We start from the raw sequence: 64,492 nt of genomic DNA, 5'->3' as shown, positions 1-64,492 counted from the left end.
CCACTCCTCTGTCACTTTTTAACCTCCTCCTCCCTCCCTCCATCTCCCCCTCCTCCTCTCATCTCCCTCCTCCTCCCTCCTTCCCTCTCCCCTGCAGTGGTAGTTGTGAAGAATTCCCCCACTCTGCAATACAGAGAGTACTAGTGTGAATATTATTAATTTTCAGGAGTTGGGGTCTAGTCGCACTGATATGAAGTGTGCTGAGTGGGCTATTGTGCACATGCAGTTGCTCTGTCCTGCTGGCTGGCACCCCCCCCACTTTTACGCCCCCAGCTCACTGGCCTCCCATCCTGATCTCCCCCACAAGTCCTGTCCCCTTGGGCTCTGCCAGGCTCCCAATGCCCATAGTGCACCACCCAACCCTCAGGGGTAGGGCCCTGATTTCTCCCCTCCCTTCATGCCAACAGGGACTCAGGTCATTTAGCTTATTAGTACAAGCCCCGCTGGAGTGAAATACTGAGCAGGGGAAGGACGGGGTTGGGGAGAAGTGAGTGGGTGAGGGTCTGGTAGGTGGAGTGTAATGTTGGTAAATGAGGTCATTCATTTTCACAGGAGTAACAGCAGATTTTAAAAAAGGTTAAAAAAATTGCAGAGGGATCTGGATGTCCTTGTGCAGGAATCTCAAGGAGTTAGTTTGCAGCAGGTGATGAAGAAGGCAAATGGAATTTTGTCCTTCATTGCTAGACGGATGGAGTTTAAAAACAGCGAGGTTATGTTGCAGCTGTATAAGGTGTGGGTGAGGCCACACCCAGAGTTGCTGGGGGCAGAGCGGGAGGGACGGGGGGGCAGAGCGGGAGGGACAGGTGGGCAGGAGGGGGGCAGAGGAGGGAGCGGGGCAGAGGGAGGGAGTCCTAAAATCTGTTCTCAAAATTTTAAGGCTGAGTTGAGGAGGAAGAGTTGTGCATGTTTTTAACGTGAGAATAGATTTTTTTAAACAGTGAAGCATCGTAGGGTTATGGTGAGCTGGTTGTTAAGTGGAGCTGAGTCCATGAAAAAAGATGAGCCATGGTCTTACTGAGTGGCAGAGCAGGTTTGAGGGGTGGGGGGGGGGGGCCAGATGGTCCTACACCTAGTTCTTATGTTCACAGAACCACAAACATCATTCCTTGAATGTGATCAGGTTCAAATCCTCTGCATATTTAATGCAGCACCTGTCCTTATTTCCTTGGAAGGGAGCTGACTGCACTGGACATCTGGTGTTGGGAAGAGGTGCTTACAGATGGATTTTCAGTGTGGATTGTGCTAATCTGGCCCTGCTGAGCTACATTTGTGTAGTGGGATGGGTGAATAGCTCCCATAATAAATCAGAATGCACACAGCAGTCATTAAAACACAATGGGATTGGATATGTTTGGGATTACTGAGACAACTAACAGCATGGCAAAAAAACAGGCTCTTTGGCCCAATGAGCCCACACTGCCATTTCAACATTGCGAGTCCCTCTCTACCCATGACCCTTGGCTGGCTGCAGAGTGACCAAGACTGGGAACTGAATATCCAAGGATATTTAATATTAACAGAGGTGACAGACACAGGAGGTGGGGTGATGTGGATGCAATTACTGAATGTAGTTGCTGTGACCTCTGCTGACTATTTCTGATCTCTTCCCAATTGGAGATTGGGAAACAATGAAGGAATGCCTCTATCAGTGATGAGATTCCCTGGTCTGTAGTTCCTGGCATAAATATTGAAGCCTTATTAACTATCCTCCAGTCATCTCCTCTGTGGAGAGAAGGAAATTTACACTTTGCAGGGGTCAGAGTACCTACAATCTTGTCCCTTTGCTTCCACAGTTTATCAAGTTGGAAGTTTGTCTACTTTGTCACAACAACCTTGCCCTGTCTTGAAATTCCATCCTCTTGGAAGGAGATGGCCATTCACACTTAAATATAAAATAATTTCCAGCTTGTCTATGTATAAGCACCTGTTTTGATCAAGTTAACAAATTAAATTTGCAGAATGTGATTAAAATATTTAGAGGCAAAATGGAAAGATTCTTTAAAATCAAAAGAAAATTAAGCTGCCTAACAAAAGTGGTTAAGTTGAGGACTAAAAGAGTGTGTGGCATGGGGTAGGGTATCTAGCAATGCTTTATATCAAATGCCCTGTGTTTGCAGAATGTTAGTGGGAACACTTGATCTCAACACCCCCCAACCAGACAGGATGTGGGGTACACCTCTTGTCCCATCTTATCATTCAGCAAGATTGTGGCTATTGGTAACAAGATCTCACTCCCATGAGAGATTTTTACTACCTGGACTTCAACTTGTTGGTACAAGCCTCAACTGTTAATCCTTAGTGGGAGAGTTAAGGATAAGTACATTTGGAAGCCTGCAGCAGTTTTAAAACCAAGTTAACAGGGTTGGATTTAACTAGTTTGCAATCAGGCACTTAAATACTAAAAAGCCTACTAAATCTGGTAACCTTAGGATCCATCCTGTAGTGTAGAAAAAGGCTATTTGGCCCATTGAGTCAGCACTGACAATCCCACCTAGAGCCTACCACGAGCCATTTTTAACCCACTAATCCACACCCTGTTGTGGGAAATATGGATGTTAGCACAGGTAACTTTTAAAAAAAAAAAGGCAGTGGGACAAAAGTCCAGCTGTCAGCCAACAGATTTGATCCTTGTCTAGATAGATCATAGAAAAGCTACAGCACAAAAAACAGGACTGTTTGGCCTGCAAAATTGTGCCAGTGATATCCCTACCTACTAGGCTAGCTATAACCCTCAAGTCCCATGTACTCATCCAGAAGAGTCTTAAGACCTCAAACTTGCCTCCACTACCAAGAAACCAAAAAAAGTATTCATGGCATGGGAATAGTTGGTGAACATACCATTAGAATAACTTGGGCATAACAAGGAACTTAAAATGTTGATCTGAGTGAGCATCAGGGGTTTGGTGTTTTACTAGAAGTGGTGGTAGGCGTATGTCATAGTACTGAACATTCCTGCTGCCATCAGACTCAAAAGGGACTGCCTTTATATCAAGTTGATCTTTTTCTTTACAATCCTAATTGTGATTGCAAGTCATCTGCCTTATCTACTAGGACACTTTGTATCCTAATACATTGGGACCACAGTTCCCCAAAGACCTTCTGGAAGCACATTGCTTGGATCAAAAGTGGACTAATGACTATTCTTGTCACCACCTTGCCCCCTCCCTTCAATTAACTGAATTTCTTTACCCCCCAGAACACTGAAGTTAATTAGAACTCAAATCCTCAAACTCCCAAGTTTAAAATTACTCCAAACCAAAGTTATTATAATTCCTCCTCTTTCCCCAACTATTGTACAAGACCAGTTCAGATGACTGAGACAAAACTGTTCCTTTCCCCAAGTAGCCTACACCCAACTAGAGAATCTGCCAGTATTAGATTAAAGTTGAGTTAAGAACATAAGAAATAGGGGCAGGAGTAGGCCATCTGGCCCTTCGAGCCTGCCCCGCCATTCAATAAGATCATGGCTGATCTGTTGTGGCTCAGTTCCACATTCCCGCCCTCTCCCCATAACCCTTAATCCCCTCAAAAACCCATCAACCTGCATCTTAAAAATATTTAGCGAGGCAGCCTCCACCACTTCAACAGGCAGAGAATTCCAGAGATTCACCACCCTTTGAGTGACATTCTTCCTCAACCCTGTTCTAAACTGCCCCCCTTTATCTTGAGGCTGTGCCCCCTAGTCCTGCTGTCCTTTGAGCAGGAAGAGTCTCTCCACCTCTATCCTATCCATCCCATTCATCATCTTATACGTCTCGATGAGATCTCCTCATTCTTCTAAACTCTAACGAGTACAAGTCTAGTTTATTCAGCCTCTCCTCATAGCTCAACCCCCTCAACTCTGGCATCAGCCTAGTAAACCTCCTCTGCACTCCCTCCAAGGCCAAAATATCCTTGTGTAAGTACGGTGCCCAAAACTGCGCACAGTACTCCAGCTGCGGCCTCACCAATGCCTTATACAGCTGCAGCAAGACCTCCCTACTTTTATATTCAATCCCCCTCGCTAATGCCAAAAGGGAAAACACTACTCCTTAAGTGTAGATGCATGGAGTCCCAGACTCAACATTTGTATCCAAGGCCAGGCAACAGCCTTGCTTAGGTTACAGGCTTCAGACATTTGAATTCAGCCTAATAAAAGCAGGCACTCAAGCTACTAAGAACCCACATTAGAGGGCAAGGGAAAAGATAGGAAGTAGTAATTGTCACCTTCATGTTGAGGGAGGCTAGTGCTCTACCCTGCCAGCTTTGAGGGGATGCAATAGTGGAAGATGCTAAAAAACTGAAACACCAGAAGGTTCTGAAAGACAAAACCTGATGTGTATTGAGTGACCAAATTCTTTGGTTGGAGAGTGGATATTGTATTTATTTGAACAGCACTCAAGTACAATTTTAGTGTTGCTGCTTTTAGTTAAAACACAATTTGTTTAAGTATTAGTTAACCACTAACATGTTAGTGAAAAGATTAGCTCACACATTCCCACATACAGATGGGAAGTTTTTTGGGGGGGATTTCATGTTATTCCTCAAATTGGGGGGAAAATCATGTCTCAAAAAAAACATCTGCATTGTAAAAATGTTGGCAATTGGTCCAGTTTAAGTAGATTTAAACAGGAAATGGTTTGTACACAGGATGTAGACACTTAGCAAATGGAACTTTTATAGTTTTTTCCCCCCCCCATTTCAAAACACTTAAGCAATCCTAAACAAAAATTAGTTTAGTTTATTGATAAGTTGCAAGAAAACATAATTGCTGCCTGTCTTGCATTGAGATATTTTAGGATAGGTGGTGTCATTGTAGGGAAACAGACACACACAAGGTCCAGGACAAAAAAGACAGCAGCCTAGGATTGTAGGTTTAAATTTTATTCCACACACAGTCAGATGATTCAGTAGTGGCGTCTGGATTTAAAGGCACATACCACAACAAAGAGTAGGATACCGCCCAGTACAGCTGCACCGACAGCTAATACCACCACCCAGGAAAGCTTCCAGTGAGTTCCTGGAACAAAGATAGAGAGAGGACTCAGAGCCAAGATTAGGTGATCAAGTCACTAATTCAGAACCAAACACTGCAAGCCACTTGTGTTCCAATAGTGCTTTCCCCCCCCAGTGGAGCTTTGATCTACAGTTCAGGTCAACTCTCCCCCATAACAAGATTAGATATTATAAAAATCACACTTAGCTTGCAAGTTGAGGGTCACTTACCATCACTAATATTGTGATCTGGAGACTGGTTCGCTCCGGTCAGAATGTTGATGGGTCCCGAGGACACAGCAGTCTGAAACTCTCGGGCAGAATGGTTAATGGTGTGGCCTGAATGTGGGCAAGAGCGTAGACACAAGTGAAATCAAGTTGCCGTGCAAACTGAGTGGTGTGGTAGTTAGCACTGCTGCCTGGGACATGGGTTACCATGTATACATGGGTGTCCTCCTACAGTCAAAAGAATTGATTGGCTATGCTCAGTTGTCCCTCAAGTGTCATGGGGGAAACTAGCAATCCAAATGTGATTGTGGGGAGAGATTTGGATGAGATTTCCATTGATGCAGGCTTGATGGCCTCCTGCCCTGTAGGGATTCTTTGGCTAAATAGTAGTGTGGCAGGAGGAATGCTCTATTTCTGTTCAAGATACATCTTAAATGCAGCCAGTTCCATGCACAACACCACAGCATAGGTGATCTAACATTAGAGTACAGGCTCTCCAATCTAATGACCCTCTAACCCAAGCTATTCCAATGTTATCCATATGCCTATCCATTGACCATTTGAATGCCCTTAAAGTGGGCAAGTCCACAACTGCTGCAGGCAGGGCATTCCAAACCCTGAGTAAAAAAGGGAGGATTGTTTATGTACCTGACTAGGTGTGTGGCAACTAGGAGGGGGTTTTCCAGTTGCTTCATTGCAGTGTTAATGCAAGCCTTGTGACTTAGTTTGGTTCAACTTTGGGGATACAGCTACATGGTGCTTAGCGCACTGAGTGGGGAAAGAGTACCAAGCCCAGCACAATATTACCTCCTCTCTTGTTAGTGGAACATTTCCTTCCACAAGAATCTGGATTTCTTTTGTCACACACTGCTACATTGCAGTGGAAGTAAACCTGTGGGGGTAGAGAGAGGAGAAAAAAGTTACTAGTCAAAACAGAGGGAACAACACTAGTTTACCAGCTCACCGATCTTCACTGCTTACCAGGCCCTGCAGGCCAGCAGAACTATTGGAGGCACAGGTTTCAACTTCAAACCTCTTCAGTGATGAGGGGTTCTTCACATCCCTTGAGGCCACTGGGTGTAAGGTGGTTTTGTAAGTTTCCATGCTGTTTTCACACCTGGAAAAAAAAAAGCAAAATCTCCATTAAAAAAAATCAAATAAGGGATTTGTTTGGATGAGTTAGACACCTCCAAGTGCTGAGGGTCACTATAATATACAAGTGAACTACATATTAGTAGGGTTATAGAACACTACAGCACAAACAGGCCCTTTGGCCCATGAGCTGCGCTGATCACATCAACACCTACCAATCTATAACCCCCCAATCCCATTAAACCCCATATACTCATCCAGAAATCTTTAAGACCCCAGCAAGTTTGCCTCCACCACCACTGACAGCAGCCGATTCCATTCACTCACCACCCTCTGAGTGAAAAACTTACCCCTAACATCACTTCTGAACCTCCCTCCCCGCACCTTAAATCTGTGTCCTCTCGTAGCGACCATTTCAACCTGGGGAAATAGCCTCTGAGAATCCACCCTATCTATTCCTCTCAACATTTTATAAACTTCTATCAGGTCGCCTCTCAACCTTCGTCTCTCCAGGAAAAAAAGAAGAGTCCCAGATCCCTCAACCTATCCTCATAAGGCATGCCTCCCAATCCAGGCAACATCCTTGTAAATCTCCTCTGCACCCTCTCAATAGCTTCTACGTCTTTCCTGTAGTGAGGCGACCAGAACTGCGCACAATACTCCAAATGAGGCCTGACAAGGGTCTTATAAAGTTGCAGCATTACCTCCCGACTCCTAAACTCAATCCTCTCGATTAATGAAGGCCAGGACACCATACACCTTCTTGACCACATCCTCCACCTGCGAGGCCGATTTAAGAGTCCTGTGGACCTGGACCCCAAGATCCTTCTGCTCTTCAACACTAAGACTCCTGCCCTTGATAGTGTACTCGTTCATCCCACTGGTTAATGTGATGTTAGTCAGAACTAGGCTGTAGAGAAAGGTCAGTCTAATGGCAGCAGGGAAAACCCCTAATTGATGCAACCTCTGACTTGTATCCCCCCCAGTAGAAGTTGGAAAAGAGAATTAAGGGTCCTTAATTATACTGGTTGCTTTTCCTGAGGCAGCAGGAAGTGTAGATAGTATCAATGGATGAGAAGCGCTTTGAGATAGACTGGGCTTTGTATGTGACCTATTTAGGTGTGGCCAGAGTAGGAACTATGCTTTCTATGTGTAAAAGTTGGTACTTAGAGCAGACATGCCAAAATTTCCTTAGTTTAAGTTGAGATGTTGGTGGGCTTTCAGCATATATAGGAGGGACTAGCTCACATTAGTGAAGAAAATCTTCTTCACAGCATACTCTGGCACCCTGTTTGGTTTGGAGATGCTTGGACGGGTTAACAGGAGAATTTGGCATAGATAGTGTAGTGTAAAGTGACCCAAACTGGGATTTCATTGAATCCTCAAACCCTCCAGTGCAGAAAGAGGCCCATTGAGTCTGCACTAACCACAAACCCACCCACACCCTACCCCCATATCCTTATATATTTACCTACTAATCCACACATCTCAGGGGCAATTTTGAACATGGCCAAATCAACTTAACTAGCACATCTTTTGGACTGTGGGATGAAACCCATGCAGACATGAGGAGAATGTGCAGACTCGTGACCCAAGCCAGGAAAATTGACCCCCCCCCCCCCCCAACCCCAAGTCCCTGGAGCTGTGAAGCAACAGTGCTAACCACTGTGCTGCCCCATTTATAAGAACATAAGAAATAGGAGCAGGAGTAGGCCATCCAGCCCTTCGAGCCTGCCCTGCCATTCAATAAGATCATGGCTGATTTGTGGCTCAGTTCCACATTCCCGCCCTCTCCCCATAACCCTTAATCCCCTCTCTTATCAAAAACCCATCAACCCGCGTCTTAAAAATATTTAGCGAGGCAGCCTCCACCACTTCAACAGGCAGAGAATTCCAGAGATTCACCACCCTTTGAGTGAAGAAGTTCCTCCTCAACTGTTCTAAACTGCCCCCCCTTTTATCTTGAGGCTGTGCCCCCTAGTCCTACTGTCTTTGAGCGGGAAGAGTCTCTCCACCTCTATCCTATCCATCCCATTCATCATCTTATACGTCTCAATGAGATCTCCCCTCATTCTTCTAAACTCTAACGAGTACAAGCCTAGTTTATTCAGCCTCTCCTCATAGCTCAACCCCCTCAACTCTGGTATCAGCCTAGTAAACCTCCTCTGCACTCCCTCCAAGGCCAAAATATCTTTGCGCAGGTGCGGCGCCCAAAACTGCACACAGTACTCCAGCTGTGGCCTCACCAATGCCGTATACAGCTGCAGCAAGACCTCCCTACTTTTATATTCAATCCCCCTCGCTATGAAGGCCAGCATCCCATTCGCCTTCCTGACCACCTGCAGGCTGGGTTTTTGCGACTCATGCACAAGGACGCCCAGGTCCCTCTGCACCGTCGCCTGCTGCAGTTTTTCACCCCGTAAGTAATAATCCTTCCTACCAAAGTGGACCACCTCACACTTGCCAACATTAAATTCCATTTGCCATTTCCTGGCCCATTCGCCCAGCCTATCTAGATCCTTCTGTAGACTCTCCACACCCTCCGCACAATTTGCCATTCCCCCAATCTTGGTGATTTGAACCTGGGTCCCTGATGGTGAGGCAACTGTACTAATCATTGAATGAGGAGATGATGAACAGCATGGAAAACAGGCCCCTTTGTCCTGATGTTAAGATGGCAGTGCAGGCGCAATATTTTCCTCCTCTACCCTTGAGAGAAGTCTATGCTCATGGTACCCCCCCCCCCATTGGAAACCAGATTAAAAAAGGGAGAATAATTTGTTACAATCAGCCTAAGAGCACATCTTTGGGGTGTGGGAGGAAACCCCACACAACCACAGGGAGAATGTACAAACTCCCACAGATGCTGGCCCAAATCCATGTATCTGCACAGCTCGCAGTGATAGTCACTGAGCTATTGTGGTGCCCATCTGCTGGTAGAGTTTTAAGCATACACAAAAGTACTAAGCTACTCTTGAAACATCCAAGAGCAGCCCACACATGACCCACTGTGTGCATGCCCCTCATTAGACAACAAGGTGGACTGAAACACTGATGAAGTTACCTGATGGGCTTCCAAGTCTTCAAATAAGACTTGGATGAATTCAGAGGCAAGGTGATGGACAGAAAGGGTTGTTTGAGGAGGGGGGGGAGAAAAGGAAGGAATATTGGATGGTAGAACAGGCTCATTCCATTTCAGATCTGTCATTGATTGAATTACATGAGTGTCCAATAGTGAGAAAGCTCCCATTTCCCCAAAATGAGTGGCCAACTGGTAGAGTAGTGGGTTATCAAGATCGTCACTTACCCATCCACAATAATGTCCCACTGGGGCTGGCCAGCCATCTCCGCTGATGGAGTTGCCCAACAGTTTTCCAAGAACAACTCAGCATTGGAGTCGTTGTAGAGAAGCTCAATCTCAAAGTACAGGGGCTGAGAGAGGTGGACAGGCACTGGGTACTCTTCGTCTTGGTAGAAACTAGTGTAGGATAGATCTAGCAAGACAAAAAAAAAGAATCAAAATCCCTGCAGTGTAGAAAGGCCATTGTTGTCTGCAGTGACAACCCATCAGGCCATCTTATGGTTCACCTTCCATAACCATGGGTTGGCTTACTAGGAGTGAGGGAATCTCTCCAGTGTACAAGATTCTAACTGGGACCATTCTTTGAATCTACCTTCTGGTGGGAGAGAATCTAGGACTTGGGGGGGCAGTCAGTTTGAGGATAAAAGGGGTAATCTTTAGGATTGAGGTGAGAAGTTTCTTCACCCAGAGGCTTGTGGAATTCACTATTACAGAAAGTAGAGGCTAAAAATTGTTTGAAAACATTATAGATCTTGGGGCTGGGGAAATCAGAGTATGAATTCAATAATCAAAAATGAATCAGGGTTAAAGGCTGGCTGGCCTACTCCTGCTTCTAGTTAGAGTCTAGAAATCCCCTTCACTTGACATCTTTGGGCTCTTAAAAAAGGGACAACTTAGCATGGCTAACCTACCCAACCTGCACTTGTTATTGTGCAAGGAAAACCAGAGCACCTGGACAACACATTCTCCTTGTTGTTATCTGAGGCTGGACTTGAATCTAGGCCTCTGGTGCTGTGAGGCAGCAGTGCCAACTACTGTTCCAAGATCTGGTGGCACAGTGTCCCAGTTGGTATCAAACAGTAATGGACTCTAGCCTAAAACAATAACTATAAAAATAGATAAGGGTCAGGGATGGAAGGGGGGATTGGTAATGTTAAAATGTCAGCATGGGCTCATTGGGCCTGTTTTTGTTCTAAGTTGTGTAGGAATCTTTATATACCTGACTCATAGCAAAAGAACATAAGAACATAACAAATAGGAGCAGGAGTAGGCCATCTAGCCCTTCGAGCCTGCCCCGCCATTCAATAAGATCATGGCTGATCTGTCGCTGCTCAGTTCCACTTTCCCGCCCTCTCCCCATAACCCTTAATCCCCTCTCCTATCAAAAACCCATCAACCCGCGTCTTAAAAATATTTAAGAGGCAGCCTCCACCACTTCAATGGGCAGAGAATTCCAGAGATTCACCACCCTTTGAGTGAAGAAGTTCCTCCTCAACTCCGTTCTTGAGGTTGTTTTCATTAGAAAGAAGGTGGCTGTGAGGGGACCTTATTGAAACATAAGATGATTAGAGGTTTAGACAGGGTGGACAGTGATAGCCTTTTTCCTTGGATGGAGAAAGCTAGCACGAGGGGGCATGGCTTTAAATTAAGGGGGGGTAGTTATAGGACAGATGTCAGGGGTAGGTTCTTTACCCAGAGGGTGGTGAGGGATTGGAATGCCCTGCCTGCTGCAGTTGTGGATGTGCCTAGTTTGGGGGCATTTAAGAGATCCGTGGATAGGTTTATGGATGGAAAGGGTTTGGTTTAGGTTAGAGGGTCATTGTTTTTTAAACTGGTCGTTGCAACATCGTGGGCTGAAGGGCCTGTTCTGTGCTGTAATGTTCTATGTTCTAAACCACCCCCCCTTTTATCTTGAGGCTGTGCCCCCTAGTCCTACTGTCCTTTCTGAGCGGGAAGAGTCTCTCCACCTCTATCCTATCCATCCCATTCATCATCTTATACGTCTCAATGAGATCTCCCCTCATTCTTCTAAACTCTAACGAGTACAAGCCCAGTTTATTCAGCCTCTCCTCATAGCTCAACCCCCTCAACTCTGGTATCAGCCTAGTAAACCTCCTCTGCACTCCAAGGCCAAAATATCTTTGCGCAGGTGTGGTGCCCAAAACTGCACACAGTACTCCAGCTGCACTACACTAAAGGCTACACTAATATAATTAGCTATGTTGGGGTCACATCAAATGGTGTACCAGCCTGGTGCAAGGCATGTTGCTCTGGGAGCAAGAGGACTTAAATATAATAAACTAGATAACTAGGCTTGTACTTGTTAGAGTTTAGAAGAATGAGGGGAGAACTCATTGAGACACAAGATGAATGGGATGGATAGGAGGTAGAGAGACTCTTCCTGCTCAGAAAGGACAGTAGGACTAGGGGGCACAGCCTCAAGATAAGGCGGGGGGGGTTGGTTTAGAACAGAGTTGAGGAGGAACTTCACTCAAAGGGTGGTGAATCTCTGGAATTCTCTGCCCATTGAAGTGGTGGAGGCTGCCTTGCTAAATATTTAAGATGTGGGTTGATGGGTTTTTGATGAGAGGGGATTAAGGGTTATGGGGAGAGGGTGGGAATGTGGAACTGAGCCACGATAGATCAGCCATGATCTTATTGAATGGTGGGGCAGGCTCAAAGGCCTACTCCTGCTCCTATTTCTTATACAAGTCTAAGTCATGCCAATACCTCGGGCCAATCTTGCATGCAGATTCAGAACTTCTACCTCTTTACCTGGAGACAAAGAAGAATGGATGTTATGTAGCAGGATCAAATGGTAGGTTGCATCTATGCCTTTTCTGCACCCACCACCCCCCAGCTGAGTTTGGGGACTTACTTTGTCTGACCAGTGACAAACCCTCAACAACTTGGAACCCAGCAGGGAGGAATCCAAAACGGACTTGAATGCTCAAAGTATCGTTGATTGGGTAACGACACAAGATAGTTAATCTAAAAAGAGACAGACAAATTCAGAGTAAGTTAGTGCAAGGTTTCCTCAACAAGAGTTTAACATTCAAAGCATCTGGATATGGGACAATACTACTTGGAGACTGAGAATCCTGCTGCGAGTCACTCACCATCTACCTTTGGGGTACTGCCCAAGTAGAGTTGAGTTCCAATACCACCCAGGACACAGCCTGCCCAAGTGGCACTCCATCCAAATAGCCATTGAAGTGGCAACTCTATAAAAGATGCAGTAACTTAAGGTTCCTTAGGCAGCACCACTATTTAGAAGATCATCATGGATAAATGCTACGACCCTACAAGTTTCCCTTTGAACTCCACCAGGGAAAAAAATTGGTATGTCTTGGAGTGTTGGGCACATTAATACCAGCAGTGGTTAGCACTGTTGCTTCACAGCTCCAGGGTTTGATTCCTGGCTTGGGTGAGTTTGCACATTCTCCTTGTGTCTGTGTGGGTTTCCTCCCAGTCCAAAAGATGTGCAGGTTAGGTTGATTGGCTATGCCAATAAATTGCCCCTTAGTGTCCAGAGATGTGTAGGTTAGAGGGTATAATATGTAGGGATATGAGTGTAGGGCTTGGGTGGGATTGTGTTCAGTACAGGCTCATAGTAGGAGCAGGAGTAGGCCATCTAGCCCTGAGCCTGCCCCACCATTCATAGCTGCTATGAAGTGGATCAGTTCCACTTTCTCCCCATAACCCTTAACTCCCTTATCTACCCACAACTTAAATATATTCAGCAAGGCAGCCTCCACCACTTCAACAGGCAGAGAATTCCAGAGACTCACCACCTTTTGAGTGAAGAAGTTCCTCCTCAACTCTAAACAGCATTCCCCCCCTTATCTTGAGGCTGTGCCCTCTAGTCCTGCTATCTTAAGCAGGAAGAATCTCTACCTCTACCCATCCCTTTCATTATCTTACAAGTTTCTATAAGATCCCCCCTCAGCCTTCTAAACTCCAATGAGTACAGACCCAGTCTATTCAGTCTCTCTTCATAGTCCCAACCCCCTCATCCTGCACTGTAGGGTTCTATTCTCATACCAGATGGGGCTGCAATGCCACAATTAATCTCCCAAGATGTCCCATTTCAAGGCTTACCCCACACCTACCTGTAGTCAGGATCTCTGGTTATTATAGGGTAGTCAAGTGGTACACTCTCTTTTTGGTAAGAGATTTCATTTTCATAAGTGATGTAGTCCTTTGTGAACTGGAGAGAGAGAGAGAATTTGTAGGAACAAATGAGGTGAGAGATTGTCACACAATGCAAATTAAAACAGGGAAAGATTATAACCAAATATGGCATTCATTGCCACAAGGGGAGTTGTGGATACTTAGGTGACTACCCCCTAACCAGAATACAAAGCTAATGAAGCAGGGCAGGTGCAAGTTGTGGTGAACAGATACAGGCTAGACTGGATGGCCTGTCAATTATATTTATAGCTCTCCATGTCAGGAGATATTCATGGGAGGTTTTGATGGCCTAGTGGTATATTGGTAGGCTATTAACTAGAAATAGTTTTAATCCCACTATGGGTGATGTTATAATTTAAATTCACCCAAAAAAAAATCTGGAGTTGAGTATTATGAAACCATTGTTGGAAAACCCCTATTCACTAGTGTCCTTCAGAGGAAATCTGCCATCTTTACCTTGTCTGGCCTATGTGGCTCTAGAACCACAGCAATGTGGTTGATACGAGATGTTGGCCAGCTAGTGATACCCACGTCCCACAAGTGAATAAAAACTTCAGCTCACTGAAAAACAGAAACTAGGCTAGGGGAAACCAAGCTAATTGGCAAATCCAAGTATTTTGTCATTTTAATTCTATTAGTGTCTTGCTCATTAGTCCAGCAGTGACCATTCCCCTAGGGTCACCTTACTACTGAAGGATGTGGAGACTCTGGAGTGTAGAGGAGGTTTAACCAGGATGTTGCCTGCTATGGAAGGACTGGGCTATGAGGAAAGATTGAGCAAATTGGGGCTCTTTTCCTTTGAAAGATGGTGATTGGGGGGGAAATCTAAGGTATGCCAGATGAAGGGTATAGATAGGAAATAGCTTACTACTGTTTACTCTGTTAAGGACATATATGAGGGGACCACAGGCTTAGAGAGTGAAGGGGAAGGAAAAAGAAAAGAGGTATAACAGATATTGGAGGGAGGTTTTTCCACAGAGGGTAGTTGGGGGGTATGGAATGCTCTGCCAAGCAAAGTGGAGGTAGGCATGCTGGATTTGTTTAAGAGTTACTTAGACAGGCACATGGATGGGTTGGAGATGGAGAGATATAGGAGATTTTTTATTTAAAACAAGGTCCATTAGCATTGGGACATCCCTGGTAATGTACAAGGATGAGGAATGATATGATGTTTTTCCTTTTAATCTACAGGTTTTAAGTCAGTCTGCCTTGTTGTCCAATGAGGGGCATACACACCATGGGTTGTACTAGGGCTGCTCTTGGATGTTCAAGAATAGCCTAGTACTTCATGTCATTAGTGTACGCTTAAACTGGACCAGATGCTGGGCAACACAACAGCTCAGTGACTATCACTGTTTGCTGGGCAGATACATGGATTTGGGCCAGTGTCTGGGAGTTTGTGCATTCTCCCTGTGCTTGTGGGTTTTCTCTGGGTGCTCTGGTTTTGTCCCACACCCCAAAGATGTGCTATTAGCCTGATTTAGGGACAATTACCTCCAATTAGTTCCCCTCAATGTGGAATGCCATACTCAAGAGGGTCATGGGTGGAGGGGGTACTGGTAATGTTAAAATGGTGGTGAGGGCTTGTTTGGATGGGGGGGGGGGCGGAAAATGATAGAAATTTGTTACACTTCAAGTTATAATAAATCTTGTTGCTTTAACCATTTTTGGGAGATCCTCAAGAGAAAGTAATTTGCCTGGGGACTTGAGAAGCTGAGTTAGAGAGATTGAATAGGTTAGGACTTAATTCCCTGGAGTGTAGAAGAATGAGGGGAGATTTGAGAGAGGTGTATAAGATTTTGATGGGTATTAGATAGTGAATGCAAGCAGGCTTTTTCCACTAAAGGAAAGAGAAAAAAAAAGGTGTTAAGGGTGAAAGGAGAAAGTTTGGGAAATATAGGGGGCTTCTTCAGATTAGGTGGAGTGTGGAATGAGCTGTGGATAAAGTGGCAAATGCAGGGTCACTTAACATTAAAAAGTTGGACAGGTACATGGATGAGGGTGGTGGTGGAGGAATATGGTCCAAGTGCAAGTCTAGACCAAAAACCCAGACAGGCCTGTTTGAGCTGTAATTTATGGTTCTAAGTCTGCTTACCCTTGCAATGGTTCCACATGAGTTGATGTCAAACACAAACAGTGCCTTGGTCCCATCCTGGTCTTTGGGGCCACAGGTCGGATCCCTCAACACCAGTCTACGCACATCAATGTCTGGGACGGTTACTGTTGACTTGACAGTCACAGCAACAGTACCGTTTTGGAAACACACTGGAATAAAAAAAGCAAATTTTATACATTTGTTCTAAGATCTTTAGAAAAGAGAGCCTTGGTATGTTGGAGGAGCACTTTGCAAATTGCTCACTTACCCAAGACTTCCTCCTGAGGGATTGAGAAGGTACATCGTACTGTGAAGTTACTGTACACCTCCAGTGTCTGGTTGTCCTTCAGACTGAAATCAATCTTAGCTTGCAATTTGTGCAGAGAGATTGCCTGAAGGGAGTTAGATTGCATGGTTAGAGTGCAGTTACATAGCAAGGTAGGAGAGAGACTGGTAAAAGCAAGGGGTGGGGGTACCTCATGAACTACTCCAGGAGCAGAAGACGGAACTGCCAAGTAAAAGTGTGTGCCGTTCTCCATTGTCATGTAGCCGTACGTCTGAGCTAGTTCAAAGCTCAGTAATTCATTACCAACATAGGGCAGCCAGTAATGATCTAGGTTCCCATGTTTCAGGGTCAGGTAGAGGATTGCATCTCCACAGTAACCAACCAGAACTGGAAGCACTGGAGGAAGAGAAAGATGGTTAGAGATTACAGCATCACTGCCATCCCCATGTTTAAAGTCTAACACCAGGTTTCAGTCCAACCGATTGATTGTAAATTCACTAGCTTTCAGGTTAGCCCCTTCGTCAGGTGAATGGAAAGTTCTGGCCTCAGACAGAGTGTATAAAGCAGACAGTTTACAGATTATTGATTAGAATGCGAATCTTTACATCTAACCTGCTGTTCAAGTCTTAAGTGGCTGACAATGTGTGTGGAAGGATCACTGATCACAGGTTAAAGAGATGTGTATTGTCTCCAGACAGTACAGCGAGTGAGGTTTTGCAAACCCAGGCAAGTCAAGGGGGTTGCAGATAGTGTGACATGAACCCAAGATCCCTGTTTAGAGTGTCCTCATGTGTGGAATTTGGCTATCAGTCTCTGCTCTGGTGTGTTGTGAAGGCCACCTTGGAGAACGCTTACCTGAAGGTCAGAGGCTGAATGCCTGTGCCCACTGAAGTGTTTACCAACAGGGAGGGAACACTCTTGCCTGGTGATTGTTGAGCGATATTCATTCATCTGTTGTAGTGTCTGCATGGTCCCCCCTGGCCTAGGAGGCCAGGGTTAAGACCTTGGTTATAAGCTTCAGAATTTAAGATCTCAAACCACCTTGTACAATTAGGTGAATGGCCAAGGTCTTTTCCTAGACTGGGGGGGGGACAGTCCCACATTTGGTGTAGGATTAAGGCAAAGGGGTGATTTAAAAAAAGGTACAAGAGACATTGACCCCCAGGGGGTGGGGAGTGTATGGGATGAGCTGCTGGAGGTGGCTACAATTAAATACATTTTTGGCAGGTACATGGATGGATGTTAAGAGCTTTGATGCACCCAATTAGTTTCCTACACTGAATTATCATAGAACCCTACAGTGCAGGAGGCCCATCAAGTCTACACTGGACACAATCCCACCCAGGCCCTACCACCCCCCCCCCCCCCAATATTATGCCCACTAATCTCTAACCTACACATCCCTAGACACTAAGGGGCAATTTCTTAGCATGGCTAATCAGCCTAACCTGCACATCTTTGGACTGTGGAGGAAACTGGAGTACCTGGAGGAAACCCATGCAGACACAAGGAGAATGTGCAAACACCACAGATAGTGACCCAAGCTGGGAAATCGAACCCAGGAGCTATGAAGCAGCAGTGCTACCCCAAGTAGTCCTTTGTTGGCATGGACAAGTTGGGCCAGTTTAGCCTAGATTCTGTACAGTATGGAGGCCATTCAGCCTGCACCAAATCCCACCCTATCCCCACAATTATCCTGCTAATCCCCTAAAACTAGGATTTGGCATGACTGATGCACTTTAGCTGCACACATTCTTTGCAGAGAGTGGGAGGAATCCCATGTAGACATGGGGAGAATGTGTGAACTCTATACAAGTGACCCAAGCTGGGAAAAAACCAAACTTGGGTCCCTGGTACTGAGGTAGTGCTAACAATGTTGTACATCTGACTATTAGATAGTGGGAGAAGGTGACAGGTCCCACATGCAGAAAGTTCACAAGGATAATTCCTTGAGCAAAAGGGTTGAGATTCATTGGAATTGAGAAGTGATGTAATTTGATGATTATCTAGGGGGGGGGGGGGGGGGTACTAATTTAAGACTACCACAAGGAGAAATCCCTTCACTCGAGGGCAAGCTTTTGGAACAAGAGTCTTTGTAATATTGTGGATAAGTAGGGGAAATTGGTATGTGTCAGATCATCCATGATCCTACTGGATGGCTTAGGATGCTTGATGGGCTGAATGGTCTTTGTTCCTGTTACCCCTGCTAATTTTGAGATCTGACTGTAGCATTCAAACCCTATTTAGGGTTATGCGATGTGGCCAAAAATAGACCATCTAAAAAAAAAAGTGGCCATTTGTAAATCACTCTGGGACAATTGGGCAAAAATTAAAAGACAGACTAGCTTGTCATGTTAAAACAGGATATGGTCATCTTCATGATGGGACTTGTCACTAGGTTGTGTGACAGTGAAGGGCACTGACTCCATATTATAGGGTGGGAGGTTTGTGACCTGAGCCTCCAGACACCCAGAGATTTGGTGTGGCAGCATCTGATTTGGTGGGGGAAGAAAATCAAGTCCTATTGACCATTCAAAAGGGTCATGAAACCCAATAGGATACAAGGGTGCTGTGCAACTAGGAATCTGACCCTCATGAGCTACAAAATGGTGACCATTGCCAACTGGGGTGCCACCACAACTAGAAAAAAGTAGTAAGACCAGAACCAGAGTGCCAGACTATGCAGATGACTGACTACTCAGCCCACAGATAAAGGCCAATATCTGCTTGCCAGTCACACAAAGTCAAGGTCTTGTATTGGACTTAGAATTTTCTTGTAAGAAAACAACTTGGGTGGGTTAAAATAGATATTGGTTGTACTAAGATGTACACTTGTAGACTGTAGGAGTGTTACAACAGTGTGGCAGGCAAGTTATGTATTCATGGGATAAGCCAAAAATGTACTCACCAACATCATGCACATCAGTGATGATAACCACAGGGATTGTGAAGACCTCATCATCTGGGATGATGTTGAAGATTAGAGTCATGTTCATTGTATACCTTCTGATGTCATCATGGAGATACTAGAGAAATCAAGTTATATTGTCAGTTGGAGAAATACATGGCTGGGTTTGCAATATTGTACAGTGGGTGACTTGAAGTTACACTGGCAGTTTATAAACACTGGGTTTTGGCAAAAAAAAGTACAGGAACAGGCCCTCCAAGTTGCACTGAATGAACTAAAAATTCCCCTACTCCAAGGGGGAAAAAATATCCCTCTTAAGATGGCTTTGTCAAAACACCCCTTGAGGGTCTTTGTATGCACTGCCACTACCTCCCCTGGCAGTTCCACCCACAGATACCTCTTAAACTTTGTCCCCTAATTTGATTCCCCACCCAGGAAAATAGCTGACTATCTACTGTCCCTGCCCCCAGTCTTGTAGGCTTTTATTAAGCTGCCCCTCAACTTCCCTCACTCCACTGAGAACAAACCAAGTTTCTCCAACCTCCTCAGAGAATGCCCTACCTACTAGGCACCATCCTGGTAAATCTGTACCCTCTCCAAAGCCTCCACTTAGCAAGTGTGAGGTTATCTACTTTGGCAGAACTAATAGTAGGAGGGATTACTATTTAAAAGGCAAAAAGCTGCTGCATGCTACAGTGCAGAGGGACCTGGGGGTCCTTGTGCATGAGTTGCAAAAACCCAGTCTGCAGGTGATCAAGGTGAATGGGATGCTGGCCTTTATAGTGAGGGGGATAGAATATAAAAGTAGGAGGTCTTGCTGCAACTGTACAGGGCACTGGTGAGGCCACAGCTGGAGTACCGTGTGCAGTTTGTCACCACACTTGCACAAGGATATATTAGTGTTGGAGGGAGTGCAAAGGAGGTTCACTAGATACTGGAGATGAGGGGGTTAGACTAAGAGACTAAATAGACTGGGTCTGTACTCAGTTTAGAAGAATGAGGGGGGGAAATCTTAGAGACACAAGATAAAGGGGATGGATAGGGTAGAGGTAGAGAGATTCTTCCTGCTTAGAAAGGATAGCAGGACTAGAGGGCACAGCCTCAAGATAAGGGGGCAGTTTAGAACAGAGTTGAGAAGGAACTTCTTCACTCAAAGGGTGGTGAATCTCTGCCCATTGAAGTGGTGGAGGCTACCTTGCTAAATATATTTAAGTCACAGGTAGATAGGTTTTTGGTAGGCAAGGGAATTAAGGGTTATGGGGAGAAAGTAGGAAAGTGGAACTGATCCACTTCAGATCAGCCATGATCTTATTGAATGGTGGGACAGGCTTGAAGGGCTAGATGGCCTACTCCTGCTCCTATTTCTTACATCCTTCTGTTAGTGGTGACCAGAATCAAACACTATATTCCAAGTGCAGCCTAAGGTTCTATAAAGCTGCAATGTGACTTATCAATTTTTAAACTCAATACCCTGGCTATTGAAGGCAAGCACGCCTTTTTGACCACTTCCTGCTTGTGTACTTGTACACCCTATGGCAGTGTGTTCCTGGATCCCTACAATCAGGCCACAAGTGGATTTAGAATGACAAGTGTTCTTGAAGAGTTGGTGCTTGAAAGGTACCTGCTGTTTGATGAATGGTGCGCCAACATCCACCATGATAGTAAAGCCAATGGTACCATTAGGATTGGCGACAGGGTAAATATCATATCCATGTTTCTTCATGTCATCTACAGAGAGATTCCTGTTTGCCACACCAATGGACAGGATCTCCACATCAGGGAGGAATGGGCCAACTGAGATATTAAAGTGTTCCTTGGGGCGAGTAGTGTCAGCATCTAAGAGGGAAATAATAAAAACAGATGAGCTGTCATCATGCAATATACCATTAAATTTCCTCCCCCAGAATAGTCAGGCACTCACCTTGAAGCAGATCTGGGGCATTGAAAGCCTACCCTAGTCAAGGGAAAAATACTACTCAAGAGCCCAATGGATTGTAACTGGGGGGTTCCAAACCCTCATTCCTGTAGACTGGGGTACAATCCAGTCAGAGTGCATCTTTAGTTAAATGCCAAAGCTTTGTTCTATCCTCTCAGATAGGATGGCAAACTCAAGACTTCATGACTTAAGGCTCTGGGAGCCATGTCCACCTTCACCAAGAGATGGTGTGGGGAGAATGGAGTTTGAGAAAAGATTGGCGACCAAAGTACTTTGCAATGAGCAAGTGAAAGAATATCCCTCAAAAAAAAAAAAGGACTCACCAATAACATTGGGAACTTCAGGAATGAAAGGTGTGGATGCCAGGCGATATACTCTATGTTGAGTCAGTTCCTGCAGTTGGTCTAACCACTGGTGTTCTAGAAGCAAGTGGATGGTGTAGACTATTCCATAGGTGTTGTTGACTGCATGACTCTGAAAAGGAGGGGGAAAAATGACTGTTACTGCCAAGTTATGCTCACTTCTATGCCATAGAAGTGCTTGCTCATGAGAACATAACATAAGAAATAGGAGCAGGAGTCGGCCATCTAGCCCTTCGAGCCTGCCCCGCCATTCAATAAGATCATGGCTGATCTGTTGTGGCTCAGTTCCACATTCCCGCCCTCTCCCCATAACCCTTAATCCTCTCTCTTATCAAGAACCCATCAACCCGCTTCTTAAAAATATTTAGCGAGGCAGCCTCCACCACTTCAACTGGCAGAGAATTCCAGAGATTCACCACCCTTTGAGTGAAGAAGTTCCTCCTCAACTCCATTCTAAACTGCCTCCCCTTTATCTTGAGGCTGTGCCCCCTAGTCCTACTGTCTTTTTTGAGCGGGAAGAGTCTCTCCACCTCTATCCTATCCATCCCATTCATCATCTTATACGTCTCAATGAGATCTCCCCTCATTCTTCTAAACTCTAACGAGTACAAGCCTAGTTTATTCAGCCTCTCCTCATAGCTCAATCCCCTCAACTCCGGTATCAGCCTAGTAAACCTCCTCTGCACTCCCTCCAGGGCCAAAATATCCTTGTGCAGGTGCGGTGCCCAAAACTGCACACAGTACTCCAGCTGCAGCCTCACCAATGCCCTATACAGCTGCAGCAAGACCTCCCTACTTTTATATTCAATCCCCCTCGCTATGAAGGCCAGCATCCCATTTGCCTTCCTGACCACCTGCTGCACCTGCAAGCTGGGTTTGCAATGAGTTATTAGGTTAACCTGTACAAACACCTCAGAGGCCAATGGCTTAGACTCTGCACCCTACGTGGACTTGACTATGCAGTGCAGAATAGATTTGGCCCATTGAGTTGGCACTGAGCACAAATCCAGCCATTTGCCCTAGCTAATCCCTGACCCCAAGGGGTCATTTAGCATGGACAATCCCCCAACATCTTGTGGGTGGAAACCCATGCAAACAGGGAGGGGAAAGGTGTACAAACTCCAGTGACCCAAGGCTAGATTGAACCCAATCCCTGGTGCTGTGAGCAACAGTGCTAACCATGGCTAAAGATTGAAACAGTTTTAGAATTGAATACGCTGTATTCCCATAGTGAAACTCACTCAAAAAACCATGAGAGAATTTAGTTATAAGAATGTTAGCCCTGGGGGATCATCACAGGCTCCCATATCTGTGCACAGGATATAGTGATGGGTGTTAAGTAACCTCCAAGGGGAGGTTGACAAATCTTAGCCTAAGGGTTACAATCTTCATGAGAACTAGGTGCTATTGTAGGCTTGCTCAAGGGTGTTAAGTAACAGGTCTAGACAACTGAAATATGGTCCAAACTCTAGCATCTGAATTGAAGAGCAAGGGAAGGGGGGGGTAGCACAGTAGGGCCCCAGTTCTAGCCTTGGGTTACTATTGTACAATCCCCAATAGTGCAGATGAGGCCATTTGGCCCATTGAGTCTGCACTGACAATCCCAGCCATGCCCTATCACCACATCCCTGACATTAGGGTCAGTTTAGCATTGCCAATCCATTGAACATTTGCATCAGCTTCCTCCCAGAGGGCTGCTCTTGGATGTTTGAAAGTAGCATTAGTGTACACTTAAACTGGACCAGACGCTGGGCAACATGACAGCTCAGTGACTCTCACTGTTTGCTGTGCAGACACATGGATTTGGAGCCAGAGCCTGTTGGAGTTTGCACATTCTCCCCATGCTTGGGTGGGTTTTCTCTGGTTTCCTCCCACACCCCAAAGATGAGTTATTAGGCTGATTGAGGGAAAACTAATTCAAGGACAATTTATTACAATTTAGAGGCTATTTCCCCGGTTTGAAATGGTCGCTACGAGAGGACACAGATTTAAGGTGCGGGGAGGGAGGTTCAGAAGTGATGTTAGGGGTAAGTTTTTCCACTCAGAGGGTGGTGAGTGAATGGAATCGGCTGCCGTCAGTGGTGGTGGAGGCGAACTCGCTGGGGTCTTTTAAAAGACTTCTGGATGAGTATATGGGGTTTAATGAGATTGAGGGTTATAGATAGGTCTGTAGGTTGGTAGGTGATGTGATCGGCGCAACTTGTGGGCCGAAGGGCATGTTCTATGTTCTATGTTCTATGTTCTATGTTCTATGTTCTATGTTCTATGTTCTATGTTCTATGTTCTATGTTCTATGTTCTATGTTCTATGTTCTATGTTCTATGTTCTATGTTCTCCAATGTGGAATGCCACAAGATAAGGGTCATGGGTAGAGGGGGACTGGTAATGTTAAAATGGTGACATGGGCTCATTGGGCCAAGGGCCTGTTTTTGTTGATACACAGAAGGTACAAACTCTACACTGGCAGTCACTGAACTTTGATCTCTGGTGCTGTGAGGCTGTTGTACTAGCCACTGTACCCCAGTTTGTACATTGTTATTTCCTTCCAGTCTGAAGGATGTGCTGGTAGGTGGATTGGCTGAGAACATGCATGGGAACCAGGCCCTTTGGCCCAACAAAGGTTGTGCTGCCATTGAGAGTCCCCTCATGTCTACACTTATGGCACTCCACATTGAGGGAGTCCCTCAAGTGTCCCACCCAGGACATATAGAAGTTAATTAGCTCAGGAATGGGCCTCAGTAAGAATGTGTCGACTGGAAGGGCCAAAAATGGCCTCCTTCAGCATTGTATGTTCCATGATTCTCAGACTACAGCAGAGAGGTTTGTGCCAAGATGCCAGGCAAGAATATGCCCCCCATTGAGAGAGAATAGTGATGAACTGACCTTACTCACACCTCCTTCTGCCCCAACTGGAATGACAATGGCTATCACAGACATATTGACATACAGCTCATAGCCTCTCTTCTCCAGAGTTTTATCATCCAGAAACTTGCCATCGATGCCCATGACCACCATATCTGCTGTTATGTTAGCTGGGAATACCAGAGGATCCAGAATCCTTGGTGAGGGCCAAATTAGCTTGTTGTCCTTCAAGATGGTAGGACCTGAAAAGAAAGAATTGGGAGTTGGTTTCAGTAATTGGAATGTCTTGCTGCAGTTACACAAAAGGTCTTAAGATAACTGGAAGTACAGTTTTGGGTTTCCTCAAGGGGTGTAGGATGTTAGGACTGAGATTTCAAATTGGTCGGATCACACTTGATGGCAAAAGAAATGTACAAGGAGTTTGTTGGGAAGGGGCAAACTCAGGAACCAAATTGCAATAGGATGTTCCTAATTGGTGTCATTGAAGGCATGAAGAGTTGTGAAACTCTACCCAAAGCATTTGAATGAACTAGATATAGCTCTTGGATGAAGGGAATGAGGATAAGAGGAACTAAGAACATAAGAAATAGGAGCAGGAGTAGGCCATCTGGCCCTTCGAGCCTGCCCCGCCATTCAATAAGATCATGGCTGATCTGTTGTGGCTCAGTTCCACTTTCCCGCCCTCTCCCCATAACCCTTAATCCCCTCTCTTATCAAGAACCCATCAACCCGCTTCTTGAAAATATTTAGCGAGGTAGCCTCCACCACTTCAACGGGCAGAGAATTCCAGAGATTCACCACCCTTTGAGTGAAGAAGTTCCTCCTCAACTCTGTTCTAAACCGCCTCCCCTTTATCTTGAGGCTGTGCCCCCTAGTCCTACTGTCTTTTTTGAGCGGGAAGAGTCTCTCCACCTCTATCCTATCCATCCCATTCATCATCTTATACGTCTCATATGTCTAGTTGGATGATCAACTATAACCATAATGAACAACAGGCACAAAAAGGACTGAGTGGCTTGCTCCTAAGTAGATGCTATTACAACAACTAAAGGATGGTTACCCAGCCTCAAGAACCAACTAGTTCAAAAAAAGTCAGGTGATGAGGATGGAGTTCTCTTGAACTTACCAATTGGACAGGCAGTTGAGCTGTCAACCAACAGGATCAGCCATCTTTGTTTGTAGAAGACTGTTGCCTTAATGCTTTCAACTGGCATGTTGTCAATCTTAGGAAAAAAGGATAGTGGACCAATTAGACTCCATAGTGAATAATGCATTGAGAGAGTGTTCAGGAACTACAAGTAGTTAATTGACTTCACTCCTCATTATATCCAGCACCATCATTGATGTCAGCTGTCCTGACCCAGACTTGGATGGGGGCAGGGTAGAGGAAGAGCTACACTTTAGCTCATAATTGGGGGGGGTTGTAATGTCCTGTCAGTGGACTAGCAATCTAAAGTTCAAACCCCCATCCAACAAAATAAGCAATTAAAGTCTCAATTTGTTGTTGATGGAGATCTCCTGTAGGAGACAGTGGTCTACTCAGATAAAGTAGAAGCTAGTTGGCCCAAGGGCAACAACTGCTGGGCTGGCCAATGACACCTGCATCTTGTGCTAGCACTTTTGGGTTGCTTGCATACAACCACAAGCATTTGTGTTCTAGAAATGTATGCAAAAAACCCAATATGAAATCCATTGCATTTCAGAAGTGGATTGAGAGTTAGTTTACACCAAAATCTGAGCCTCTTCAGTATAGGGGGCCATTTGGCCTAGTGTACTAACCACAATCCTACCAGTTCCCCTATTCCTGTAGGGGATTTACCCTGCTAATCCCCCTGACAGTCAATCCACATCTTTGTCTTGTGGGAGAAAAGACCATTGCAGATATGGGGAGAGTGTGCAGAGATTGTACACAGTGACTGGAATTGAACTTGGGTCCCTGGTGTTGCGAGGCAGTAATGCTAACCACTGCTGCCCTATCTATTCACTGTACTGATACAATCCTAGCTCAGAGATACTATGAATGGGACTGACCATTATAACACTTGATTCATTGGATTTGTACGGAGCTCGGAACACAACCCGGGAAGCAGTAGTGTTGACGCCATATCCCAGAGAGTGCGCTTGTGTGGTGGTCATCGTCTTCAGCTGGGTCACCTCCCCATCAGTCACTTGAAATACAATCTGCCAGACTGAGGTAATGGCCTCTTGAGCCTGGAAGAGATGGCAAGCAAGCTCAGCACAAAAAACTTCTCTACATTTTAGAGAGACTGATCCAATACCAGAGTAGCGTCCTCCAAAAGCAACTCACACCAAGAGTGACAGCAACATTTCCATCAAGATTAAAAACTCAACTGATTGAGCTTGTTATTGGCTCAAGTCCCACTTTAGGGCTTACACAAGAATCTTATTATTAGGTCTGTCATTTAAGGTATTAATGGTCATCTATATAGACATAGACAAAGTGTTGCCTGGTCTGAATGGTATTTGCTACGAGTAGAGGTTCAATAAGCTTGGCTTCTCACTGGAAGTAGTGTTGAGGGGGTGACCTGATGGAGATTAATGGCACACAGAATGGATAGTTAGATCAAAGAGGTACAAGATTATGAAGGGTTTAGAACATAACAGGCCCTTCGGCCCACGATGTTGCACCGACCAATTAAGAAAAAGCAATGACCCACTAATCTAAACCAATCCCTTTTTGTCCATAAACCTATCCACGGATCTCTTAAACGCCCCCAAACTAGGCGCATTTACAACTGCAGCTGGCAGGGCATTCCAATCCCTCACCACCCTCTGGGTAAAGAACCTACCCCTGACATCTGTCCTATATCTACCACCCCTTAATTTAAAGCTATGCCCCCTCGTGCTAGCTTTCTCCATCCGAGGAAAAAGGCTATCACTATCCACCCTATCTAAACCTCTAATCATCTTATATGTTTCAATAAGATCCCCTCTTAGCCACCTTCTTTCTAGCAAAAAAAAACCTCAAATCCCTCTCTCTCCTCATAAGACCTCCCCTCCATACCAGGCAACATCCTGGTAAACCTCTGCAAAGCCTCCACATCCTTCCTGTAATGTGGGGACCAGAACTGCACACAATACTCCAAGTGCACCAGAGTTTTGTACAGTTGCAACATGACACTGTGGCTCCTAAATTCAATCCCCCTACCAATAAATGCCAAGACACCGTATGCCTTCCTAACAACCTTATCAACTTGATTTCCAACTTTCAGGGATCTAGGTGCACATACACCTAGATCCCTCTGTTCATCCACACTATTCAGGGTCCTCCTGTTAGCCCTATACTCTACACATCTGTTATTCCTGCCAAAGTGAATTATCTCACACTTTTCTACATTAAACTCCAAGACAGAGTAAACAGTGGTAAGCTATTTCCTCTGTTAGAGACACACTGTACAAGTGGCCATAGGCTTAGGGTGGGGGTGGTACAACAGATATTAGAGGGAGGTTTTTCCACAGAGGGTAGTGGGGGGTATGGAATGCTCTGCCAAGCAAGGTGGTGGAGGCAAACACACTGGAGTTGTTTAAGAGTAACTTAACAGGCACATGAGTGGGTTGGAGATGGAGGGATATTGGAGATGGTTTTAAATAAGGTTCGTTACCATTGGGACGTCCCTGGTAATGTATAAGGATGTGGAATGATAAATGTTTTTCTCTTTTAATTCACAGGTTTTAAGTTGGTCTGCCTTGTTGTCCAACAAGGGGCAGACACGATGGGTTGTACTAGGGCTGCTCTTGGATGTTTGAGAATAGCCTAGTGCTTCACATTGTTAGTGTGCACATAAACTGGACCAGATGCTGGGCAAGACAACAGCTCAGTGACTATCACTGTTTGCTGTGCAGACACATGGATTTGGGCCAGTGTCTGTGGGAGTTTGCACATTCTCCAGGTGCTCTGGTTTCCTCCCACACCCCAAAGATGTGCTAGTAGGCTGATTGGAGGTAATAAATTGTCCCCAAATTAGTTTTCCCCTCAATGTGGAATGCCATAAGCAATAGATAAGGGTCATGGGTGGAGGGGGAGACATGTTAAAATGGTGGCACAGGCTCATTAGGCCAAAGGGCCTGTTTTTTTCCTTTTGACCTGATGGAGATTGGCACAGAGAGTGAATAGTTGGATGCTTTTTCCTAGCAGAGGATGTTCTAGGGGGTTTAGGTAGTGGGAGCAGGTATGATAACATCACTCAAGGGCAAATGAATAGAATGTGAATGGAAGGATATTGACTATCCTTTAGTTTAGCTAGGCATCATGCTGGCCTGGAGGGGATGAATGGCCTGTTCTGTCTGCTCAGGTGATAGACCAGGAATCCTTAGGATGCATGCAAAGTGGCTGCCATGACTTGAATTTGTCAAATCCCACAGATCAGGAGGCCATTTGGCCCATTGAGTTTGCACTGAGCACACAGTCCCATTGGTCCTTACTCCATAATCCCTACCTTAGCTAGTCCCCCTGCTCCCCAAGGGGCAATTTAGCATGGCCAATCCACCAAGTGTACTCAAAAGAAAGGCATACAGACATGGGGACAATGTGCAAACTCCACAGACAGTGGCCCAAGCCAGGAATCAAACTTGGTTCCCTGGCACAGTGAGGTAGTGCCAACCACTCCCATGGAATGGGAGTTGTTAGCTGGCCAGCATTTATTGCCCCATCCCTAGGTGGGGCTTGGCAGGCAGTTGAGTCAACTACATTGGGGCTCTGGAGTCACATGTAGGTCAGAACAGGCTAGGATGGCAGATTTCCTACCCCAAAAAAGGAACATCAGATTGTGGCACAGTGGGTTAGCACTGCTGCTTCACAGTGCCAGGGACCTGGGTTCAATTCCCAGCTTGGGTCACTGTGTGAAGTTTGCACACATTCTCCCCATATCTGGGTGGGCTTCCTCCCAGTCCAAAGATGTGCAGATTAGGTTGATTGGCTTTGCCAAAACAATTTGGCTAGTGTCCTGGGATGCTTAGGTTAGAGGGATTAGTGGGTAGAGTGTGTAGGGATATATGGGGGGGCCTGGGTGGGATTGAGATTGGTGCAGACTTGGTGCCTTTCTACACTGTAGGGTTCTAGGAAATGTTTTCCCTTGACAATTGTTCTGTAGATTCTTAGCTCTAAAATATTCTTGTGAATTCAGATTCCACTATATATAAAAACAAACAAAAATCAGCCTGGGAAGCAGGCCCAATGAGCCCATGCCACCATCTCAACACCACCAGTCCACCTCTCTACCATATATGCCATGGCAGGATTTGAACCCAAGTCTCCAGAGCATTAGCTGGAGTTTTTGGATTGAGAGACTAGCAGTAATATCACCAGGCCACTGCCTCCCCTGTAAGGCACATTCTCAATCCTTAAAAAAAGGTCAAAAAAATATCAGACTGGGAACAGGCCCTTTAAAACTTGCACTGACCATGCTGCCTGACTGAAGAGTCCCCTACTCTTTTGGGGGATCATATCCCTCCATTCATGTATTTGTCCAGACACCCCTTAAAAACCTCATTGATTCTACTTCCACTACCTCCCTTGGTAGTGAGTTCCTGTCTGGCTTTTCAATGGTGGTCCCCAATAGGACATTGAACACCTCAATGTGACTTCACTGAAACAATGTTGAAATTGTTCATTCATTGCCATGAAATGTCAGTGTTGCTATACAAGATACACCTCTATACAGGAGTCACTTACTGCTGGTATAACTGCTTCCCAGTCCTCCATTTCCATTTGTTCTTCAGCAATTCCAGGGAATAATCTTCTAACAGAAACCTAGGGGGAAAGGAAAGTCCCACATCTTGAAGACAACATCAACAATTCTTAGATTCATCTTTCCATTGACTGCAGGGGGTGTAATGAATTTGCAAATCTACAAAGATCAGGTTGTATCCTTGAGTTACTAGTTGGGCCAAGGGAAGATTTGACTAAGATTTAACTGCAGCATTTGCATACAGGAAATATCCAGGGTTTGCAACTCAAGCACAAGTTGGAGTGCTTATGGAGAGTGGGAATACAAGGCACCCAATTGGCCTATGGTCGTCTAGTCAAGATGGTGATTATAGCTGTTGGGTCAAGTTGCTTGGCAGCCAATACAAATTGAAGAGGACATCCACAAAAGACAGAATCTTACCTCCATGTAAGTCTCTTCACAAACTATTTCTCTGGAACCCCATGGGTATCCAAGTCCACAAGTCATGGAGAAAGAGAGAGTGGTGAAGAATCCAGGAATGGACTGGTGCTCGATGTTCAGGTGGATGTTGAGGGAGAAGGTGTCATCATTCTGAAGAGGATGAGCCAAAAGACAAGTTCAACTTGCTACAGTCCATTACAACACCCATTGTTAAGCATGATCAGTTACCACTGCAGATAGTCATCTACATGGTAGGTATTGTTAATCCAGGATGCAGTTTTCCTGCATAGTTACCAGCTAGTTTCAAATATATTTATGGCAAAAAATGTCAAAGATATCGTTTTAGTGGTAGGATTGCATGGGGACACATCTATCTTGGGGCAGCAGTGGGTTAGCACTGCTTCTTCATAGCTCCAATTCCCAGCTTGGGTCACTGGAGTTTGCACATTCTCCCCATGTCTGAGTGGGTTTCCTCCCACAGTTCAAAGATGTGGGAGTTAGGTTGATTGGCTTTGCTAAGAAACTGCCCCTTAGTGTCTAGGGATGTGTGGGTTAGAGGGTATAATGTGTAGGGATATGGGGGTAGGATTGTGGTCAGTGCAGACTCAATGGGCTGAAGGGCCTCTTTCTGCCCTGTAGGGTTCTATGATTCCAAGTATGTTTTGAAAAAGTGTTGGGGGGGGCAGAATAATTGGCACCCTATTCTAGATCCCCCTGGAGAGGGTGGAAGAAATAGGAGCAGGAGTAGGCCATCTAGCCTGCCCACCATTCAATAAGATCATGGCTGATCTGTCATGGCTCAGTTCCACATTCCCACCCTCTCCCCATAACCCTTAATCCCCTCGCTTATCAAAAAGCTATCAACCCACATCTTAAAGATATTTAGCGAGGCAGCCTCCACCACTTCAACGGGCAGAGAATTCCAGAGATTCACCACCCTTTGAGTGAAGAAGTTCCTCCTCAACTCTGTTCTAAACCGCCCCCCCTTTATCTTGAGGCTGTGCCCCCTAGTCCTACTGTCCTTTGAGCGGGAAGAGTCTCTCCACCTCTATCCTATCCATCCCATTCATCATCTTATATGTCTCAATGAGATCTCCCCTCATTCTAACGAGTACAAGCCTAGTTTATTCAGCCTCTCCTCATAGCTCAACCCCCTCAACTCCGGCATCAGCCTAGTAACCCTCCTCTGCACTCCCTCCAAGGCCAAAATATCCTTGCGCAAGTGCGGCGCCCAAAACTGCACACAGTACTCCAGCTGCGGCCTCACCAATGCCCTATACAGCCACAGCAAGACCTCCCTACTTTTATATTCAATCCCCCTCGCTATGAAGGCCAGCATCCCATTCGCCTTCCTGACCACCTGCAGGCTGGGTTTTTGCGACTCATGCACAAGGACCCCCAGGTCCCTCTGCACTGTCACCTGCTGCAGTTTTTCATAACCCTTAATCCCCTTGCCCAAAAAAAAAAACTTATCAACCCACGTCTTAAAGATATTGAGTGAGGCAGCCTCCACCACTTCAATGGGCAGAGATTCACCATCCTTTGAGTGAAGAAACCACTCATTTATGTAGAAGGCTGATCTTAGATGTCTAAAAGATAGAGGGGCATAGATCAACGATATAGTCTCTTTCCTCCCCCCCAAAAAAGGTAGGGAGCCTAAAACTAGAGGGCACAGGTTTGAGGAGAGAATGGGGAGATGCAAAAAGGGTCAATTTTCTCCCCATGGGGTGGGGAGTGTCTGGAATAAGCTACTAGTAGGAGGTGGGTACAGTTTTGTCTTAGAAGCATTTAAGACAGTTATGTTAACATGGATAAAGCAATTGGGACTAGCTTAGTGGTTTGAAAGAGGGTGGCATGAACAAGTTGGGATTAAGGGTCTGTTCTGTTAAAAAAAACTTGGAACGCTTTTCTCCTCACCATCAACAGTTAGTTCAAATCCTCTTGAGGATCGATGCCTCAAGGAATCTTACCACATGGTTAGCACTGCCCCCACCAAAAATAGCAGCATTGCTGCCTTAGTGCTAAGAACTTGGGTTGATTCTGGTCTGGCATATGCAGGTTAGATGGACAAGTCATGGTCATTGCAGATAGGGCAAGGTGGTCTTTGGGGAAGTCAGAATGCCAAATGGTCTCTTTCTGCCCCAGAAGGCTAATTTTCACTTTAAAAATAAGGACACCTCCAATTGTTAGAGCTTCCCCCTCCAAACACTACTGAAAAATCATATTTTAATCACCCCACTATCAAGTTGGTGTTGGTTTCTCCTGAAAGAAAGAGAGACTCACATCATTCTGAACCACACAGGCCAGGAACGAGGTCCTGATCTCCAGATTCCCCCATTTGTCAGCACCAAGATTGAAACCACACATAGCCGCAAACCGAGGAGTCAGTGGAAACTTGTTTCCAGAATCATCTGTGGGGGGAGAAGAGTAGAGTGATCAGGATAAAGGCAGCAAGGAGTTAGAAGTTGGATGGCTATGTCTTTTTTTTTGGGTCATAGACATTATGAGTGAGGACCACAGTCGGCCTACCCCTTGTAGTTGGCCAGTTGCTTCACCCACCATGTCAAGAAAGTGCTTCATTATATTACCCTCAAAGACCCTAGCTTTTCACACAGTGCCCTCCTTCAAAAGTGGAAGTAATTTAACCCTACTCCAAGATTTACAGCATGGAAACAGGCCCTTCAGCCCAACTTGTCCATACTGTCAATTTTAAAATCCTCAAGCTAATGCCAATGCCCCATATCCCACAATACCCATCTTACCCATGTAACTAGCCAAATGCTTTTGAGATGACAATTGTACCTGCCTCTAGTAGCTTGTTCCAGACATTCACCCTCTTAAAAAATTGACCCTTCTGTATCTCTTCCCCCTAAACCTATGCCATCTAGTTTTCTATTCCAAAAAAGGTAGGAGAATAGAGAACCCTACAGTGCAGAGAGAGAGGCCCATTGAGTCTACACTGACCACAAATCCCATCCAGGCCCTACCCCCATATCATACCCACTAATCTCTCTAACTTACACATCCTAGACACTAAGGGGCAATTTCTGAAGAATCAACCTAACCTGCACATCTTTGGGAGAAAACCCAGGCAGACACGAGGAGAATGTGCAAACTCCACATAGACAGTGACCTGATCCAGGAATCGAACCCAGGACCCTGGAACTATGAAGCAGCAGTGCTGCCCAAATATTAAGAACACAAGAAATAGGAGCAGGAGTAGGCCATCTAGCCCTTTGAGCCTGCCCCGCCATTCAATAAGATCATGGCTGATCTGAAGTGGATCAGTTCCACTTTCTCCCCATAACCCTTAATTCCCTTGTTGATCAGAAACCTTATCTACCCGTGTCTTAAATATATTTAGCAAGGCAGCCTCCACCACTTCAACGGGCAGAGAATTCCAGAGATTCACCACCCTTTGAGTGAAGAAGTTCCTCCTCAACTCTGATCTAAACTGCTCCCCCCCCTGCCCCCCTTATCTTGAGGCTGTGCCCTCTAGTCCTGCTATCCTTTGAGCAGAAAGAGTCTCTCCACCTCTATCCTATCCATCCCATTCATCATCTTATACGTCTCAATGAGATCTCCCCTCATTCTTCTAAACTCTAACGAGTACAAGCCTAGTTTATTCAGCCTCTCCTCATAGCTCAACCCCCTCAACTCCAGCATCAGCCTAGTAAACCTCCTCTGCACTCCCTCCAAGGCCAAAATATCTTTGCGCAAGTGCGGCGCCCAAAACTGCACACAGTACTCCAGCTGCGGCCTCACCAATGCCCTATACAGCTGCAACAAGACCTCCCTACTTTTATATTCAATCCCCCTCGCTATGAAGGCCAGCATCCCATTCGCCTTCCTGACCACCTGCAGGCTTGGTTTTTTGCAGGTTGGGTATCTAGCTGATCTGTGCTCCTCATTTTGTCACCCCTCAGCACCCCCTCTTACACACCAGAGGTAAAAATCATCTATCCAGCCTCTCCTTACAACTTCCAGTAACATCCTGAAGTCTTTTCTATACTCATTTCTATAATGAAAAACTTTGAACCTATACTGCATCCCCTCAAGAGGATCCTTTCCAAGGCGTGGTGGCCAAACCAAAACCAACTGATGAAGGGTCATTTAGACTCGAGTACACAAGTCTGGATGACCCTTCAGAACTGGAGGCAAGACTTAAAAACGTTGCCCCCATTTCTGCTGATGTTGGTCAGACTGCCTGCAAAAATTTCTAGAATTTTGCTTTAGTCTTGTCCTCTGAGGAAAAGAGATGGACAAACCTCAATAAATTAGGATAAAAGGAAAGAGGCAGCTCCCCAAAAAGGAAGGGGGGGGAACAGCTCTAACCAAAGTAGAAAGGAAACTTAAGACATCAAATCAAAATGTGATAGTTGGGGGGGTCTATGATGCTCCCTAGTGGTGCCCAGCAGGCATCAACTGCCCCCATGGACACCACAGGCTCCCTCTCCAGGGAGACCTGGCCACAAATGTAACCATGGTAGAGGCGTAGAAAGTCATAATAGCCACTTTATTCTAGAGGAAACCAGCATAGAACATTACAGAACTGCACACAGTACTCCAAGTGCGGCCGCACCAGAGTTGTGTACAGTTGCAACATGACGCTGCGACTCCTAAATTCAATCCCCCTACCAATAAACGCATCCCAGTGGTCCTTGGGTACCCAGTCACCCACCAAGTGATCTGTGCATCAGATCTTTCTCACCTCCCCTCCAATGAAGGGGTGGGGGGGTCAGTACAGGTTGGATGGGCCAAATGGACTCCTATCCTGCAGGGATTCTGAGTTTTATCTGGAGTTAAAATGAAGGGCACATCTCCATTAAGAGACATGAATAATGAGGAGGAATATTTCCTTAATAAAAATTACAGCCATCAAACTACACTCACTTCCCTCTGAAGATAACAGTTCACTTAGTGATTTAACACTCAGCCTTGGTCAGGGATCCAGCCTCAGTTGGGAGACACCCCCAGGCAGGATTAAGCATATCAACCAGAAATTGAGACAACTCATCAGAACTAAACGCTTGCCTAATTAGTTGCCAGATTAGACTCAACTGTTTTTGCCTCCAATTAGAGATCTTTAGTTACAAAAAGATTGAGTTGGTTCCTGGGTGAACACCTCAGAATAGTTACAAACAGAAGGAATAACCCATTGAATGCAGACTACCAAAAGTGTCAGTCATTAAAGGCCAGAGAGAGTAGGAGACAGACTAAATAGACCATTTTGCCCTCACCCATAGCCCCAAAACCTCACCACTTGCGTCAATGCTCCATTTTCTTGTCAAGAGAAAGTTCTTATCAATCCAAGTGTAGAAATATCGATCCCGGCATTCTCTTTGGACGGATCCTTTGGGAAAAATATCGTCAAGTCAAAAAATCAGGGGGATCTTAGACTTAAATTCTTGACAGGATAGATGCTCCCAATGGTTGTGGGGGGTCCAGATATTTTGTAATTCGTTAGTAGAGTCATAGTTCTAAATATTAGAGAATCAAATGCCACTCCTCACCAATGGAGGGAGTTGAGCCCAGGTCCTCAGAACGTTAATAGTCTAGCAATAATACCACTAGGCCATCACCTCGCCAACCAGGGGGTCATCGTCATAGATTTGGGGGTAGACCATTTAGGATAGAGGTGAGGACAGTTACCAAATTTGAGGGAGACAATATTTACAAGTGGAACCCTTCAGGAGGAATGTTGTTTGTAATGGCATAATCCTCCTCCCCCCACAACCATTGCAAGTTGCAATCAAGTGTCTGATTAAAACTATAGCAAATGTCCCTTTCCAGCAAAGAAAAAAAATCTGCTTTCTGCCCCCCCCACTTGGTAGGGCCAGCAAGTAACTCCAGATCTACAGTAACATGGTTGACTAACTGCCCACTGAAAAAGGCAAGACTGGCAATTATGGAATCGCCTACATTGCAGAAGGCCACTCAAGTTTGCACCAATCCTACCCAGGTCTCAATCCCTCAAGAACTCCGATACTTAAGGGGCAACTGAGCACAGTCCATTCAATCTAATCCATTGGCCTAGCCAATAATACCCACATTCCATAGATAAGATGGACTCCAATCCATGCACATTGGATACAATGGTGTATCCAGTTTGATTAGAGATAGACTATTTGGGACAGGGATGAGACATTTTATCATCCTAGAGTGGTGGGCTTGTAGAATTTGTTCTCACAGGGATTAGTTGATGCCAAAACATTCATCGTAGCCAAGAGGCAGCTGGATATAGCACTTGGGGGGAGCAAAAGGTTTTGGTTGGATGATCAAATGTGATGAATGGTAGAGCAGGCTGAGAAAAAGCATCTCCTATCTTCCATGTTGCTACAATACTAGCAAGAGAGAATATTGAGAAACAACATTCTAGAGGCAAGTGTTTAGAATTTGATAAGTGTGGCAGTTACTTGAGCCATAACAAAGTTTTATCCATAGTCAAAACAGGGAGAAGATTTCTACAAAAAAATAGAGGAACAACGGATGTTCCTCTTTCTCAGAATCCAAGAAAAGTATTTGAAAATGCTTAAAAACTCTATCATAAACTCAAGACATTCCTTCAAAGAGTTAGCCAAATATCAAAGCTTCAAGCCAAGCTTAAAAAAAAAGGGGCAACTTACCAGGAGGTGGGTCAGTCTTTACTTCTGTGAAGAATGTTGCAATCACCAACAGTACACTAATTTTTAAAAAGAAAAAGGAATAAAATTAACACAGTTGCAAACAAGGGGACAACTAAGAGGAGGGAAAGGACATACACTCACTCCAAAAGTTGCAAATCCATGTTGGCTCAAGGCAGCTCACTAGGCAATGCTGTCCACGTCACAACACAGAGAGAAGGCACAATATCAAACCTCCAGTTGCACTGCTATTTAAACCACTGGGTCTCCAATTAACCAGTAATGAGGTTTCCCTGGGAAGCAGGCCTTCAGTTTAGGCCTCATTATAGGGCCTCCTTTCCATTGGACCGATAAAGAGGGAGTGGGAGGGCGGGGAGGGATGGTCCTGAGCTCTCTTCCACCAACCCCCCCGTGTCACCTGATGGAAGTCAAAGCTTTTTTTGTTGACTGATCCACTTGCAACGAAATCAAATTGACCGAGGGAACAGATTAAAAGGGCCAAACCTCCCCGAAAAGGAGGCGAACGCTATTTTCGTCGTCGCGGCCCTCATTTATCGGAGGCCGCCAAATTCAACAAAACCGAAAGTAACTTAGAGACAACTCGAAAGGAGCAGATCCACCCCCGCTCAACCCTCCAAAAGGAAGGGTAACTGCCTGAAACAGAAGGCAAAGTGGACAGGAAACTTAAAGCATCCGACTAAAATGTGATTAAAGGGTTCGATCATGTTTCCCCGCCAACCCCCGCGGTGCCCAGCGGGCACGTAAGAACTCGGAGCAGGAGTAGGGCCATCCGGCCCCCCTCGAGCCTGCTCCGCCATTCAATAAGATCATGGCTGATCTTTTTCTGGACTCAGCTCCACTTACCCGCCCGTTCACCCTAACCCTTCGTTCCTTTACTGTTCAAAAATCTATCATCCTCGCCTTAAAAATATTCAACGAGGTAGCCTCAACTGGGCAGGGGATTCACAACCCTTTGGGTGAAGAAGTTCCTCCTCAACTCAGTCCCAAATCTGCTCCCCCTTATTTTGAGGTCGATCCCCCCCTAGTTCTAGTCTCACCCATCACTGGAAACGTAAGAACATAAGAAATAGGAGCAGGAGTAGGCCATCTAGCCCTTCGAGCCTGCCCCGCCATTCAATAAGATCATGGCTGATCTGTCGTGGCTCAGTTCCACATTCCCGCCCTCTCTCCATAACCCTTAATCCCCTCTCTTATCAAAAACCCATCAACCCGTGTCTTAAATATATTTAGCGAGGCAGCCTCCACCACTTCAACGGGCAGAGAATTCCAGAGATTCACCACCCTTTGAGTGAAGAAGTTCCTCCTCAACTCCGTTCTAAACCGCCCCCCCTTTATCTTGAGGCTGTGCCCTCTAGTCCTACTGTCCTTTCTGAGCGGGAAGAGCCTCTCCACCTCTATCCTATCCATCCCATTCATCATCTTATACGTCTCAATGAGATCTCCCCTCATTCTTCTAAACTCTAACGAGTACAAGCCTAGTTTATTCAGCCTCTCCTCATAGCTCAACCCCCTCAACTCCGGTATCAGCCTAGTAAACCTCCTCTGCACTCCCTCCAAGGCCAAAATATCCTTGCGTAAGTGCGGCGACCAAAACTGCACACAGTACTCCAGCTGCGGCCTCACCAATGCCCTATACAGCTGCAGCAAGACCTCCCTACTTTTATATTCAATCCCCCTCGCTATGAAGGCCAGCATCCCATTCGCCTTCCTGACCACCTGCTGCACCTGCAGGCTGGGTTTTTGCGACTCATGCACAAGGACCCCGAGGTCCCTCTGCACCGTCGCCTGCTGCAGTTTTTCGCCACGTAAGTAATAGTCCTTCCTACCATTATTCCTACCAAAGTGGACCACCTCGCACTTGCCAACATTAAATTCCATTTGCCATTTCCTGGCCCATTCGCCCAGCCTATCTAGATCCTTCTGCAGACTCTCCACACCCTCCGCACAATTTGCCGTTCCCCCAATCTTGGTGTCATCAGCAAATTTCGACACCCTACACTCGGTTCCCTCCTCCAGATCATCTATATAAATGGTAAAAAGCTGAGGCCCCAGCACCGACCCCTGGGGCACTCCACTAGTCACCAACCTCTCTGCTTCTATCTTATCTATTCCCTTCAGCATCTTATGTGTTTCTGTAAGATCCCCCCCTCACTCTTCTGAATTCCAGTTATAGCCCCAGTCTACTTAGGCACGGAGGGCATAGAGAGCGCCCTCGGACACCTCATGCCCCCTCTCCAGGGATACCCAACCGTGAACCTAGCTGCGGTAGAGGGGCAGATAGTTGGGTTGGATGACCCGCTTGGCTGCTCATTGGTCCGTAGACCAGGAGCGCGGGACAGAAGTGCAAACAAAACATCAATAAAAGGTTCTTGAGGGCACTGAAAAGGGGGGTGCATGTCCCCAGGTCTCTCTGCAGCAGGCTACGGTGCAGAGGGACCTGGTGGTCCTTGTGCATGAGTCGCAAAAACCCAGCCTGCAGGTGCAGCAGGTGGTCAGGAAGGCGAATGGGATGCTGGCCTTCATAGCGAGGGGGATTGAATATAAAAGCAGGGAGGTCTTGCTGCAACTGTACAGGGCATTGGTGAGGCCGCAGCTGGAGTACTGTGTGCAGTTTTGGGTGCCGCACTTACGCAAGGATATTTTGGCCTTGGAGGGAGTGCAGAGAAGGTTCTCTAGGCTGATACCGGAGATGAGGGGGTTGGACTATGAAGAGAGGCTAAATAGACTGGGTCTGTACTCGTTGGAGTTTAGAAGGATGAGGGGGATCTTGTAGAGACGTATAAGGCAATGAAGGGGATGGATAGGGTAGAGGTAGAGAGATTCTTCCCGCTTAGAAAGGACAGTAGGACTAGGGGGCACAGCCTCAAGATAAGGGGGGGGGCGGTTTAGAACGGAGTTGAGGAGGAACTTCTTCACTCAAAGGTGGTGAATCTCTGGAATTCTCTGCCCGTTGAAGTGGTGGAGGCTGCCTCGCTAAATATATTGAAGTCACGGGTGGATAGGTTTCTGAAAGACAGGGGAATTAAGGGGAGAAAGTGGGAAAGTGGAACTGATCCACTTCAGATCAGCCATGATCTTATTGAATGGCGGGGCAGGCTCGAAGGGCTAGATGGCCTACTCCTGCTCCTATTTCTTGTGTACATCCAGCCGTTTATTTCTCCTCCTGTTGGGTGAGATTGGTTAGGTGGGTTCGATTTTACCATCGCCTTGCGCCCGTTTTTCGGGGCGGGCAAACTTGGTAAGGTTGGGTGTGAGGTGAGTAGCGCTGGTTTCCCCCGTGACCAAGGCCCGAAATTAGCCGCGATCGGGACAGAGCGATGGCCGTTATAATGTTATCCGTTTGCCTTTAAGTTGACTTAATGAGCCGCGCGCCCAAAGATATCGCAACGTCCCCCCTTTACCACTGCGAGCGCCCATCCAGAATGGGCGCCAAACAGAGATGCCCCGCAAAAACCCCAATTTGGGCCCCCCAGATGGTGAAGGGGGTGAGTGCCAATCATTCAATGCCACTCTGCCTGGGATCAGTGAGGGGGGGAAGGGGGGGGGGTCCACTGCCTGGGATCAGTGAGGGGGGAAGGGGGGGTCCACCGCCTGAGATCAGTGAGGGGGGATTGGGGGGGGTCCACTGCCTGAGATCAGTGAGGGGGGAAGGGGGGGGTCCACTGCCTGGGATCAGTGAGGGGGAAAGGGGGGGTCCACTGCCTGGGATCAGTGAGGGGGAAAGGGGGGTCCACTGCCTGAGATCAGTGAGGGGGGGGGTCCACTGCCTGAGATCAGTGAGGGGGGGAAGGGGGGGGGTCCACTGCCTGAGATCAGTGAAGGGGGAAAGGGGGGGTCACTGCCTGAGATCAGTGAGGGGGAAAGGGGGGGGTCCACTGCCTGAGATCAGTGAGGGGGGAAAGGGGGGGGTCAACTGCCTGAGATCAGTGAGGGGGGGAAGGGGGGTCCACTGCCTGAGATCAGTGAGGGGGGAAAGGGGGGGGTCCACTGCCTGAGATCAGTGAGGGGGGAAGGGGGGGTCCACTGCCTGAGATCAGTGAAGGGGGGAAAGGGGGGGTCCACTGCCTGAGATCAGTGAGGGGGGAAAGGGGGGTCCACTGCCTGAGATCAGTGAGGGGGGGGTCCACTGCCTGAGATCAGTGAGGGGGGAAAGGGGGGGGGTCCACTGCCTGAGATCAGTGAAGGGGGAAAGGGGGGGTCCACTGCCTGAGATCAGTGAGGGGGAAAGGGAGGGGGTCCACTGCCTGAGATCAGTGAGGGGGGAAAGGGGGGTCCACTGCCTGAGATCAGTGAGGGGGAAAGGGGGGGGTCCACTGCCTGAGATCAGTGAAGGGGGAAAGGGGGGGTCCACTGCCTGAGATCAGTGAGGGGGAAAGGGGGGGGTCCACTGCCTGAGATCAGTGAGGGGGGAAAGGGGGGGTCCACTGCCTGAGATCAGTGAGGGGGGGGAGGGGGGGGTCCACTGCCTGAGATCAGTGAGGGGGGAAAGGGGGGTCCACTGCCTGGGATCAGTGAGGGGGAGGGGGGGGGGTCCACTGCCTGAGATCAGTGAGGGGGGAAAGGGGGGGGTCCACTGCCTGAGATCAGTGAGGGGGGAAAGGGGGGGTCCACTGCCTGAGATCAGTGAGGGGGAGGGGGGGGTCCACTGCCTGAGATCAGTGAGGGGGGAAGGGGGGGTCCACTGCCCTGGGATCAGTGAGGGGGAGGGGGTGGGGTCCACTGCCTGGGATCAGTGAGGGGGAAAGGGGGGGGTCCACTGCCTGAGATCAGTGAGGGGGGGAAAGGGGGGGGTCCACTGCCTGAGATCAGTGGGGGGGAAAGGGGGGGGTCCACTGCCTGAGATCAGTGAGGGGGAAAGGGGGGGGTCCACTGCCTGAGATCAGTGAGGGGGGGGGTCCACTGCCTGAGATCAGTGAGGGGGGGAAAGGGGGGGTCCACTGCCTGAGATCAGTGAGGGTGGGGAAGGGGGGTCCACTGCCTGAGATCAGTGAGGGGGGATTGGGGGGGGAGTCCACTGCCTGGGATCAGTGAGGGGGGAAGGGGGGTCCACTGCCTGAGATCAGTGAGGGTGGGGAAGGGGGGGTCCACTGCCTGAGATCAGTGAGGGGGGATTGGGGGGGGAGTCCACTGCCTGGGATCAGTGAGGGGGAGGGGGGGGGTCCACTGCCTGAGATCAGTGAGGGTGGGGAAGTGAGGGGGGGTCCACTGCTGGATCAGTGAGGGTGGGGAAGTGAGGGGGGGTCCACTGCCTGAGATCAGTGAGGGGGGGGGGGGGTCCACTGCCTGAGATCAGTGAGGGGGGGAAGTGGGGGGGTCCACTGCCTGAGATCAGTGAGGGGGGAAAGGGGGGGGGTCCACTGCCTGAGATCAGTGAGGGGGGAAAGGGGGGGTCCACTGCCTGAGATCAGTTGAGGGGGGGGTCCACTGCCTGAGATCAGTGAGGGGGGGGTCCACTGCCTGAGATCAGTGAGGGGGAAAGGGGGGGGTCCACTGCCTGAGATCAGTGAGGGGGAGAGGGTGGGGTCCACTGCCTGGGATCAGTGAGGGGGAGGGGGGGGGGCCACTGCCTGAGATTAGTGAGGGGGGGGGAGTCCACTGCCTGAGATCAGTGAGGGGGGGGGAGTCCACTGCCTGAGATCAGTGAGGGGGGAAAGGGGGGGTCCACTGCCTGAGATCAGTGACGGGGGGAAGGGGGGTCCACTGCCTGAGATCAGTGAGGTGGGAAAGGGGGGGGTCCACTGCCTGAGATCAGTGAGGGGGGAAAGGGGGGGGGGTCCACTGCCTGAGATCAGTGAGGGGGAAAGGGGGGGGTCCACTGCCTGAGATCAGTGAGGGGAAAGGGGGGTCCACTGCCTGAGATCAGTGAGGGGGGGGGGTCCACTGCTGAGATCAGTGAGGGGGGAAAGGGGGGTCCACTGCCTGAGATCAGTGACGGGGGGAAGGGGGGGGTTCCACTGCCTGAGATCAGTGAGGGGGGAAAGGGGGGGGTCCACTGCCTGAGATCAGTGAGGGGGGAAAGGGGGGGGTCCACTGCCTGAGATCAGTGAGGGGGAAAGGGGGGGGGTCCACTGCCTGAGATCAGTGAGGGGGGAAAGGGGGGGTCCACTGCCTGAGATCAGTGAGGGGGAGGGGGGGGTCCACTGCCTGAGATCAGTGAGGGGGGAAAGGGGGGTCCACTGCCTGGGATCAGTGAGGGGAGGGGGGGGGTCACTGCCTGAGATCAGTGAGGGGGGAAAGGGGGGGGTCCACTGCCTGAGATCAGTGAGGGGGGAAAGGGGGGGGTCCACTGCTGAGATCAGTGAGGGGGGAAAGGGGGGGGTCCACTGCCTGAGATCAGTGAGGGGGAAAGGGGGGGTCCACTGCCTGAGATCAGTGAGGGGGGGGGTCCACTGCCTGAGATCAGTGAGGGGGGAAAGGGGGGGTCCACTGCCTGAGATCAGTGAGGGTGGGGAAGGGGGGGTCCACTGCCTGAGATCAGTGAGGGGGATTGGGGGGGGAGTCCACTGCCTGGGATCAGTGAGGGGGGAAGGGGGGGTCCACTGCCCTGAGATCAGTGAGGGTGGGGAAGGGGGGTCCACTGCCTGAGATCAGTGAGGGGGGATTGGGGGGGAGTCCACTGCCTGGGATCAGTGAGGGGGAGGGGGGGGGTCCACTGCCTGAGATCAGTGAGGGGGGGAAGGGGGGGGTCCACTGCCTGAGATCAGTGAGGGTGGGGAAGTGAGGGGGGGTCCACTGCCTGGGATCAGTGAGGGTGGGGAAGTGAGGGGGGGTCCACTGCCTGAGATCAGTGAGGGGGGGGGGGTCCACTGCCTGAGATCAGTGAGGGGGGGAAGTGGGGGGGTCCACTGCCTGAGATCAGTGAGGGGGGAAAGGGGGGGGGTCCACTGCCTGAGATCAGTGAGGGGGAAAAGGGGGGGTCCACTGCCTGAGATCAGTGAGGGGGGGGTTCCACTGCCTGAGATCAGTGAGGGGGGGGTCCACTGCCTGAGATCAGTGAGGGGGAAAGGGGGGGTCCACTGCCTGAGATCAGTGAGGGGGAGAGGGTGGGGTCCACTGCCTGGATCAGTGAGGGGGAGGGGGGGGGGCCACTGCCTGAGATTAGTGAGGGGGGGGGAGTCCACTGCCTGAGATCAGTGAGGGGGGGGAGTCCACTGCCTGAGATCAGTGAGGGGGGAAAGGGGGGGTCCACTGCCTGAGATCAGGACGGGGGGAAGGGGGGGGTCCACTGCCTGAGATCAGTGAGGTGGGAAGGGGGGGGTCCACTGCCTGAGATCAGTGAGGGGGGGAAAGGGGGGGGGTCCACTGCCTGAGATCAGTGAGGGGGAAAGGGGGGGTCCACTGCCTGAGATCAGTGAGGGGGAAAGGGGGGGTCCACTGCCTGAGATCAGTGAGGGGGGGGGGTCCACTGCCTGAGATCAGTGAGGGGGGAAAGGGGGGGTCCACTGCCTGAGATCAGTGACGGGGGAAGGGGGGGGTCCCACTGCCTGAGATCAGTGAGGGGGGAAAGGGGGGGTCCACTGCCTGAGATCAGTGAGGGGGAAAGGGGGGGGGTCCACTGCCTGAGATCAGTGAGGGGGGAAAGGGGGGGGTCCACTGCCTGAGATCAGTGAGGGGGGGGTCCACTGCCTGAGATCAGTGAGGGGGGGTCCACTGCCTGAGATCAGTGAGGGGGGGGGCACTGCCTGAGATTAGTGAGGGGGGGGAGTCCACTGCCTGAGATCAGTGAGGGGGGGTCCACTGCCTGGGATCAGTGAGGGGGTGGGGGGGGCACTGCCTGAGATTAGTGAGGGGGGGGGAGTCCACTGCCTGAGATCAGTGAGGGGGGGGTCCACTGCCTGAGATCAGTGAGGGGGGAAAGGGGGGGTCCACTGCCTGAGATCAGTGAGGGGGGAAAGGGGGGGTCCACTGCCTGAGATCAGTGAGGGGGGAAGGGGGGGGTCCACTGCCTGAGATCAGTGAGGGGGAAGGGGGGGGTCCACTGCCTGGGATCAGTGAGGGGGAAAGGGGGGGTCCACTGCCTGAGATCAGTGAGGGGGAAAGGGGGGGTCCACTGCCTGGGATCAGTGAGGGGGAGGGGGGGGTCCACTGCCTGGGATCAGTGAGGGGGAAAGGGGGGTCCACTGCCTGAGATCAGTGAGGGGGGAAAGGCGGGGTCCCACTGCCTGAGATCAGTGAGGGGGGAAAGGGGGGGTCCACTGCCTGGGATCAGTGAGGGGGAAGGGGGGGTCCACTGCCTGAGATCAGTGAGGGGGGGGGGTCCACTGCCTGAGATCAGTGAGGGGGAAAGGGGGGGTCCACTGCCTGGGATCAGTGAGGGGGAAGGGGGGGGTCCACTGCCTGAGATCAGTGAGGGGGGGGAAAGGGGGGGGTCCACTGCCTGAGATCAGTGAGGGGGAAGGGGGGGGTCCACTGCCTGGGATCAGTGAGGGGGAAAGGGGGGTCCACTGCCTGAGATCAGTGAGGGGGGGAAGGGGGGGGTCCACTGCCTGAGATCAGTGAGGGGGGAAGGGGGGGTCCACTGCCTGGGATCAGTGAGGGGGAAAGGGGGGGTCCACTGCCTGAGATCAGTGAGGGGGAAAGGGGGGTCACTGCCTGGGATCAGTGAGGGGAGGGGGGGGGTCCACTGCCTGGGATCAGTGAGGGGGAAAGGCGGGGTCCACTGCCTGAGATCAGTGAGGGGGGGAAAGGCGGGGTCCACTGCCTGAGATCAGTGAGGGGGGAAAGGGGGGGTCCACTGCCTGGGATCAGTGAGGGGGGGGGGGTCACTGCCTGAGATCAGTGAGGGGGAAGGGGGGGGTCCACTGCCTGAGATCAGTGAGGGGGGGAAAGGGGGGGTCCACTGCCTGAGATCAGTGAGGGGGAAGGGGGGGGGTCCACTGCCTGAGATCAGTGAGGGGGGGAAAGGGGGGGTCCACTGCCTGAGATCAGTGAGGGGGAAGGGGGGGGTCCACTGCCTGGGATCAGTGAGGGGGAAAGGGGGGGGTCCACTGCCTGAGATCAGTGAGGGGGGAAAGGGGGGGTCCACTGCCTGAGATCAGTGAGGGGGAAGGGGGGGGTCCACTGCCTGGGATCAGTGAGGGGGAAAGGGGGGGTCCACTGCCTGAGATCAGTGAGGGGGGGAAGGGGGGGGGCCACTGCCTGAGATCAGTGAGGGGGGGAAAGGGGGGGTCCACTGCCTGAGATCAGTGAGGGGGGGAAAGGGGGGGTCCACTGCCTGAGATCAGTGAGGGTGGGGAAGTGAGGGGGGGTCCACTTGCCTGGGATCAGTGAGGGTGGGGAAGTGAGGGGGGGTCCACTGCCTGAGATCAGTGAGGGGGGAAAGGGGGGGTCCACTGCCTGAGATCAGTGAGGGGGAAAGGGGGGGTCCACTGCCTGGGATCAGTGAGGGGGGGTCCACTGCCTGAGATCAGTGAGGGGGGAATGGGGGGGTCCACTGCCTGAGATCAGTGAGGGGGGAAAGGGGGGGGTCCACTGCCTGAGATCAGTGAGGGGGGAAGGGGGGGGGTCCACTGCCTGAGATCAGTGAGGGGGAAAGGGGGGGTCCACTGCCTGAGATCAGTGAGGGGGAAAGGGGGGGGGTCCACTGCCTGAGATCAGTGAGGGGGGAAAGGGGGGGGTTCACTGCCTGAGATCAGTGAGGGGGGAAAGGGGGTCCACTGCCTGAGATCAGTGAGGGGGAAAAGGGGGGGGTCCACTGCCTGAGATCAGTGAGGGGGGAAAGGGGGGGGTCCACTGCCTGAGATCAGTGAGGGGGGAAAGGGGGGGTCCACTGCCTGAGATCAGTGAGGGGGGGAAGGGGGGGTCACTGCCTGAGATCAGTGAGGGGGGGAAGTGAGGGGGGGTCCACTGCCTGGGATCACTGCAGGCTTGGAGGACCTGTTCCTGTGCTGTAATGTTCTTTGTTTACCCCTTATCCTCAAACTATCACCCCCCCCCCCCCCCCCCCCGCATCGTTCTGGACTCTCCCCACCATTGGGAACATTCTTTCTGAATCTACTCTGTCTAACTTTGTTAGAATTTTACAAGTTTCTATGAGATCCCCTCTCACTCTTCTAAACTCCACTGAATATAATCCTAACCGGCTTAGTCTCTCCTCATATGACAGACCCAGGAATCAGCCTGGTAAACCCTCGCTGTACTCCGTCTACAGCAAGGACATCCTTCCTCAGATAAGGACACACACAGAATTGTACACAACACTCCAGCTGCAGCCTCACCAACACCCTGTACAATTGCAGCAAAACATCCCCTATCTCGAAACTCAAAATCTTAGCCAGAAGGACACAGATTAAACGTGATTGATAGAATCCCAGGTTTGTAACAGTGCGGAAGGAACTCACTTGGCCCTGTGTGTCTGCTGCTAGGGTTGGTAGTGGAAATATGTCAGGGATCTCAAAAGGCAAGAGTTTGTGTGCGTCGACAGCATATTGGCAGTCCCACGCTAAGCGAGGGTGATTGTAAGGGCAAAGGTGGCACAGTGGTTAGCACTGCTGCCTCACAGCGCCAGGGACCCGGGTTCGATTCCCGGCTTGGGTCACTGTCTGCGTGCAATCTACACATTCTACCCGTGTCTGCGTGGGTTTCCTCTGGGTGCTCCAGTTTCCTCTCACAGTCCAAAGATGTATGGATTAGGTGGATTGGCCATGCTAAATTACCCTTTAGTGTCCAAAGATGTGCAGGTTAGGTGGATTGGCCGTGCTAAATTGCCCCTTAGTGTCCAAAGATATGCAGGTTAGGTGGATTGGCCATGCTAAATTGTCCCTTAGTGTCCAAAGATATGCAGGTTAGGTGGATTGGCCATGCTAAATTGTCCCTTAGTGTCCAAAGATGTGCAGGTTACATGGATTGGCCATGCTAAATTGTCCCTTAGTGTCCAAAGATGTGCAGGTTACATGGATTGGCCATGGTAAATTGTCCCTTAGTGTCCAAAGATGTGTAGGTTAGATGGATTGGCCATGCTAAATTGTCCCTTAGTGTCCAAAGATGTGCAGGTTAGGTGGATTGGCCATGATAAATTGCCCCTTAGTGTCCAAAGATGTGCAGGTTACATGGATTGGCCATGATAAATTGCCCCTTAGTGTCCAAAGATGTGCAGGTTACATGGATTGGCCATGATAAATTGCCCCTTAGTGTCCAAAGATGTGTAGGTTAGGTGGATTGGCCATGCTAAATTGCCCCTTAGTGTCCAAAGATGTGCAGGTTACATGGATTGGCCATGATAAATTGCCCCTTAGTGTCCAAAGATGTGTAGGTTAGGTGGATTGGCCATGCTAAATTGCCCCTTAGTGTCCAAAGATGTGCAGGTTACATGGATTGGCCATGATAAATTGCCCCTTAGTGTCCAAAGATGTGTAGGTTAGGTGGATTGGCCATGCTAAATTGCCCCTTAGTGTCCAAAGATGTGCAGGTTAGGTGGATTGGCCATGCTAAATTGCCCCTTAGTGTCCAAAGATGTGCAGGTTAGGTGGATTGGCCATGGTAAATTGTCCCTTAGTGTCCAAAGATGTGTAGGTGAGGTGGGTTGGCCATGCTAAATTGTCCCTTAGTGTCCAAGGGTGTGCAGATTAAGTGGATTTGCAGGATTAATGTGTGGAGTTACGGGGATAGGGCAGGGGTAAGATGCTCAGTTGGAGAGTTGGTGAAGACTCGATGGGCTGAATGGCCTCCTGCACTGTAGGGATTCTACAATTCTAAGTCTGAGGTCATGTACCAACCGACTCAAGAACAGCTTCTTCCCTGCTGCTGTCAGACTTTTGAATGGACCTACCTCGCATTAAGGTGATCTTTCTCTACACCCTAGCTATGACTGTAACACTACATTCTGCACCCTCTCCTTTCCTTCTCTATGAACAGTATGCTTTGTCTGTATAGCGCACAAGAAACAACACTTTTCACTGTATCCCAATACACGTGACAATAATAAATCAAATCCTTCTCCCTGATGTACTCTATGAACGGTATGCTTTGTCTGTATAGTGTGCAAGAAACAATACTTTTCACTGTATCCCAATACATGTGACAATAATAAGTCAAATCAAATCCTTCTCCCCTATGTACTCTACGAACGGTATGCTTTTTCTGTATAGCGCCCAAGAAACAATACTTTTCACTGTATCCCAATACACGTGACAATAATAAATCAAATCCTTCTCCCCTATGTACTCTATGAACGGTATGCTTTGTCTGTATAGTGCCCAAGAAACAATACTTTTCACTGTGTCCCAATACATGTGACAATAATAAATCAAATCCTTCTCTCCTATGTACTCTATGAACGGTATGCTTTGTCTGTATAGCGCCCAAGAAACAATACTTTTCACTGTATCCCAATACATGTGACAATAATAAATCGCGTCAGAAGGTTTGAGTTCTGAGCATGTTCAGACACAGGGGGGTGCTGTTGGCCAATGTAAAGGGTGAGCTGTGTTCAGTAATACATACTTTTTTTACATAATTATCGAAGCTTTTGTATTACTTGTTAGTTTACGCTCACCCTCTAATCTTCCCCTCTTGATCAATCGCTTGTTCCTCTGCTGAATCCCAAACTGTTCCCAATCCTGAGGCTTTCTCGCTGACCTCCACTTTGCATCAAATACTTTCAATTGAGTTAAGGGTGGCACAGTGGTTAGCACTGCTGCCTCGCAGCGCCAGGGACCCGGGTTCGATTCCCAGCTTGGGTCACTGTCTGTGTGGAGTCCGTAACTCTCACCTTAACCCTACAACTATAATTCTCAGGCAGTACCGTGGTTAGCACTGCTGCCTCAAAGCGCCAGGGATCTGGGTTCGATTGTCAGTGTGGAGTCTGCATGTTCTCCCCATGTCTGCGTGGGTATGCTCTGCTTTCCTCCCACAGTCCAAAAGACGTGCATTGGCTGTGCCATATTCTCCCTCAGTGTTACCCGAACAGGTGCCAGAGTGTGGCGGCTAGGGGGATTTTCACACTAACTTCACTGCGGTGTTAACGTCAGTCTATTTGTGATACTAATAAATAGATTTTAAACTTCTACCCTTAATTTCTTTGGTCGATCATGGTTGTTAAACCTTTTGATGTTTATTTATTGATTAAGGAACATCATAAGGAAGGGGCGGGGTGGAGAGGTTGAAGGAGGGAGTAGATTTGTAAAATCCGTAGAGTGCCGCAGGGGCCATTCAGCCCATCTTGTCTGCACCAACTCTCTGACTGAGCATCCCAGACAGGCCCTATCTCTGTAACAATGTGCATTGACCATGGCCAATCCACCTAACCTACACATCTTTAGACACTAAGGGGCAATTTAGCATGGCCAATCCACCTAACCTGCACATCTTTAGACACTAAGGGACAATTTAGCATGGCCAATCCACCTAACCCGCACATCTTTGGACACTAAGGGACAATTTAGCATGGCCAATCCACCCAACCTACACATCTTTGGACACTAAGGGGCAATTTAGCACGGCCAATCAACCTAACCCGCACATCTTTGGACTGTGGGAGGAAACCGGAGTACCCGGAGGAAACCCACGCAGACACGAGGAGAATGTGCAAACTCCACACACACAGTGACCCAAGCTGGGAATTGAACCCAGGACCCTGGAGCTGTGAAGCAGCAGTGCTAACCCACTGTGCTACCGTGCCGCCCTACATAGATTTGGACACTAGGGGGCAATTTAACATGGCCAATCCCCTAAGTTACACAACTTTGGACACTAAGGGGCAATTTAGCATGGCCAATCCACCTAACCTGCACATCTTTGGACACTAAGGGGCAATTTAGCATGGCCAATCCACCTAACCTGCACATCTTTGGACACTAAGGGGCAATTTAGCATGGCCAATCCACCTAACCTGCACATCTTTGGACACTAAGGGACAATTTAGCATGGCCAATCCACCTAACCTGCACATCTTTGGACACTAAGGGGCAATTTAGCATGGCCAATCCACCTAACCTGCACATCTTTGGACACTAAGGGGCAATTTAGCATGGCCAATCCACCTAACCTGCCATCTTTGGACACTAAGGGGCAATTTAGCATGGCCAATCCACCTAACCTGCACATCTTTGGACACTAAGGGGCAATTTAGCATGGCCAATCCACCTAACCTGCACATCTTTGGACACTAAGGGGCAATTTAGCATGGCCAATCCACCTAACTGCACATCTTTAAGCTGTGGGTGGGGGGGGAACCGGAGCACCCGGAGGAAACCCACACAGACATGGGAAGAATGTGCAGACTCCGCACGGACAGTGAGCCGAGCCGGGAATCGAACCCGGTTCCCTGGCGCTGTGAGGCAGCGGTGCTAACCCGCTGTGCCACCCAAAGTGGTGAACTGATACAGGGCTTCATTTAGAGTGTAGACTCACTGGCGTCTGTTGAGGGGTCAGAGCATGTGTGAGGTATGGGAGGGGAGTTCTCAGTCTGCAAGAGAGGGATATAGAATGTGTGGAACGTGGAACATTACAGCGCAGTACAGACCCTCGATATTGCGCCGACCAGTGGAACCAATCTAACGACCCTCTAACCTAATCTATTCCAATGTTATCCATGTGCCTATCCACTGACCATTTGAACGCCCTTAAAGTTGGCGAGTCCACAACTGCTGCAGGCAGGGCATTCCACACCCTTACTACCCTCTGAGTAAAGAACCTACCTCTGACATCCGTCCTATAATTACCACCCCTCAATTTAAAGCTACGTCCCCTCGTGTTAGCCATCACCATCCGAGGAAAAAGGCTCTCCCTGTCATCTGTAATGAGACCTGTTTGACTCGTGTTTTCATAGCTCTTAATATTATTGTCCTGCTGAGTTGCTGTTATTGGGGAACTTCAGTCCTTATTTATATCATGAAGATCCTCCTTCAAAACCACCTCATTTGTGATCTGGGGAGGGTGGCGTTGTGTGAGAAAGTTCCCCTCTGGGACCAACTTCGCTTTTCAAGAAAATACGCTCGTTTGCCTTCCTCGGTTTTGGGTGGAGGTCAGAACGGAATAGAATCCCTTCGGAGAGAGGCCATTTGACCCATCACGTCTGCACCGACCACAATCCCACCTCGGCCCAATTATCGTAACCCCAGGATTTACCCTAGCTAGTCCCCCCGAACACAAAGGGGCAATTTAGCATGGCCAATCCATCGAACCTACAAATCTTTGGACACTAAGGGACAATTTAGCATGGCCAATCCACCTGACCTACACATCTTTGGACACTAAGGGACAATTTAGCATGGCCAATCCACCTAACCTACACATCTTTGGACACTAAGGGACAATTTAGCATGGCCAATCCACCTAACCTACACATCTTTGGACACTAAGGGACAATTTAGCATGGCCAATCCACCTAACCTACACATCTTTGGACACTAAGGGGCAATTTAGCATGGCCAATCCACCTAACCTGCACATCTTTGGACACTAAGGGACAATTTAGCATGGCCAATCCACCTAACCTACACATCTTTGGACACTAAGGGGCAATTTAGCATGGCCAATCCACCTAACCTACAAATCTTTGGACGCTAAGGGGCAATTTAGCATGGCCAATCCACCTAACCTGCACATCTTTGGACACTAAGGGACAATTTAGCATGGCCAATCCACCTAACCTGCACATCTTTGGACACTAAGGGACAATTTAGCATGGCCAATCCACCTAACCTACAAATCTTTGGACGCTAAGGGGCAATTTAGCATGGCCAATCCACCTAACCTACACATCTTTGGACACTAAGGGGCAATTTAGCACGGCCAATCAACCTAACCCGCACATCTTTGGACTGTGGGAGGAAACCGGAGTACCCGGAGGAAACCCACGCAGACACGAGGAGAATGTGCAAACTCCACACACACAGTGACCCAAGCTGGGAATTGAACCCAGGACCCTGGAGCTGTGAAGCAGCAGTGCTAACCCACTGTGCTACCGTGCCGCCCTACATAGATTTGGACACTAGGGGGCAATTTAACATGGCCAATCCCCTAAGTTACACAACTTTGGACACTAAGGGGCAATTTAGCACGGCCAATCCACCTAACCTGCACATCTTTGGACACTAAGGGGCAATTTAGCATGGCCAATCCACCTAACCTGCACATCTTTGGACACTAAGGGGCAATTTAGCATGGCCAATCCACCTAACCTGCACATCTTTGGACACTAAGGGACAATTTAGCATGGCCAATCCACCTAACCTGCACATCTTTGGACACTAAGGGGCAATTTAGCATGGCCAATCCACCTAACCTGCCATCTTTGGACACTAAGGGGCAATTTAGCATGGCCAATCCACCTAACCTGCACATCTTTGGACACTAAGGGGCAATTTAGCATGGCCAATCCACCTAACCTGCACATCTTTGGACACTAAGGGGCAATTTAGCATGGCCAATCCACCTAACTGCACATCTTTAAGCTGTGGGTGGGGGGGGAACCGGAGCACCCGGAGGAAACCCACACAGACATGGGAAGAATGTGCAGACTCCGCACGGACAGTGAGCCGAGCCGGGAATCGAACCCGGTTCCCTGGCGCTGTGAGGCAGCGGTGCTAACCCGCTGTGCCACCCAAAGTGGTGAACTGATACAGGGCTTCATTTAGAGTGTAGACTCACTGGCGTCTGTTGAGGGGTCAGAGCATGTGTGAGGTATGGGAGGGGAGTTCTCAGTCTGCAAGAGAGGGATATAGAATGTGTGGAACGTGGAACATTACAGGCCCTCGATATTGCGCCGACCAGTGGAATCAATCTAATGACCCTCTAACCTAAACTATTCCAATGTTATCCATGTGCCTATCCACTGACCATTTGAATGCCCTTAAAGTTGGCGAGTCCACAACTGCTGCAGGCAGGGCATTCCACACCCTTACTACCCTCTGAGTAAAGAACCTACCTCTGACATCCGTCCTATAATTACCACCCCTCAATTTAAAGCTACGTCCCCTCGTGTTAGCCATCACCATCCGAGGAAAAAGGCTCTCCCTGTCATCTGTAATGAGACCTGTTTGACTCGTGTTTTCATAGCTCTTAATATTATTGTCCTGCTGAGTTGCTGTTATTGGGGAACTTCAGTCCTTATTTATATCATGAAGATCCTCCTTCAAAACCACCTCATTTGTGATCTGGGGAGGGTGGCGTTGTGTGAGAAAGTTCCCCTCTGGGACCAACTTCGCTTTTCAAGAAAATACGCTCGTTTGCCTTCCTCGGTTTTGGGTGGAGGTCAGAACGGAATAGAATCCCTTCGGAGAGAGGCCATTTGACCCATCACGTCTGCACCGACCACAATCCCACCTCGGCCCAATTATCGTAACCCCAGGATTTACCCTAGCTGGTCCCCCCGAACACTAAGGGGCAATTTAGCATGGCCAATCCATCTAACCAACAAATCTTTGGACACTAAGGGGCAATTTAGCACGGCCAATCCACCTAACCTGCACATCTTTGGACACTAAGGGGCAATTTAGCATGGCCAATCCACCGAACCTGCACATCTTTGGACACTAAGGGACAATTTAGCATGGCCAATCCACCTAACCTACAAATCTTTGGACGCTAAGGGACAATTTAGCATGGCCAATCCACCTAACCTACAAATCTTTGGACACTAAGGGACAATTTAGCATGGCCAATCCACCTAACCTACAAATCTTTGGACACTAAGGGGCAATTTAACATGGCCAATCCACCTAACCTACAAATCTTTGGACGCTAAGGGGCAATTTAGCATGGCCAATCCACCTAACCTGCACATCTTTGGACACTAAGGGGCAATTTAGCATGGCCAATCCACCTAACCTGCACATCTTTGGACGCTAAGGGACAATTTAGCATGGCCAATCCACCTAACCTACACATCTTTGGACACTAAGGGGCAATTTAGCATGGCCAATCCACCTAACCTACACATCTTTGGACACTAAGGGGCATTTTAGCATGGCCAATCCACCTAACCTGCACATCTTTGGACACTAAGGGGCAATTTAGCATGGCCAATCCACCTAACCTACAAATCTTTGGACGCTAAGGGACAATTTAGCATGGCCAATCCTCCTAACCTACATATCTTTGGACACTAAGGAGCAATTTAGCATGGCCAATCCACCTAACCTACAAATCTTTGGACACTAAGGGGCAATTTAGCATGGCCAATCCACCTAACCTGCACATCTTTGGACACTAAGGGGCAATTTAGCATGGCCAATCCACCTAACCTACAAATCTTTGGACACTAAGGGGCAATTTAGCATGGCCAATCCCCATAACCAGCACATCTTTGGACACTAAGGGGCAATTTAGCATGGCCAATCCCCATAACCAGCACATCTTTGGACACTAAGGGGCAATTTAGCATGGCCAATCCCCCTAACCTACATATCTTTGGACACTAAGGGGCAATTTAGCATGGCCAATCCCCCTAACCTACATATCTTTGGACACTAAGGGGCAATTTAGCCTGGCCAATCCCCCTAACCTACATATCTTTGGACACTAAGGGGCAATTTAGCATGGCCAATCCCCCTAACCTACATATCTTTGGACACTAAGGGGCAATTTAGCATGGCCAATCCACCTAACCTGCACATCTTTGAACACTAAGGGGCAATTTAGCATGGCCAATCCACCTAACCTACACATCTTTGGACATTAAGGGGCAATTTAGCATGGCCAATCCACCTAACCTACACATCTTTGGACATTAAGGGGCAATTTAGCATGGTCAATCCACCTAACCTACACATCTTTGGACATTAAGGGGCAATTTAGCATGGCCAATCCACCTAACCTACACATCTTTGGACATTAAGGGGCAATTTAGCATGGCCAATCCACCTAACCTACACATCTTTGGACATTAAGGGGCAATTTAGCATGGCCAATCCACCTAACCTACACATCTTTGGACATTAAGGGGCAATTTAGCATGGCCAATCCACCTAACCTACACATCTTTGGACATTAAGGGGCAATTTAGCATGGCCAATCCACCTAACCTACACATCTTTGGACATTAAGGGGCAATTTAGCATGGCCAATCCACCTAACGTACACAACTTTGAACACTAGGGGGCAATTTAGCCTGGCCAATCCACCCAACCTGCACACCTTTGGAGCGTGGGAGGAAAGCAGATCACCCGGAGGGAAACCCACGCAGACACGGAGGAGAACGGGCAGACGATGACCCAAGCCGGGAGTCGGCCTCGGCTCCCCGGCACTCTGAGGGAGCGGTCGGAGAGTCGGCGCCCGCCAGATAGGCTGGATGGCCTCCTTCCGCACTGTGCCACTCCCTGATGGCGTCAAGACCTGATTACGTTCCCCGCAAGCTCAGTTGGGGGTGGGGGAATGGTGGGGGTTGAGGAGCGGGGGGGAACTCTTTGAGAGAACGCAGGAGAAAGGATCTACAGAAATCCTCCTTCAATCTAGCAATATTTGCTACGGGGAAGTTTGGGGGTTGGGGGTGCTGCACGGGGGTTGGGGTGGTGGGAGAGGGTTGTGGGGATTTCCCCCTCCTTTACTGGGGACTGGTGATCCCTTAACTGGATCCGTCTTGTGTAATCATTGACTTGGCAAGCACCATCGCAAAGGGGGAAGTAATCGGCTAGAATTCCCTGTCTTGTGAAAGTTGGCCAGCGGACCTTGGGCTTCCTGTTGACAAAACCTTATAAGGAATTCCCCCGAGGCTGACGGCCAACGATGAGATCACTGGTGAGAGAAGCCTCTGGAATTTTGGTATAAAAGGTGGAGCTCTCTCCAGGAGCCCTCACTAAGCCTCCAGCTGCCTCCAAGCAAAGATGCCCGCCGAGACAGAGTGCGCCATCTGTTACTGCCCCTTTACCCGAGGCTCCAGGAGCCCCCGCCTCCTGCCGTGCCACCACACCTTCTGCAGCGAGTGCCTCCGCGCCCTGCTCCTCCTGGCCGAACCCCGGAGCCCGGGCCTGCGCCAGCTCCTCTGCCCCCTCTGCCGGCAGCCCGCCCAGGCCCGGTGGAAGAGAGGGGGCGTTCCGCCCTTCCCCCTGGACCCCGCCCTCGGGGGGCTGCCGCCGGCGCGGGGGCCCCAGGAGGAGGAGGAGGAGGCGGCGGTCGAGGAAGTGGGCAAGGACAGGCCGCGAGACCTCAAGCGAGAGGCCCAGGGTTGGGTGAAGAACCTGAAGAGAAGGCTGGGCCTTTCGAGGCAGGGTCACTCCGCCGGTAAGAGTTTCGTGGGCCTCGCCTCTCGATGTAGAACGAGCAAAGGTTTTGGGCGCTGGGGCAACAGAGGGGCGCGGAGGGCAAGTGAATTGGCATCCAGAATTGGGTCGAAATGGGGGAGCAGGCTCGGAGGGCGTCTTAACCCTCCTGCTCATCAAGTGAGAAACCATTTAGCGGTTGGGGGACAGAGGGGAGGTGGACGTCAGTAAGTCTGGGTACACGTTCGCCCCACAACCAGAAGGATGCTTTGGAGAGGGTGCGGAAGAGGTTTACCAGGACGTTGCCTGGTCTGGAAGGTTATAGAAATGACATTGGTGACTATTCCAGGAGCAGAGATTGGCAGGATGGTCAACGGTGAGATTGAGCGTCTTGGAAAATATAGACGAGATGGGCAGATAAGATGGGTGTTGAACCCTGAAAAGTGTGAACGGTAGATAGAGTGGCAGATGGAGTTCAACTCTAAATAACGCACTTTGGAAAGAATAAGTTGACGAGGGTGTACATTACGAAAGGTTTGACACTGGGACGCTCCAAAGTTGGTCGCCACCTTCTAGGAAGGAGGCTATCGCACTGGAAGGGGGTGTAGAGAAAATTCACCTTGGGATTGAACTTGATTGAACAAGATTGCCTTGGGATGGAACAATAGAGAGAAAGGGTTGGGTGAGGCTTGCTGCGGCTGTATAGGGCATTGGTGAGGCCGCAGCTGGAGTACTGTGTGCAGTTTTGGGCGCCGTACTTGAGCAAGGATATTTTGGCCTTGGAGGGAGTGCAGAGGAGGTTTACTAGGCTGATACCGGAGTTGAGGGGGTTGAGCTATGAGGAGAGGCTGAATAAACTAGGCTTGTACTCGTTAGAATGAGGGGAGATCTCATTGAGACGTATAAGATGATGAATGGGATGGATAGGATAGAGGTGGAGAGGCTCTTCCCGCTCAGAAAGGACAGTAGGACTAGAGGGCACAGCCTCAAGATAAAGGGGGGGGCGGTTTAGAACAGAGTTGAGGAGGAACTTCTTCACTCAAAGGGTGGTGAATCTCTGGAATTCTCTGCCCGTTGAAGTGGTGGAGGCTGCCTCGCTAAATATATTTAAGACGCGGGTTGATGGGTTTTTGATAAGAGAGGGGATTAAGGGTTATGGGGAGAGGGCGGGAATGTGGAACTGAGCCACGACAGATCAGCCATGATCTTATTGAATGGCGGGGCAGGCTCGAAGGGCTAGATGGCCTCCTCCTGCTCCTATTTCTTATGTTCTAAGGCTTGGGTTGACTTCTCTGGGGCAGAGAAGACTGAGGAGGGGGGGCGGGGGGTGGTGACCCGATCGAAGGGTACAAGAGGGACGCAGACGTTAGTTGAAGGGTCAGTCACGGGCGGAGGGCATGTAGGTTCAAGGGTGAAATGCGAGGAAGATCTTACGTACCCAGAGGGGTGGTGAGGGTCTTGGAATGCGCTGCCTGGGGGGGGGTTGGTGGAGGCCGGGACGCCCCACATCCTTTAGAAGCACGTGGCACACCGTAACACTGGGGGCGGTGGACCAAGGTGCTGGCAAGTGTGATGGTCAGGGCCTTTCATGCATTGGGCTAGACTTGATGGGCCAATGGGCCTCTTCTGCAAGGAGATGGACGGAGGGAAGTCTTTTTTCACGCAGAGGAGGGGGTGGGTGCCTGGAACTCGCTGCCGGGGGGATGGGGGGGGGAGGTGGTGGGACCATTTCAGGAGCATCTAGAGGAGTACAGGAATCGGATGGGTGGGGTTGGAGCGCAGAACGGAGGCCATTCAGCCCCTGCAGTCTCTTCCGCTCTCCTCCCTTCGATCTCAGTTTTGCAGCGCGGGGACGTGGGTTCAAGGTGAGGGACGGATTTTGGATTTGGGATCGTCCCCCTCGGAGCAGGGAAGGTTAAGGGGCAGGGGTGGGGGGGGAGAGATCGAATGGAGGCATTCAAACTCCTGAGGGTGAGAGGAAGTGGGGGGGGGTAGTAAATGAGGAGGAAGTATTCCCCGGGGGAAGGGATAACCAGAGGGGAAGAATTTCAGGGATACGGCGAGGAGGGGGGGTAGTGGAGTGAGGAACTAATTAGGTGGAAGGCCCAAAGGGCTAGCATAGGCACGATGGGCCGAGTGTTTAATTTTACGACCAATATCAAAGGGGAGTTTGACTCTGGCCAATTTTTGGGGGTGATGGAACAATCTGACCTCAGTTTCGCTCTCTTCCAGCGATCCGTGTGACCATGCACGATATGGCCCTCATGCTAAGCTCTCGCATCATGTGAGGTGGGGGTTCCCCGTTGATCGACTGGCTGGCGAGCTAATCCGACCCCCACCCCCTCCGACCAAAAAGAGACTACACACCCAGCGTGCCAAAACCAGCGCTTACAACAGTGCTACATCCCACGGGCGAGGGCCACCCTCGGGCGCAGTCGAAAGCCCCACTCCCTGGGAGGGGAGATGCCTCGCCTCCGACGCACCCGCGTCGTGGTCACTCCCCGGATCGCGGACCCGCCAACAAGCCCGGGTGTCTCAGAACCCGTGGGCATCAACCATCTGGGTCAAGAGCGTTGGTCAACTCATCGTAATAGGATCACAGAATCCCGATACTGCGGAAAGAGGCCATTCGGGCTATCCAGCCTGCGCCAACAATAATCCCATCCATGACCCTATCCCTGTAATCCCAGGTATTTACTCCGCTAACCCCCCCATGACACTAAGGGGCAATTTAGCATGGCCAATCCACCTAACCTACACATCTTTGGACACTAAGGGACAATTTAGCATGGCCAATCCACCTATCTTACACATCTTTGGATACTAAGGAACAATTTAGCATGGCCAATCCACCTAACCTACACATCCTTGGACACTAAGGGACAATTTAGTACGTCCAATCCACCTAACCTACACATCTTTGGACACTAAGAGGCAATTTAGCATGGCCAATCCACTTAACCTACACATCCTTGGACACTAAGGGACAATTTAGTACGTCCAATCCACCTAACCTACACATCTTTGGACACTAAGGGACAATTTAGCATGGCCAATCCACCTAACCTGCACATCTTTGGACACTAAGGGACAATTTAGCATGGCCAATCCACCTAACCTGCATATCTTTGGACACTAAGGGACAATTTAGCATGGCCAATCCACCTAACCTACACATCTTTGGACACTAAGGGACAATTTAGCATGGCCAATCCACCTAACCTGCACATCTTTGGACACTAAGGGACAATTTAGCATGGCCAATCCACCTATCCTACACATCTTTGGATACTAAGGAACAATTTAGCATGGCCAATCCACCTAACCTACACATCCTTGGACACTAAGGGGCAATTTAGTACGTCCAATCCACCTAACCTACACATCTTTGGACACTAAGGGACAATTTAGCATGGCCAATCCACCTAACCTACACATCCTTGGACACTAAGGGGCAATTTAGTACGTCCAATCCACCTAACCTACACATCTTTGGACACTAAGGGACAATTTAGCATGGCCAATCCACCTAACCTGCACATCTTTGGACACTAAGGGACAATTTAGCATGGCCAATCCACCTAACCAGGACTAAAAGAGGAAACTGGAGCACTCAGAGAAAACCCATGCAGACACAGGAAGAATGTGCGAACCCCTCAGAGACAGTGACCCAAGCCCGGAATCGAACCTGGGTCCTTGGCACCGTGAGGCAGCAGTGCCAACCACTGTGCCACCCATCGCTTGAAGGGACCTAATAAGAACGTCAAGTCTAGACTTGTTGCAAAGAATCTTTGGGCCCAGGGCAGGCGATGGCCCAGCGATGTTATCGCCGGACTTAGCAACTCGGCTCACGTTCCGGGGGACCCGGGTTCGAATCCCAGGCACGGCAGACGATGGAATTTGAATTCAGTGGAGAAATATCTGGGATTAAGAATCTACTGATGGTCGGAAAAACCCATCTGGTTCCCTTTAGGGAAGGAAATCTGCCGTCCTTACCCCGGTCTGGCCTACATGTGACTCCAGAGCCCCAGCCAATGTGGTTAACTGTTGAGGCCCACTTCGGTTTACTGGGGAACGGTGTTCACCTTTCATGCCTATTTGGAGTTGGTTTTTCCAAGCTGCTTTCATTTTCCTGAGGTGGGTGGGGGTGGGGGGAGTTGGGGGGGGGGGGTCAGTGATGGTGGTGGGGGTGTAGTAACGGGACTTACCACTGGGGTGCGACGTTTGCGCCTAATTTCATAGCGAGTCTCAGCCATTGGCGCGTTAATCTGCATTTGTATAACCCCTGCTCCCCTTCCGCCCCCCCACCCCATTGGAACCCAATCCAAAAATAGGCTGTTACCCGATGGCATGTTCCCCAGCTACGGGGCAGAGGGCTTGTTTATATGGGCGGTCGCCATGGCAGCGGCCTTGCTTCCCAAGCGGCGAGGGCGTTTCCCAAAACCTGTGAGTCATCCAGGTGACTCGAGAGCTTCCCACACACACACACACGGGACAAACCCTGTTAACGTTTCGCCAGCGGTGTAGCTAACCAGGTTACCAAACGCTTCCAAGAACGGACACCGTCCCTCTCTCTGCAGGCCTCAAGACCTGCAGTAGGCCTCAACCCTGGGGGCCTGAGCCTGAGATTGGGCCTAGGGGGATCTATTCCAAATCCTCCTGTCAGACAGAGCCAAGGGATAAAAATAGCTCAATCTAAAACTGGTCGATGATGTAATTGAGTTGGTTGCCAACACTTGCGCAACTGGAGATTTTTATCACATGAGTCTTTTTTGGCCTCCAACAACCAGTCAAATTGCCCCTTTTCCTACCACCAGCTATTAAACACCGAGAACATAGATCAACGGAGTACAGGAACGGGCCCTGCAGACCACCATGTTGACGCTAAATTAGACTAGGCCCTACCCGTATCTCTCTACTCTTTGCATATTCATGAGCTTATCCAAAAGCCCCGTAAAGGCCCCCACCGTATCCACCTCCACCACCACCCCAGCAGCGCGTTCCACACATCTACCACCCTCTGTGTCAAAAAACGTGCCCCTCTCATCTCCGTTGAACCTTCCCCCCTCTCACCTTAAGTGCGTGTCTCCCTAGTATTAGACATTTCAACTCTGGGGGAGAAAGATTCTGACTGTTGACCCTATCTGTGCCTCTCATCCTCATATCAGGTCTCCCCTCAGCCTCCGCCACTCCAGAGAAAACAACCCTACTCTATCCAGTCTCTCCTTACAGCTCATACCCTCTAACCCAGGCTCCATCCTGGTAAACCTCTTCTGCACCCTCTCCAAAGCCCCCACGTCCTTCCTGTAAGGTGGAGGCCAAAATTGAATGTGATCCTCTTAAGGGGCGGCCTGACTAAAGTTTTTATGATCATAGAAAACCCTACAGTGCAGAAAGAGGCCCTTCGGCCCATCGAGTCTGCACCGAACACGATCCTACCCAGGCCCTACCCCAATATCCCTACATATTATACCCACTAATCCCTCTAACCTACACATCTTTGGACATTAAGGGACAATTTAGCATGGCCAATCCACCCAACCTGCACACCTTTGGACACTAAGGGGCAATTTAGCATGGCCAATACACCTAACCTGCACATCTTTGGATACTAAGGGGCAATTTAGCATGGCCAATCCACCTAACCTATACATCTTTGGGCACTAAGGTGCAATTTAGCATGGCCAATCCACCTAACCTGCACATCTTTGGGCACTAAGGGGCAATTTGGCACAGCCAATCTGCCTAACCTGCACATCTTTGGACACTAAGGGGCAATTTAGCATGGCCAATCCACCTAACCTGCACATCTTTGGGCACTAAGGGGCAATTTGGCACAGCCAATCCACCTAACCTGCACATCTTTGGACACTAAGGGGCAATTTAGCACGGCCAATCCACCTAACCTGCACATCTTTGGGCACTAAGGGGCAATTTAGCATGGCCAATCCACCTAACCTGCACATCTTTGGACACTAAGGGGCAATTTAGCACGGCCAATCCACCTAACCTGCACATCTTTGGGCACTAAAGGGCAATTTAGCATGGCCAATCCACCTAACCTACACATCTTTGGACACTAAAGGGCAATTTAGCATGGCCAATCCACCTAACCCGCACATCTTTGGACACTAAGGGGCAATTTAGCATGGCCAATCCACCTAACCTGCACATCTTTGGACACTAAGGGACAATTTAGCATGGCCAATCCACCTAACCTACACATCTTTGGACACTAAGGGGCAATTTAGCATGGCCAATCCACCTAACCTACACATCTTTGGACACTAAGGGACAATTTAGCATGGCCAATCCACCTAACCTACACATCTTTGGACACTAAGGGGCAATTTAGCATGGCCAATCCACCTAACCTACACATCTTTGGACACTAAGGGGCGATTTAACATGGCCAATCCACCTAACCTACACATCTTTGGACACTAAGGGACAATTTAGCATGGCCAATCCACCTAACCTACACATCTTTGGACACTAAGGGGCGATTTAACATGGCCAATCCACCTAACCTACACATCTTTGGGACACTAAGGGACAATTTAGCATGGCCAATCCACCTAACCTACACATCTTTGGACATTAAGGGGCAATTTAGCATGGCCAATCCACCTAACCTACACATCTTTGGGACACTAAGGGACAATTTAGCATGGCCAATCCACCTAACCTACACATCTTTGGACACTAAGGGGCAATTTAGCATGGCCAATCCACCTAACCTACACATCTTTGGGACACTAAGGGACAATTTAGCATGGCCAATCCACCTAACCTACACATCTTTGGACACTAAGGGACAATTTAGCATGGCCAATCCACCTAACCTACACATCTTTGGGACACTAAGGGACAATTTAGCATGGCCAATCCACCTAACCCGTACATCTTTGGACTGTGGGAGGAAACCCACGCAGACACGAGGAGAATGTGCAAACTCCACACAGACAGTGACCCGAGCCGGGAATCGAACCCAGGACCCTGGAGCTGTGAAGCAGCGGTGCTAACCCACCGTGCCGCCCTATAAAGCTGGAATGTGACGTAGGGCCCTTGTAAATAGCTAACGGACGAAAGAAAATGAGGGATAACCCCATTTCTCTAGAATAAGTGTTGTGCGCAATTCCTTCCAGTTTAGATGAGTGTGGGGAAGGGAGAGTTGAGATCGAAGATCGGCCATGATGCGATGGGATAGCAGGGGAGATTGGAGGGGGCTGAATAGCCTGACCCTGTGCCAACTGCTTACAATAAATCCATCGCAGACTCAGAACTGAGTTGGGGGGGGTTGCCCTCAGTGGTTGGAGAGCTTTGGGAAGCAGAGGGCAAACTATCCGCGCCTCTCAGGTACGCTGTATCACCGCTCGTCATGTGTTTACTGCAGAGGCGAGGGCCTGGTGGTATTATTGCTAGAGTATTCATCCAGAACCTCAGCTAACGTTCTGGGGGTTCGAATCCCCACCACGGCAGACGGTGGAATTCAATAAAAAAAATCTGGGATTAGGAATCCACTGAGGACCATGACACCATCGTCAGAACAACCCATAAGAT

At 49.0% G+C, this 64,492-nt stretch overlaps 1 protein-coding gene across 1 annotated transcript; it reads right to left on the bottom strand.

Annotated features, from left to right (window-relative positions):
• Nucleotides 1-4,886: 4,886 nt before the first annotated feature.
• Nucleotides 4,887-32,547, bottom strand: LOC145337745 (uncharacterized). The gene is made up of 20 exons (XM_080182585.1): nucleotides 32,431-32,547; nucleotides 30,148-30,297; nucleotides 29,712-29,789; nucleotides 26,035-26,230; nucleotides 25,146-25,226; nucleotides 24,041-24,261; nucleotides 21,119-21,269; nucleotides 20,481-20,695; nucleotides 18,860-18,977; nucleotides 16,142-16,347; nucleotides 15,934-16,057; nucleotides 15,666-15,835; nucleotides 13,489-13,586; nucleotides 12,255-12,367; nucleotides 12,107-12,151; nucleotides 9,602-9,788; nucleotides 6,184-6,319; nucleotides 6,010-6,094; nucleotides 5,206-5,313; nucleotides 4,887-4,999 (listed from the first exon to the last, which is right to left on the bottom strand). The coding sequence occupies exons 1-20, from the start codon at nucleotides 32,512-32,514 to the stop codon at nucleotides 4,887-4,889; spliced, it is 2,679 nt and encodes an 892-aa protein (XP_080038711.1). The 5' UTR covers nucleotides 32,515-32,547.
• Between the last annotated feature and the right edge of the window lie 31,945 nt (nucleotides 32,548-64,492).

This window comes from Carcharhinus amblyrhynchos, unplaced genomic scaffold (assembly GCF_965287045.1).
Source record: "Carcharhinus amblyrhynchos unplaced genomic scaffold, sCarAmb.v2.hapA scaffold_69, whole genome shotgun sequence".
Taxonomy (NCBI): Eukaryota; Metazoa; Chordata; class Chondrichthyes; order Carcharhiniformes; family Carcharhinidae; genus Carcharhinus; species Carcharhinus amblyrhynchos.
This window is presented reverse-complemented; position numbering and strand designations above follow the sequence as displayed.

What these genes read in the sequence shown, in the direction of transcription:
- LOC145337745 (XM_080182585.1), bottom strand. Translation starts at nt 32,514, where the DNA reads ATGTGTGGTTTCAATCTTGGTGCTGACAAATGGGGGAATCTGGAGATC. An exon ending in CTCAACTGCCTGTCCAATTG is followed by an intron (nt 24,262 to 25,145) that starts GTAAGTTCAAGA and finishes CTTTCTTTTCAG; the next exon opens with GTCCTACCATCTTGAAGGAC. An exon ending in TTCCACTAACAAGAGAGGAG is followed by an intron (nt 5,314 to 6,009) that starts GTAATATTGTGC and finishes GCCCACATTCAG; the next exon opens with GCCACACCATTAACCATTCT.